This window comes from Cervus elaphus, chromosome 23 (genome assembly GCF_910594005.1).
Source record: "Cervus elaphus chromosome 23, mCerEla1.1, whole genome shotgun sequence".
NCBI lineage: Eukaryota > Metazoa > Chordata > Mammalia > Artiodactyla > Cervidae > Cervus > Cervus elaphus.
Window position 1 is genome coordinate 62,266,212 of NC_057837.1, and position 60,948 is coordinate 62,327,159.

At 44.2% G+C, this 60,948-nt stretch overlaps 2 protein-coding genes across 2 annotated transcripts; one reads left to right on the forward strand and one right to left on the reverse strand.

The window, feature by feature from the left end:
* The first annotated feature begins 46,801 nt into the window (after positions 1-46,801).
* BPIFA3 (BPI fold containing family A member 3) lies at positions 46,802-55,517 on the forward strand. Its single transcript, XM_043884159.1, has 7 exons — positions 46,802-47,032; positions 50,717-50,867; positions 51,880-51,987; positions 52,860-53,009; positions 54,211-54,295; positions 54,714-54,777; positions 55,296-55,517. The coding sequence occupies exons 1-7, from the start codon at positions 46,909-46,911 to the stop codon at positions 55,328-55,330; spliced, it is 717 nt and encodes a 238-aa protein (XP_043740094.1). The 5' UTR covers positions 46,802-46,908; the 3' UTR covers positions 55,331-55,517.
* A 4,138-nt stretch (positions 55,518-59,655) lies between these two features.
* On the reverse strand, positions 59,656-60,708 carry LOC122682079 (small nuclear ribonucleoprotein-associated protein B'-like). Its single transcript, XM_043884817.1, has 2 exons — positions 59,953-60,708; positions 59,656-59,808 (listed from the first exon to the last, which is right to left on the reverse strand). Exons 1-2 carry the CDS (start codon positions 60,635-60,637, stop codon positions 59,771-59,773), a joined length of 723 nt encoding a protein of 240 aa, XP_043740752.1. The 5' UTR covers positions 60,638-60,708; the 3' UTR covers positions 59,656-59,770.
* Positions 60,709-60,948: the final 240 nt, after the last annotated feature.

Genomic DNA, 60,948 nt, shown 5'->3' on the forward strand with positions numbered 1-60,948 from the left:
TTTCTTCCTTATGGTTAAATCTACTTTTGAAACTTTTCATTGACTTTTTTCAATTTAATTATTGTATTTTCAACTCTGAGATTTCTGTTTGTTTTTTTTTTTATGGTTGCAATTTCCTTATTGAACTTCTCATTTTATTCAGGCATTGGTTTCCTAATTTCATTTAGTTGTCTGTGTTTTCTTACAGTTTGCTAAACTTCCTTAGACTCATTAAAAAAAGGCCCTGATGCTGGAAAAGATTGAAGGCAGGAGGGGAAAGGGATGACCAAGGATGAGATGATTGGATAGCACCACCGACTCAGTGGACATGAGTTTGAGCAAACTCCGGGAGATGGTGAAGGACAAGGAAGCCTGGCATGCAGCAGTCCACAGGGTCGCAAAAAGTCAAACACAACTGAGTGACTGAACAACAAAACATCTTTAAGAAGATTATTCTGAATTCTTTGTCTGACAATTCACAGATCTTCATTTCTTGAGGGTCATTTATAGAACCGTATTAGTTTCCTTTGATGGCATCATAGTTCACTGGTTTTCTGTGTGTGATCCTTGATTCCTGACATTGGAATCTGCACATTTGAGTCCTCTTCCAGACTTTATAGGTTTGCTTTGGCAGAGACAGTTCTTCACCAGTCAGCTCAGTTGTTTGTTTGTTTGTTTGTTTTTGGGGGGTGGTTGTCTGCTGGTGATGTCCTTGGGCATAATAATGGTTGGGGTGAGGCAACTGTTTGAGCTCTGAGAATGGGGATGGGGAGGTGTGCCTCTGCATGAAGACAGCTGGATAGGACTTCTGGCTTATTTCCTACCTTGCTGAGGCTGTAGGATGGGCTCTAAGGTTGCCTGGATTCTCTGGCCAGACTTACTAGATGGTTAAGACTCGATACTATTTGTAGTACGAGATGCAGCAGGACAGGACCCAATATCTATACAGCTTGTTGTTGGTAAGCCTGCATGTGCACTGAATTCCCTGGTCAGGTGAGGCCATCAGGAACTGTGCTCTCTTCCAATGCCTCTGTACTTGGGAGTGTTGAATGGGTGACACAACTTCCTGTGTGCTCTGGGTAGGTTCCCTAGCTAAACTGGCTGAAGGCTGTGTTCAGCAATGAAGTGAGTGAGTGTGTGAGTGAAGTTGCTCAGTTGTGTCCAACTCTTTGCAACCCCATGGACTGTAGCCTGGCAGGCTCCTCCATCCATGGGATTTTCCAGACAAGATTACTGGAGTGGGTTACCATTTCCTTCTGCAGGGGATCTTCCCAACCCAGGGATCGAACCCAGGTCTCCCATACTGCAGGCAGACTCTTTATCGCCTGAGCCACCAGGGAAGCCCCTATCAAAGGGGCTATCAATTAGGTTCCCTGCCCAGGTACAGTAGGAGAAGCAGCTCTAAAGCTGGTAAATCTTTTTGTTTGTTGTCTAAAGTCAAACCAATCCACACCCCCAAGTTTCCTGAGTGAACAGAGTCACTACCTTTCCTTTGCAAACTCTGGGCTCTGCCTGCCCTTCTCTAGGTTCCAGCTGCACAGCACAAGTTCCAGGAGGTGCCATCAGCCCTTCTGGACAGATGGGGCCAGAAGACACTCTCCTCAGCGAGTGGAGCTAGGACTCCCTTCCCTGCCTGTGCATGGACAAACTGAGCTCTGGGGCCAGCAAAACTCCTTGTCTGAGGATTTGAATCAAGCAGAACTGCTCCTGGCCAAGTTCCCTCATCAGAGTGCACCCCCAACTTGGTTCTGCAGATGGACAAAACCACTGGTTATGGTGACTACTTGGATGCTGCAAGTATGAACTTGGTCTGCCAGGATCCATGTGCTGTTTTTGCCAGCCCCTTCCCCTTTTCCCAGGTGACTCGGTGGTAAAGAAACTGCCTGCCAATGAAGGAGACACAGGAGATGTGGGTTCAGTCTCTGGGTTGGGAAGATCCCCTGGAGAAAGAAATGACAACCCACTCCAGTATTCTTGCCTAGAGAATCCCATGGATGGAGGAGCCTGGCAGGCTGCAGTCAATGGGGTTGCAAAGAGTCAGACACGACTGAGCGACTTCACTCACTCATTCACTCACTTCATTGCTGAACAGAGGAATCTGGTGGGCTACAGTCCACAGGGTGACAAAGATTCGGTCACGATTGAGCATGCAATACTTCCTCCCCCTTCTCCAGCAGTCAATTTCTCAGTGATTGAGCCTTCATAGATTCCCTGGCAGTCCCCGTGCTATGAAATAAGAATGAAGGCATCCCCCAAATCGACCCCAAGGCTGAGAAGGCTCTGGTTGTCCCCGCAGGGTTCTCTTTTCCCTTTGGAGGCTCAGAGGAGACCTCTCCACGTGGTGCTGTGCTGGCCTATAGGAGGGCAATGTGGAGCTCCTTCTTACCCTTCTAAGACAGTCTGTCCTGATTCTCCATGTTGTGGAGGGTGTTTCGGCCTCACTAGGATCCTCTCAGTGGTGTCTTGTTCTTGAATCGTTGTTAGTTGTTCTTGTGACAGAAGCAAAGTCAGAAGTGAACTATGTCTCCATTTGGTGACATCACTCTCTCACTGTCCTTATTCATCTCTGCCCCACAAGCCTGTGAGCTCCTTGAGGGCCAGTACCTCTGTCTTCTCAGCAATCCCAGTGTCCAGTAAAGAACCAGATGTAATACAGGCACTAACCAGTGTTCAATGAATCCATGAGTGAATGAACCTCTTTTTGACCGTACACAATCAGACATCATCTCCAAGACAGCTAAGTGGGTGGTGAACAGGAAAATTTTAGCAACTCAGGATTTGGGGGATGTGGGAGACTTGTCATTATTTTCCAGTAGCCAGGGCCAGATACCAGGCACTCAAGGACATGAGTGATGGGTTATGGCCAATTGTGTTGGCCCTAGTTGAGTGATGGAGAAGACTGTGGCGTTGGAGAAGACTCTTGAGGGTCCCTTGGACTGCAAGGAGACCAAACCAGTCAATCCTAAAGGAAATCAGTCCTGAATATTCATTGGAAGGACTGATGCTGAAGCTGAAGCTCCAAAACTTTGGCCCTGTGATATGAAGAACCAACTCGTTGGAAAAGACCCTGATGCTGGGAAAGATTGAAGGTGGGAGGAGAAGGGGACAACAGAGGATGAGATGGTTGATGGCATCACCAACTCGATGGACATGAGTTTGAGCAAGCTTAGGGAGTTGGTGATGGACAAGGGAGCCTGGTGTGCTGCAGTCCATGGGGTTGCAAAGAGTTGGACACAACTGAGCAACTGAACGAAACTGACTAGGTGAGTAAAGCCAGGACATGGAGTGGTGGGGCCAAGGCCACTGGGCCCCAGAGATAACAGATGTGGCCAATGCAGGGGAAAGGGGATGGGTGGAGAAGTGAGAGAATGTTCTACTACTGTGACTCTGGCACCCCCAGGACCAGCTCTGGCTCCCTGCCCAGACCTCAAAGAGGAGTGAAGTTTTCCTAGAGGCAGTGATACCCCATGAGGGAGGATTCAGGGGAGAGGAGGATACTTTGAGAGGGTGAGAGGCTGTCTGCCATAGGGGAATATACAGGAAGAAAGACAGCAAAACCTGAGTAGCCTCTGAGTCATCCACAAACTCAAGTGCCAAACTCCAGTGCAGGCTGTTTTGGAGACTTAATTCAGTTAAGTAAATGCTGGATCTTTCCAATGTTTGTCCAATTCCCTCAGGAGAATATCTGAGGATCAGAATTATTAGCTCTATGCCTTGGAACATTTTATGGCTCCAAGAACACGTCACAAATTTATTTGCCAAACCGGATCTTTCTATTTACACTAAGATGGGAGAGTATATACTTTTCCCCATATATTTGACAGCAGATGGACACTTTTATTTTAGATATTTGCTCTTAAGACGTGGGTAGAATAAACCTCATCACAGTAGAAAAGTCAAGGTACCAAATTAGGAGACTTCATTGTTACTACAATTCAATACTATTTTTTGAATGTTGAAAAAAGACAAAAACGTTGAGGAATATTTGTGCTTTACAGCTGGGTGAAAATACAGATCTTAGAATTGTGCTTAGCCAGAATCATAATGATGCCAAAAACTGAATGTAGGTGGTAAAAACTGAAAAGGATGCTGAAATGTTCATGCAAGAAATAAAATGGATTTTCAGAAGAAAGATGATTGACTACCTAACTAAGCCATGCTCTCTGCTGGGCATTTCAGGGTGACTTAAGCTGTTCCTCTCAAAGCCAGCATGGTCTGTGGTAAGAGTCTTCTGGACTTCAGAAGACTTCAGTCTGTTTCAAAATCACATGTCATGAAGTGTCTAGAAAATTCTGCTCCCCACTTGTGAGAGAATGAGAATGAAGAGACAAATAAAGTATTTAAATTAATTTTTGCAAATTCCCTGGAAAGGGACTTGGGAGCCCCCAGACCACTTTGAGAACCACCAAGTTAGGCACTCGGTGGCGATAGTGGTAAAGACCCCTCCAGTGAATGGAGGAGACATAAGAGATGCGGGTTCAATCCCTGGGTCCGGAAGATCCCTGGAGAAGGAAATGGCAACCCACTCCAGTATTCCTGCTTGGAGAAACCCATGGACACGGTATCCTGGAGGGCTAGAGTCCATAGAGTAGCAAAGAGTTGGACACTACTGAAGCAACTTAGCAGCCAGGTTAGACACTAGGGAGCCATGGAAGGTTTCTGAGCAGAGGAGAGACCATCTCAGCTCTTAGTTTGAGGAAGTTTCCTCTGCTAGGTGGATTAAAAGGTGACAAAGGCTGTGGCTGGTCCAGGTCCAACCCAGGGCAGGAGCCGTTGGGGTAAACGGCAGGGCTGCAGACAGACTTCCCTCTCAGGGAAGGGGTGCTTATGACAGAGGGACAGCCAGAGAAGGCCTTCCTGTGACTCATTCATGCTGAGCCTTTGCCATCCTGGGGCCCCAGACTAGGCTCCAGGGCCAGGGCTTATGGCTCAGGGGCCTACATTGTGATCTCCCCCACTTAGGAGGGAGCCAGTGTTGCAGGAAGGAGCAAGACCACACCTTTGGTTCCAGAAGAGGGAGCAAAGCCATTCCCTTTGGCTCTTATCCAAGGCTGCAGGCAAAGTCAACACTTGTCCTCATTGTCCTACAAACACTATCCATCCATCTGAGCCTCTGCAGACGTGGCCACCAATGGGAGCAAACTAGGCTGACAATGGTACCCATGGATTAAATGTCATACCTTCATCAAAACTTCCAGAATGTCCTACCACATGATCCAGCAGTCACACTCTATGGTGCCCAATAAAAGGCCCATACTAAACCTACATGTGGATGTTTATAGCAGTTTTATTTGCAATCATCAAAATTTGGAAGCAACCAAGATGTCTTTCAGTGTGTGTGAAAGTCACTCAGTCATGTCTGACTCTTTGCAAACCCATGGAATTCTCATGGGTTATACTATACCCATGTATAGTCCATGGAATTCTCCAGGCCAGAATACTGGAGATGGTAGCCGTTCCCTTCTCCATGGGATCTTCCAAACCCAGGGATCAAATCCAGGTATCCTGCATTGCAGGTGGATTCTTTATCATCAGAACCACCAGGGAAGCCCCTGTTTTCAGTAGGTGAATAAATAAATAAACTATGGTACATCCAGACAATGAAATATTATTCAGCCCTGAGAAGAAATGAACTATGGAATCGTGAAAAGACACAGAGGAATCTTCAATGCATATGATGACATGAAAGAAGCCTACAAAAAGGTTACATATTATATGATTCCAACTATGTGATATGCTGGAAGAGGAAAACTAAGGAGATAGTAAAAGGATCAGTGGTTACTAGAGGTTAGGAGGGAGAGAGAGATGAATTAGCAGAGCATAGACGGGTTTGGGCACTTCCCTAGTACCTCAGCTGGTTAAAAATCCACCTGCAATGTAAGAGACACTGGTTCAATTCCTGGGTCAGGAAGATCCCCTGAAGAAGGGGTAGGCTACCCACTCCAGTATTCTTGGGCTTCCCTGGTAGCTCAGATGGTAAAGAATCCACTTGCAATGCAGCAGACCTGGGTTCATTCCCTGGGTCAGGAATATCCCTTGGAGGAAGGCGTGGCAACCCACTCCAGTATTCTGGCCTGGAGAATCCCCATGGACAGAGAAGCCTGGCGGGCTACAGTCTATGGGGTCACAAAGAGCTGGACATGACTGAATGACTAAGCACAGCACAGCGCAGAGGGTTTTTAGCACAGCGAAATTGTCTGTATATTATAGTGGCAGAGAAGCATTCTTACCCATTTGTCAAAACCTACAGAGGGTGTAAGACCAAGACGGAACCCTCATGTAAATTTTGAGTGATGATGATGTAGGTTCATCATTATGACAAATGTCCCACTCTGGTAGAGGATATCAATTACAGGTGAGGCTGTGGGGGTGGAGGGGAAGGAAGTATATAAGAGCTCTCTGCCCTTTCTGTTCAGTATTGCTGAGAACATAAAATTGCTCTAAAAATAAAGTCTATTAAAAATTAAAACTTCCAGGGTAGAGGATCCAAGTCTGGCATTGTGCTTCCCCTAGAACCTGACCACTGCCTCCCCTTTCAGCCTCCTCACCTGGGCTTCCTGATTCACGTTCTGTAACAAAGAATTGTGCAGTGATGTTCTGGTGGGTGGCCGTGCTGAAACATCTACTGGGAGCTCTGCTTTCCAAAGACCCAAGTCAGAATGGCATTCCGGCTCTAACATGTATCAGTAGGTAGAAAATGTACTAGATGAAACTGAATCATGCTTAAGTGCTCTGGGGTCTGCCTCCTGGCTGTGAATCTTGACTCTTCCAGAGGCTAGAGGCACATTGCTCAGCTTCTCAGATCACAATCTCTTTGCCTATAATGTGAGTAATAGAGCATCAACACCTCACAGGGTTTGGAGAGGATGAAATAAGGTGTGGTGTACACAGTACAAAGCACAGGTCTGGGAAGAGAGCAAAATTAGATACAACCTCTAAGACCTGACAATAAGTGGAAGAAGTTCATGTACTCAGACCTAGGGTTGAACAGAGGGACAAATGTCTAGCCTTGGAATAAGAGAGAAACTAATTTCTAGCAAGGAAATCTAAAACAGTTTCTTACTTATGGTGAAATTAAGCAAGATTTTAGTTAGGAGGTTGGGATTAACATATACACTCTACTATATATAAAATAGATAATCAACAAAGATCTACTGTATAGCACAGGGAAGTATACACACAAAAAAATACATTGTAGAATAAGGGGGAAGAATCTGAAAAAGAATTTACAGGACTTCCCTGGTGGTTCAGTGGTTAAGAATCTGCCTGCCAGTGCAGGGGACACAGGTTCAATCCCTGGTCTGGGAAGATTCCACATGACACGGGGCAACAAAGTCCACATGCCACAACTAATGAGCCTGCAATCTAGAGCCCGCATGCCACGACTACTGAGGTTATGCTCTGCAATGAGAGAAAGCTTACACACAGAAATGAAGACCCAAGGTAGCCAAAAATAAATAAATAAATACATAATTTTAAAAAGAATATATATGTGTATGTATATATGTATGTGAGGCTTCCCTGTTGGCTCAGACAGTAAAGAAACTGCCTACAACATGAGAAACCCAGGTTCAATCCCTAGGTCGGGAAGATCCCCTGGAGGAGGGCATGGCTACTCATTCCAGTATTCTTTCTTAGAGAAGTTCATGGACAGAGGACCCTGGCAGGCTACAGTCCATGGAGTCACAAAGAGTCTGACACGTCTGAGCAACTAACACTTTCACTTTCATGTACGTACGTATGTATAACTAAATCACTTTGCTGGACACCTGAAACCTAAACAACATTGTTAAACAACTACAGAATACTTCAATAAATAAATAAAGCAAGATTGCAAGGATTGAATCATTCATTCTTTATGGATCATTTGTTATCTTCCAGGCAGGCCACAGGAACAGCTTGAATAAAGGCCCTGAGGCAGGAGGGACATGCCAGGGAAACAACAGGTAAGCAGCAGAGAACTTCAGGTGCATTTGGGGATGGTTGGTGGAGATCAGCGTGACAAGGGCCCCTTGGCTGAGATTCCGTGAGACTGTCTGATCTTTGCCCAGAATGGTTACATGACTTAATGTGGGAGATGAGGAAGCAGATCCCTAAGTTCTCCCTTCCAGAGGACCTGCCACAAAGAGGATAGTTGGCTGATCGTGTCTCTCCATCTCTGTCTACATCTATCTCACAGGACAAAGACTAGCGGGAAATGAATCAAAGTATTAGCAGGGCTTAACTCTAAATAGAGACACTGTCTTCCATATTTCTATATTTTAAATATTTCTTTAAAAACATGGATTCTCTAAACAACCTGAAATACACATTTTAACACAAGTTCAAAACCAAGGCTTGAAGGAGGTGGTGCCAGCATTTGGAACAAATGATGGAGCGCGTTTGTCCTCGGGGCCTTAAGGAGTAAGCCTTCCTTCTCTGTGCAACAGAGAGCTGTTACCCCTACCCAAAAAGGAGGCTTCAGCTCTGCTCTAAGAAGAGGAATTTGTGATGTGATGTCAAGGTGATAAGCTTTTGCATAAGGAAGAACTGGATTTAAGTCTTGACTCCGCAGTAGACTAGCTCTGTGATCTTGAGCAAAATTTTTCCTCTCTTGAGTCTTAGTTTCCTCATCTGTAAAATGGGACTAATGAAAGTTTTTATATTATAAGGATTCAAGGAGGATTCCACAAACATTTGTGAAAATTGTCAGTGTCAGCTACTGTTATTACAGATGGGGAGACTGAAGCCCAGGAAAGGCACGGGAGCTGCCCACTGTCAAACAGCAAGGAATGGGCAGAGCCAGTCTAGAGCACAAGATTCCTTGGATGCATTAAGGAGTACAAGCTCGCTCCGTTCACTGAATAACAGGCCAACGAATCTGAGAGACAAAGTGCTAAAACAAGGAAAATAACTCTATTCAGAAAGCAGCTGACCAAGAAGATAGCAAGCTAGTGCCTCAAAATAACCATCTTGTAAGGGTCTGGACGCCAGCTGCTTTTGTATAGTCAGAGGAAAAGCTATGAGCAACTAGAGTCAACAGATAGACTAGAGAGGGAGTGGCAGTGGGGAAGTGAAGTGGAATAGTCTTCAACCTTGAAAAACATCTCCAAAGGAATGGCCAGCCTTTGGAAAAGGTGTGTTAATCTCTTCAGTTCACAGGTGGGTAGGGACAAATTCTCTCTCTATGAGCTGAACAAAGGCACTTTAGTTATCAGAAGGATAGGGTCCTCTGAGGCAAGCTATTACGTATGATTATAATAATTTTTATATAACAATTTTATGATAACAATGATTTTAATTTTGTAATAACAATGATTATAATAACAAATAACAATTTGGCCACCTGATTCAAAGAACTGACTCATTGGAAAAGCCCCTGATGCTGGGAAAGATTGAAGGTGGGAGGAGAAGGGGACGACAGAGGATGAGATGCTTGGATAGCATCACCGACTCAATAGACATGAGTGTGAGTAAGCTCCAGGAATTGGTGATGGACAAGGAAACCTGAGGTGCTGCAGTCCATGGGGTTGCAAAGAGTTGGACAAGACTGAGCAACTGAACTGAACTGATAATAACAAGAGCAATGAAAAGCAAGTCAAAGAAATAGTTTCCAACATGGAGTCAGAATTGTCTTCCTCCCTGCAGCAGATGGAAGCAAGAGTACCCTCTCCCTTGCCTCCACTCAGAGACTTCCTCCCTCACAGTCCCTGGGTCCACCTCACTCATGATACAGATGAGGAAAATGGCTCAAAGCAGGACAGGAATGTGAATGAATCATGAACAGTCTCCCAGCCCTCTTGGTTGCTCTCCATGTTCCCCACACCTCTGCATATGGTGACATTCATGATGTACAGTTCCAAATATATTATTGACACATCCATTAAATTGCTTAAGTGACTCACTAATCCCCTTAATCCCCTGGGGCCTTCCATGCAGGAAAGTTTACTTTGGAGGTATTGGATGGACATGGTGAGGTCAAGGGCTTCTCATCAGTTTTCCAGAAGTCCATCACTCAGTGCCACGTCTTCCCCAGCAATAGGGTCACTCACCATCTATAAAGTCTGCCCCACTGCAGAATCCACTGGGAACCAACTGACGGAGACCCAGGGCAGCTCTGCAGCACACCAGAGGCATCCAGGTGAGCCCAACGCAATGACACTCCCCAGCCTGCCTTTTCATCAGATGTCAAACCAGACTAAAGCCTCTGATAAATGCTACCAGTTACTGTTGTGATTGGTTGTAGCACAGATCACACAAAAAAATAGTCGCTTAAACAATGAAAAGTGCAGAGGTAGATCGTTACACTGACTTGGGGGATCCTTCCAGCTCTTCCTTCTGCTACCCCATAGGCCGGGGCTTTCATCTTTATGATAATGAAACAGCTGTTGAGCTCCAGCCATCATGTTTGATATTCAATCAGGAAAAAATGGGACAGGAAAACAAAAGCTGGATCAACCACCTTGAAAGAATTTTTTCGAAGCCCTCTAACATGGAAGAGCAAAACCTGACTCCATGCTGGATCTGTTTCTTTTACTTTAACCTTTGCTTTTCATTGCTTTTGCTAGTATAATCACTGAAAGGATGCTAGCTGTAAGCATACATAATGACTTGCCTCAGGGAACCTGCCACTCTGACTTAAGTGCCTCTATTCAGCTCACAGGGAGACTTTCTGACCCTGCCTGCCTGTGAATGGCTACAGAAAAGAAGAAATTAATACATCCTCTCCCGATGCTGGCCAAGCCAAGAGATATTTTTGCAAGACTAATGGCCTTTTTGTTTTATTTCCTCATCTCCTCCCCTTCTCTGTTCTATAAAAGAAACTGGCATCCAGACCCTGATAAGATGGTTTTGGGGGACACTAGTCAGTCATCTTCTCGGTCTGCTGGCTTTCGAAATAAAGTCACTATTCCTTGTCTCAGTATCTTGTCTCCCAATTTATTGGCCTGTCCTGCAGCTAACAAAGCAAGCTTGTATTCAGTAACAAATAGACAAAACTATAGATCTCATAGCTTCACTTTAAAAACTTACAAATCAGGCATCATAAGGAAAACTTACAAGTTTACAAGTAACAGTTGGAATAAATTAAATGTGCTTGCTTAGATAACTAACGCTTTACTACTTGTGGGAAAGACTTTCAAGATTTGTGTTTGTCCTCGATAAAATCTTAAGGAGGCTATGAATTAGATTTTGTCTGAGGGGGACTTTTCTGTAACTTGAGTTTAAAAAGGCCACTTTTCCTCTTTTTTGTCCCTTTGGTTTTAGGTTCTATTTGATTGGGCTAATTAGGCTCAGTCTAAGGTCCTTGTGGACTGTATTTACATTTCTGATTTATAGAGATTAGAAAAATAAAGACAATTGCTTTTAATTCCCCAAAGAATTGGTTTGTCACCTAAATAATATTAAAAATTGATTTGCTCAACTATATTTTCTTTAATTCACTTTTCAATGAGAAGATTACCAACTAAACTGAAATTTGAGAGTTTTATGTTCTTCAAATTTAGGTTTTAATTTATCATGCCTTCAAAATCTTGCATAAGGTAATTCAACAAGGCTCTCTTTCTGAGTGCACAAGTTAAACCCAGAGCAAAATCACTAATATTGTTTTATTAGCTCCTGAGTATTAGTTGCCAGTTTTTACTTTATATTGTATGCCTCAGGTAATGCTATTGGTTTCCTTTAGTATGTTTAATTAATATTTCCTGTGTGCCCTGTCTTATGCAGGTGAAATATTTCCCAGTGAAACATGTCTAGCCCACAAAATAATTAAGCAAGAGAGATGTAACCATTTTATATAAAGTTCAGTTAAATACACCACTTTTTACAACATTTATCTCAATTCTATCAACCTTTATACCTTCAACTTTAGTTTTCATTAGGATCCAATCAACAAGTCTTGGGTTTACAAGTTCTAGGAGCTGTCCTTTCTTTTATTTCTTAACTGTTTTATCTATTTTGTATAAAAGGGTCTGGTGTCCTCTGAGAGGGGTTGAGCCAAGGGACTCAGGTACTTTTGTCAATCTTTTAATTTGATTAATTGGCCTAATCATTGCCCCAAGTAATCATTGGTCAGATATCTCAGTGTAAATTTTTCTAGCCCTTTAAATATGTATGTATATATATGCGTGTGTGCATATGTATATACGTATATGTGCTATGCTTAGTCACTCAGTGGTGTCCAACTCTTTGCGACACCATAGACTATAGCCCTCGAAGTTCCTCTGTCCATAGGTATTGGAGTAGGTTGCTGTGCCCTCCTCCATGGGATCTTCCCAACCCGGGGATCAAACCCAGGTCTCCTGCATTGCAGGTGTATTCCTTTCCATCTGAGCCATCAGGGAAGCCCATAGGGGCTCTTTAATGTTGGGGGACAGTAGGGGATCCCTTTGGCCCATTCAACCTTAGGTAGTATAGTATCAAATAAATTTTTTTAAAAACCTTCTGTTTTAATCTCATAAATGTCCTTTAAATTTAACCCATTTAAAAATAACCATCCAAAGATTTCTTTATCCATTTAGGTAAGTCCCCTTAAAATTCCTACCTTGTTGGGAAAAACTCTCTAGACTTTTCCTTCTTTTTTTTTCTTATTTTCCTATTAATCAACCAATTAATATTATTATTCTAATATTTTTATTAGCATCTGTAAGACCACCAAGGGGAAGAGGAAACACAAGTCTTCCTAAACTGATTTTTGTTGTTTGTTTTAAACTGAGGAAGTTCTTCAGTTAACAATTAGGTATATATTTTTTTCTGCCTCTTAATCTAATAATTTCCTCATAGGTACCAATAAAAGAGTTGCTTATAATGACAGCTGTCTAGAAATTTATCAATTTAGAGTTTTTCTAGTTTAAAGGATCCATCGTCTGGCCATTAGTGAGATATATTTTAATAGTGTAGAGATGGAATAGCTTTCCCCACAAGAAAGTGTGAATGAGGCTGCCTATACAAGATCTAGAAAGTTTACTCCCCAAAATAGTCTAAGGAAGTAAAGACCAACATTGTACAGGCTGATGCAATGAAATTTAAGATGTCCAAAAGCCCCTGAGAGTTGGTACTGTCAGAAAAATCACTGTTCATAATCCCAGTGTATATGATTGACTGCCAAATGCACACTGTAAGTGTATCTTTTGGATGGGAAAGACCACGTTTTCAACTCATACACTTTAGCTGAAGAAAATCAGAACATTTACATTTCAAAGGCACAGGAAGAGAAATGCAGGTTCCCGCAGAGGGCTTTTGTTTGTGGCTTTTTGGTTTTTTTTTTGAGATCAGATATTTGAAAAGGGGTTTATATCAAGATAGCTTTTCTAACCACTGCTTATGCAACAAGAGCCCCCTTATTCATGTTCAGGGCAAGATTTACTTTAATTTTCAATTAAGTGGGTACTTGTAAGTATGAAATTGATACATATGGTACCTGAATCTGGCTAGTATGTTAGTTATAGGCTGGCTTTCTGATGCCACTCATTTTTCTCTTTGAAAGAATCTGTCTCCCATTTTAAACTTGGATTGGTCAGGGATAAAATTTTCTAGTGAAATTGTGTGGTGGGCCAGTATGCTGCTTGTGAGCTTAACTCCTCTAGGTTTTTACCCTGGAGTCATTTTAGCTCCTTCTATGTGCCTCAGGGTAGTATTTATGTCTCCCTTTGGTAGTATTAAATATAAGACCATGGTGGCTGCTTGGATCACAAAGAGGTCAGTTCTTATTTGTGTCTCCAGCAGAAGTGAAAGTGAAAGTAGCTCAGTAGTGTCCAACTCTTTGCGACCCCATGGACTGTATAGTCCAAGGAATTCTCCAGGTCAGAATAATGGAGTGGGTAGACATTCCCTTCTCCAAGGGATCTTTCCAACCCAGGGATCAAACCCAGGTCTCCTGCACGGCAGGCAGATTCTTTAACAGCTGAGCCACTAGGGAAGCCCAAATCTCCTGCAGAGCAAGTTGTTAATTAAAATGAGTGGGTTTCCCTATAGGGACAGCTGCACTTGCCTCTAGCACTCTTGCAAGTTTCTCAGTCACCTAAGAAAGCCCTTGCTGGCCAGGAGGAGAGTCCCTTTCTTTGGAGCTGACAGCTCTTGTGTAATATCTTCACTTCTAGCTCTACAAATTCTTGTTAAGGTAGCCAATCTGAAGAAAGACAGCAGGTCAGTCTCCTCCCTAAACTCTCAGCTCTGACAGCTCAGTATCTTTGTAACTGAGCAAATCCCAGTATTTTCAACCAGACTTGACTAATACCTTTCAACTGTGGGAGTTTACCCTTTCCATAGTGTCTTTTGACTGGGTACCCCCAGCATCTTTTAACTAGGGGTGGTCCCTCCCAATATCTTTCCACTAGGGAACCAGGTACTTGTCAGATATCACCAATTAAAAATCAGGATCATCAACCAACAAATGGGAGATCCAAGAACCAGGAGAAAGTTTCACTCAAATTCATCCGGACTCTTCAAGGAAGGCAAATAAGAGCAAGAAGGCTCTGCTGGTACCAAGCTCCAGTTCCTCATAGAGTTCAGGTGAAGGAGAGAAGTCTGGTCTTAGTCCATTCATAATTGGTCACCAAAACTTTCAACTGAAAAGAATGCACAACCTAAAAGTTAAGAATTATGTTTTATTTGGCTGACTTCCTGAGGACTTCAAGCACAGGGGGCAGTCTCTCAGATAGGTATGAGGGACTACTCTGAAGATGTAAGGGAAGAGCCAGAATCTACAAGAGCTTTGCAACAAAAGTCAGGTAGTTGAAACATCAACCTGAAATCATTGAAAGATTTAAAAAAAAAAAAAAAGATTACTGCCAAGTAAAAAGAACCAGATATCTCAAGCTAAAGAAGTTAGTGCTTTTCTATATATAGGGGAAGATGCGAGGGTCTGGGCTCGTTGATTTGCTTCCTTTGGTACGCACCTCAGGTACCCATGGCCAGTATCCTGTTCTTTCCTATGCTGAGTCCTCTCAGGGACAAGGGGCACCACTTGGGATGCTGTGGGCTTGGCTGTGGGGCAGCCTGCTTGTCTCCATCCTGAGTTCCCTCGAGGCTCACCTTTGGTGGTGGCTGTAGTGGCTTGATTGCTGCAACATCCTGTTTACTGATAAGGCAGGCAACATTTTTCATTCACAGTATTAAACTTTCTCATTAGCCCTCCCTGGTCCTGACTGTGCCTTTGAAAGATTCACAGACTGACAAAGTGTGAAGGGGGCGGGGGGGGCCTGAATGCTGGAGGTCTGCACTAATTCCTTATAACAGCTCAGTCCTAAGAGAAGACATTGACATTAATGAGCAAGAAATGGGAACTTGGAGAGCAGAGAGCACTTGACTGTTTTTCTCTCTTTCTTTACAGAATATTTTTCAAAAAATTGAAGTATAGTTTATTTGTAATGTTTCAAGTGTACAGCAAAGTGATTGAGTTTTACACACACACACACACACATAGTTGTTGCTGTTGTTGTTTCATTGCTAAGTTGTTTCCAACTCTTTGTGACCCCATGGACTGTAGCCCACCAGGCTCCTCTGTCCATGGAACTTCCAAGCAAGAATACTGGAGTGGGTAGCCATTCCCTTCTCCAGGGAATCGTCCTGACCCAGGGATTGAACCCAGGTCTCCTGCATTGCAGGCTGATTCTTTACCATCTGAGTCACCAGCGGAGCCCACAAAGGAGTGTAGGGAATGTTAATCCCTGCCAAATGTAATTCACATCAAGTCAGGGAGTATTAGAAGTTAGCTTTTGAAAAGCCCATCTAGTTACAGATACTACAGATTAGTAACAGTTAAAACTCAGATAGATCAACTTTCTCAGGCCTGTTCATGTTATTTCTCCAGACCAGTTCGCTATTTCTCTAGACCATTTTCCTTGTTATCAGGAGAGGAAAAGCCTCATTTCTGATTTTGTTCCTACATTCTCGTAACTACAACTTTATACAGCCTCTCACAGGGGCAGTCAGAGCTCCACTAGGGGAGGCTGTGTCCCTGCAGGAAGAGTTGTATGTCTCGATCTCTTGGGCATAAAATATGGGTTGTGAGGCCTTGGGCTGGACCTTCCATTTCTTGCTCAGTACTATGAGGAAAAACATGTCTCCTCTCCAAGCCTCAGTGGTCCCATTTGTTAAATGGGTCCAGTGAGTTCTGTGACCATCCTGGACCCAAGCTCTGGGGAGATTCTCTCAGAGAACCCTCTCTGCCCTGCTTACCCACAGGTGCCCGTTCCAAGATGCAGAAGGTCTCCAGCCTCTTCATTCTCCTCTGTGGGCTGCTTGCTCTATCCTCTGCTCAAGAAGTCTTGTCTGAAGTTTCTTCCCAGATCAACGATGGTGAGACTGTCCAGCCTTGGGTCATGCCTGGTTGCGTCAGGCCCACAGGCCTCTTCTAGAGATCCAGGTCATTAACTAATGTCAGTTAAGTTCTGATTAGCCTAGTGCCTGGGACATAGTTAACTCCAATAATCATTAACAGCTCTGATCATCACTGCATTACTCTGTTTAACCCTCTTCCCCCAAGGTTTCTCCCTTTCCTATCTCCTTGCTTCATCTATTAAAACCTCTGCCCACCTCTCCTACTACCGCATGCTCACTCCCTCCCTTCTGCCACAGTAGCCTCCTCAGCACATTAAGCACACCGCAGGACCTTTGCACATGCTATTCCTTCTGACTGGAACACTCCTCCCCGTTCAGCACAGTTCCCTCCCTTTCTTCAGGTCTCTGCTAAAATTTTGAATTTGCATTAAGACCTTCCTCCATCTCTCTGCATATATTAGCACCCTCACCCAGGACTCTCAATTCCTCACTCTGCCTTTTATTTTCCCTCATAGACAGAAATAGCATTCAGTGGAATTCAGTATATTGAAAAAACTTTCTATTCTCCCTGGGAAATAATCCCTGTTCAGAGACTCCCAGCATCTCACTCATCACCCAAAACATCCCAGGTTCACCCGCCCAGAACTCCAGGCTCCTCACCAACCAAAAATCTGAAAAGTTAAGCACAGGAGCCCCAGGACCAGGCCTCAGCTACAGCTGATGTTCTTTCTGACCAGCTGGTGCCGTGCCAAACTGGTTGCTAAATATTTTAAAAGCAACCCCCTTACAGCATTTATTTGCCCCCGCCTCCTACATGTCTCTTCATTCATGGCTCTGCCATCTCTCCCTTCACTCTCACTGAAACACCAGCTCCACCAGGGCAGAGAGTTCTGCCTGTTCTCCCTGTGGCAGCCCCATCCCTGACTGCTGTGGCTCCTACAAATGTTTACTGAGTGACGGTGTCTGGAACTTGGTCCAGCACTGAACGGCCAGAAAGACTAGGTGAATGAAGAGGAAGCTCCTCATATGGGACTTACTCAGAGGTCAAGGTTGCATCTGAGACACTTTGACCTCTAAATGTCTAATTGGGTTGGGGGTGGGGTGGGGGGCATGTTTTTCAGTCTTGACTCAAGAACTCCTCAGCATGGGCTTTCTCCCAAGCCTGCAGAAAATCAGCCTTCAAGAGTCATTGCAGAATGTCTTCCACCTACCAGCAGACGTGCTGGGCATCAACAGTGACATCTATGTTGTGTGAGTGTGCCCCAGTTACCACCCCCAGGCCCAGGCTCTCCTGGTTTGTCAGTTTGTTAGAGCTCACCCCACGTTCCCTGACTTCACAGAGGCCTTCCTTCAGTTAGCAGCCCTTCCAGCACCTTCGGCCTTAGATCCACTACGGTAAGTCCCCTAGATAAAAGGAGCTCCTTTCAGAGAGCATGTTCATAAATCCAATGTGTCTGTAAGTCCAACAAATTTAGCCTTGGTAACTAACACCATTGGCTATATAGTACTGTACTAGAATAGGTTTATCATATTTTCACACAAATAATGCATTAAAAATCCAAAAATATAAAGAAAACATTTTAAGTCTTATAGCACAGTACCTTGAAAAGTACAGTCATACAGTACAACAACTGGCACAATGGAGCTGGCACTGAGTGAACAGGGCAAGAAGAGCTGCTGGCTGGACGAGGTGGGAGATGGCAGAGCTGAAGAATGGTCAGCAATGGGAGACAGAGGGCAAGCAGCAGTTTCACTCACACCTTCTGTGAGTGGACACGCAAACGCATGTTGCATCTTTGAAAGTTCACAACTTAAAGATTCGTACTTTGGGGATGTACTATAGTTGGAAGAAATCCCCACAGTGGGGGTTGTCGAGGGGGCAGCAGGAGTTGAGGAGGTGCTGCGGACAGATTTCAATCTCTCCATCTGCTAGGAGGGCAACAGTTCTCTTCCCTTCTCTCTTCCTCTTCCCGTCCCTTCTCAACTCTTGTTCCCTGTTAAATAGGGAATGATAGCATTTATCCCAAGAGAACTGCTGTGAATATTACATGAAATAATACATGTAAAATGCTTGCACAGTTCCCCATCCTTAGTAAGACCCCAATTGGCAGTAACAATAACAACCTCTACAATAATGGATTTCCCTTGTTGCTCAGATAGTAAAGAATCTGCCTGCAATGCAGGAGACCTCCGTTCAATCCCTGGGTCAGGAAGATACCCTGGAGAAAAGGAATGGCAACCCACTCCAGTATTCCTGCCTGGAAAATCCCATAGACAAAGGAAACTGGCAGGCTACAGCGCATGGGGTCTCAAAGAGTCGGACACAACTGAGCAACTAACACCTTCTCTTTCACTTTTTCTACAATAATAATGTGGTAGCATGATAATCAACATTATCTGACCACCAGAATGAAAAAGACCCAGCTCCTGTTCCCAATACATCCAACATAACTGCTAATTCCCACCCACCCTCATCCCACCCGACCTGGTCCTTCCCCGACCTAGCTCATCTTAGTTAATGAAAACTCTACTCATGAAGTTTGCTCTGGCCAAAGCTCCTAATGTGGTCCTAGCCTCCTCTCTTTCCCTCAGAGCCGCATCCTGTCAGAAAATCTGGGCCGCCCTACCTTCAAAACACATCCAGGCATCTGCCCATTTTGCCCACCTCCTCTGATCTGAGAGACCCTCTTCTTCCACTTTAAGCCCCTCCCTTCCATTCTGTTCCACCAGTATCCAGAAAAATCTAAGGAGTAAGACAGACTCTGTAACTCCCTTACTGAGACCCTCCAACGTCTTCTCTTTGTTCTCAAAACCAAACCCAAAGTCCTTATCACTGGCCCACAAGCCTCTATGATGCCTGGCCCTGACTCTCTCACTTCTCCTATAATTCTCCCCTCACCCACTGCCCACCAACCACACTGAGTCTGTTGCTGTTCCTCAAACATGCCAGCCAAGTTTCAGCCTCAGGACCTTTGCATTTACTCTGTCTTCAGCCTAGCTATTTCTTCCCCTGGTTATCCTTGTGACTTGTTTATTTCCAGGCAAGAATACTGGAGTGGGTAGCCATTTCCTTCTCCAGAGGATCTTTCAGGCCCAGGGATCAAACCCAAGACTCCTACATTGGCAGGCGAATTTTTTATTGCTGAGCCACCAGGGAAGCGCCCCTCCTTATGACCTGTACCCTACTTTATTCGTGATTCTGGCCATATGTCACCGCCAATGAAATGGTTTCCCTGACTACCCTATCTAAAACTCCATTCTTCCCAATGGCATCCCTTTTTGCCTGATCCTATAGGGCCTTTTCACAGTACCTATCACCTGGGTTTATTTACTGGGTTTATTGCTTTACACATACACACCCTCTCTAGGCATGTGCTACATATGGCTTTCAGTCTTTTCCTTACTATTTATCCACTCTTTTATTCCAGCCTGCTTGCGTGTGTGTGTGCGCGTACTAAGTCGCTCAGTCATGTCTCACTCTTTGCGACTTAGCACGCACACACGCACACTGTAGCCCACCAGGCTCCTCTGTCCATGGGATTCTCTAGGCAAGAATACTGGAGTGGGTTGCCATTCCCTCCTCCAGGGGATCTTCCCAACCCAGAGATCAAACCCATGTCTCTTTACGTCTCCTGCATTGGCAGGTGGGTTCTTTACCACTAGCGCCATCTGGGAAGCCCTCCAAACTGCTTAGTGCTGACCAAAGGACTGGACCGGATCATCCTGAGATGCATTAGGACAAGAGTTTCTTCCTGCTCAGGGCTGTATTCCCAGTGCTCATACCATGCAGTAGCTATGCAATTCCATGATTAATGAGTGAGCAACCATATTTGCATACCTTCAGCTTCTGCTCTGCAGAGGACCTGCCTTCACACAAAGTGAGGTCCTCCCACAGCTGAAGTCTGCAACCTTCCCCTGTTGTGCTATTTCTTCACCCAGGGTAGAACTAGAAGACCCCCGCCTCCTTCAGGTCTTCCTCCAGGACTCCGTCAACAACAAGGAAGCCGAATTACTGGTAGCGTTGGCATTTTCTGCACATGCAAAGTAAGTAATGGCTGCGTCTCATGTGCAGCTCCGTTTACTTTTGTGCAGTGTGCGGCAGGGGGCGGGGGGAGGGCGTCCAGCACAGTCTCAGAAAGGCTTATTGTGTGGTTGGGATAAAACAGCCCCTCCCCCCCCAGGCCTGGGTCACCCTATGTGTAGAATCAGGAGTCTGCAGAATACTTGAATGCTTCCATCCTGGGGCCCCTCTAAGGAAAGGAGGAAGGTTGAGTGAGTTTCTTTTTCCCTGCTTCATTCAAAGGCCCCCCCACTCATTGATTTGGACTTCATGAGCCAACTCAGTTCTGACTGAATAGGATTTAAGGTGAGAACTCAGGAATCTGCTCTAGACTCCTACACTCCTTGGCACTAACACGTACAGATGCCTAGGGATATGCTTTTTAGTCTGCATGGTATATTTTTAGAGAGGATGGGCGTTCTTCAGCTCATCACAGCCTTCACTCATCTTCCTACAAAGACAAGCCCTGGTCTATTTCATTCATTTCCATTTCAAACCTGACCCCTGACGCAGTAGATTTTGAGACCTCTTAAAGAGTACTTTCCAAGGTCACGGTTCCTTGGTTTGATAGGATGCCAAACTCAGAATCAATTTTTTCATTTCTAACTGTCCTCTGAGCCATAGTAGTATCATAGTAGTATCTGGATGCTGCTGGCTGGATACATGACTTCAAGAAAGCCATTCCTGTTCTCCAGTCGTGAGTCACATCTTTTGAAAAATGAGGAAAGGGTTGTAGTAGGGTGATTTTTAGGATCTTGTGCAAACATGGGGACCCTCATTCTAGAAATAAATGGAAATGTAGAAAGCTCTGAAATTCTCTCCCACCATCCTTAACTCTTCCCTCCCACAGGCTTCCAGGTCTTAATCCCCTCATATTTCAAGTGAGGACAAATATGAAAGTCCAGCTTCGTTTGGAGAAGGATGTAAATGGCATATACCGGCTCACCTTCGGGCACTGCAGGCTCATTCCTGAGAGTGTGCGGATCCAATCTGGAAGTCTGTGAGTTTTTCATCTTTTTCCAGCCAGGTGTAATGAAGCCCACAATGAGGCTTCAACTGAAAGATGTCACCAGCAGCTGTACCCTCCAAAATCAGCCTTTTGTGTAAATCAGTTCAGTTCAGTCACTCAGTCGTGTCCGACTCTTTGTGACCCCATGGACTACATTTTATAAATAGAACTTCACAGTAATTTAGAATTGTGTAGTTTGTAAAACTAGTAATTTCATTTACATGAAAATGGTTCCATGAATAGTACTGAGGACAAAGAAAACAGAATCACTTGATCATTGGTTGACATTTAGGTTATTTCTGAATTTTTTACTGTCATAAATAATCCTGAGACTTTGGGGAAATTTTTTCCAAAAATAGAATTTCAAGTGGGATCATTTCCTTATTGTAGATAGCTAAAAATATTGAAAAAGTATAAACATTTTTATGGCTTTAAAATCTGAAGGCATATAATAGTTTAAAGACATTCCAAATAACTTACCAAATACTTCACCATCAGAACTAAATTAAGTGATTTGTTTCTAGCCAGTGTTGGTCAGTTTCACTTCATATTCAAACAGCACCAATTATGCTATTTTCAGAACTTTTCTCTTTAGAAGCTAGAAAATATCATGGATGCAATTCTCTTCTTTTCTTTATTTTTTTTTTCCTTTTCTTTCTTTCTTTTTTTTTTTTTTTGGAGGCGGAAGGGGGCAGGCTACCAGTAGAGCCAGGATTTCATCAGTCTTTTATTAGTCTGTGCTGTGACATTTCTTCTTCTGAGTAACTATCTTCAGAGGTTTGCTCTTTTATTAACTAGAGTTTTAGTGTTTTCCTATACATTTATAATCTCTTTTTTACAATCTTCTTTAGTAAGATTTTTTTAAAACTTAGGCTGACATCCACAATTAACTGAATCCAATGATCATCCCCAATCTGTTTTATACCCTGTCTTTTTTCACTCCTGCGTTCTTTATTTTGATTCATCTCCCAGTTTTCTCACTGTTTCCAGAGAGAACTGAGTGTGGAATCCTTTCTGAGCCCATACAGATCTGGCAATGTTCCCCGGTCATGTTCAAACATAAGTGAGACCCAAGCTAAACACAGCCTCCCTGGCTCTCAGTCACCTCCTCTTCACTTCAGTTCAGTTCAGTTCAGTCGCTCAGTTGTGTCCAGCTCTTTGCAATCTCATGGACTGTAGCACGCCAGGCCTCCCTGTCCATCACCAACTCCCAGAGCTTACTCAAACTCATGTCCATTGAGTTGGTGATGCCATCCAGCCATCTCATATTCTGTCATCCCCTTTTCCTCCCACCTTCAATCTTTCCCAGCATCAGGATCTTTTCAAATGAGTCAGTTCTTCGCATCAGGTGGCCAAAGTATTGGAGTTTCAGCTTCAAAATGAGTCCTTCTAATGAATATTCAGGACTGATTTCCTTTAGAATGGACTGGTTGGATCTCCTTACACTCCAAGGGACTCTCAAGAATCTTCTCCAACACCACAGTTCCAAAGCATCAATTCTTCGGTGCTCAGCTTTCTTTATAGTCCAACTCTCACATGCATACATGACTATTGGAAAAACCATAGCTTTGACTAGACAGACCTTTGTTGGCAAAGTAATGTCTCTGCTTTTCTCTGAAGATGACTCCCATGTCTTTTGATGTGTTGAAGAAAACAAGTCCCTTCTCTGTGGGAAATCTAAGATGTCAGGCTGGCAGGGGTAGATCAATTGATTTATATGCAAGATTTTTATAGAATAAAGACACATGGAATTTATATTTACATGTAATTATATATGGGCTTCCCAGGTGGTTCAGTGGTAAAGAATCTGCCTGACAATGCAGGAGACACAGGAGACTTGGGTTCAATCCCTGGATCGGGAAGTTCCCCTGGAAAAGGAAATGGCAACCCACTCCAGTATACTTGCCGAGAAAAATCCCATGGACAGAGCAGCCTGGTGGGTTGCAGTCCATGGGGTTGAAAAGAGTCAGACTCGATTGAGCACGCAGGCATGCCATCTCCCCATGATTATATATATTTACATATATAAAAATTTATATATAATTTATAGAATACAGGCACAAACCTGTTGCCTGAGAATTAGACAGATTTTCCCTCACCTGTAAGGATTAAAGACTGAGTCAGAAACACGAAGATACCCTGTCACTGTTATTTCCTGTTTCTTTCTCATCTCTCCCAACTGAAGACTATTAAAATATTCCTTTGGTGAATGCACAACTTTCTGGCCAAGGGGACATGTTCTACTGGGGTGTTAGATAATCAGAGAAACAGGAGTTTGCCAGAGCAAACTCAGAGTTGGCTGGAAAACTTCGGAAGGGCTTTCTGGAGGAAATGGCTGGACCTAAAAGGGTGACAGGATTTGAAGAAGGCATCTCGGGAGAAAAAAATAAAATAGTCACAGATAGGGGGATGAAGGGCAGCAATGATGAGGTCAGGGTGATTTAAATGGGAAGATTCATTTTGAGGATCCCTAAGAAGTAGGTCAAGGCAGAAGGACAAGGCTGAGTCATGAAATGCTCTGTGTGTGTGTGTTAGCCATTCAGTCATGTCCAACTCTTTGGTGACTCCATGGACTATAGCCCACCAGGCTCCTCTGTCCATGGAATTTTCCAGGCAAGGATACTGAAGTGGGTTGCCATTTTCTTCTCCAGGGGATCTTCCTGACCCAGGGATCAAACCGGGGTCTTCTGTCTTGCAGGCAGATGCTTTACCGTCTGAGCTACTAGGGAAGCCCCATAAAGTGCTCTGGAAACAAGCAATAGACTTGAAGCAATTTGGGGTCCATTGAGCAAAGAAGTGTAGTGAAAAAGGGAGAGTTTGGGAGAAATTAATCCATTCTACCCACTTTTTTCATTCTTCATTTAGAACCAGTCGGATACCAAATTTTGTTTGGGAATATGTGGAGATAACTATAAAAAACCTGATCATCAATAATTTGGGAGCAAAAGTAAGTCTACAAAATCCAATTGCTTCAGTACAGCATGTAGGATCTTAGTTCTCCGACCAGAAATTAAACTTTGCCTGTACTGGAAGTGCTTTCCAGGTGACGACAGTGATAAAGAACCTGCCTGCCAATGAAGGAGACATAAAAGACATAGGTCAGATTCCTGGGTTGGGAAGATCCCCTGGAGAAGAGCACAGTGACCCACTCCAGTATTCTTGCCTGGAGAATCCCATGGACAGAAGAGACTTGCAGGCTGCAGTCCGTAGGGTCGCAAAGAGTCGGACACGACTGAAGCGACTTGGCATGCACACACATATTGGAAGTGCAGTCTTAACACTAGACCACCAGAGGAGTCCAGGATTAGCTATTCTTAAACTGGAAGGAAATCTCCCAGAAAGGAAAGTTAGAGAAAGAGGAAATGGGAGAAAAAAGCTTCCATTCTGCATCCAGGCATGGAGAAAGTGCTTTACAGATATTTAATTCTTCAGGTCAAAACTAGCATCTGTGTGATGGGAGGTGAATTGATAAGCCTCTCCAAGACTCAATTTCCTTATCAGTAAAATCAGTAGAAGGTAATTATAAAATTGAGAGCTAACGTTCATTAAGCTCACAGAAACTGTGCTAAGGATCTTACGTGAATCCCATCCTTCAAACCATCTCATACTTTAGGTTACAATATTATTTCCATTTTCCAGATTGAAAAAAAAGTCCCAGAGAAGAATGACTTACCCAAGTCATAGAGCTGCCAAATGACTCAGCTGACATATGATGCCAGGGCAGTCTCTCCCCCAAAGCCCTTAATCTGATTTTCCCCTCAGATGGGTTGGCTTAGAAGGACTTGCCTTGATTACTCCCATTCAGGCTCCACTGCGTAGCACCTTCCTCCTGACTCTTGCATATTTCCTTATCTTTCAGGTATGCCCCTTCATCAATTCATGGCTCTATAACCTGAACCCACAGGTGGCTAATGAGCTGATGAGTAAGTGATGGCGATGGGAAGGGACAGGAATACTCCAGGAGAAAGCTCCAACCCTCCTTCACACTTCATCTCTGCCCTTACCTCACCTCACGATTCTCTCAGATTGAAACTCCCTTCATCTTTTGAACCAGAATGGCCCCTAAAAATAACAATTCTAATGACCTCAACTGCCATTAATTGAGGGAGTCCTGTGCACACCAAGCCCAGGGGTAACCACCCTGCGTGCCCTAGCTGTTAAGCCTCCACTACTAGCTAAGACCTGCTGATTTCAATTCTATTCTGGTCCCAAAAGCCTAGAGAAGCTGAAGTATGAATGGAGGTTTCTGTGGGAGACAAAAGCTGTCCAATTCCTCCTAAATTTAGATGTTGCTTTATAAGCAGAAAATAGTTTCAGCTCAGGCAAAACCTGCCTCCTTCCAACAGTCACTATTCTAACCAGCCGAAGTTCCCACATCTGCAAGAACTCAAAGCAACAAATCCAAGATTGAATCTCAGCCGCTGAGGCCCCAGTGGGAATCTGAAAACCAATGGACTTGCTGGGTTGAAAAGACTCTTCCTACCTTCACTGAATATTCACTAGTTCTACCAAGTACTAGATGCTGCAGTTTCTCTCCCAGTAAGCAATTTTCTGGCCTCTGCTCACATCCCTCCATTGACAGGGTACACCCAGATTATGCAATAGGAAGCTTAAGGCAGTTAAATCTGGCTGAGCTTTAAGGCAGAGGTCCCCAACCTCTATCAGTCCATAGCCTGTTAGGAATTGGCCCACAAAGCAGCTTCATCTGCCACTCCCCATAGCTCCCCATCACTCCCATTACTGCCCGAACCATCTTCTCCCAATCCCCATCTATGGAAAAATTGTCTTCCACGAAACCAGTCCCTAGTGCCAAGAAAGTTGGGGACCACTGCTTTAAAGTTCCCAAAGCTTAGTCCCCAGCTTCCCAAAGTAAATGTGAGTGGAGGAGTTCAATCTCACCCTGATGATTCTGGGCCACCACAATAGGGAGATGGCAGGGCAAATGGAGACTCTGACTGCTATAATGCTAGCTTCCTCTACTGTCTCACTCTTCAGTGATTTGCTTGGGAAGGATAGTTGTTCCCAATATATAGATGAGGAAAAGAAGGCCCAGAACTGTCAGTGAAGTGGTCAGAGACAGCTAGTGACCTCTAGTGACAGCCTCCTGTCTTCAAGCCTTTGGCTCACTCCCCCACCCTGCCCACCCCCCCGTTAAAGCAGAGGGAATTCCCTGATCTGCCTTCACTCCCACTGTTCTGAGCTATCTGTTTTGCATTCTAGATTGGCTGCTGCAGCAGAATGGGTACCAAGCCACCATTGAAATAGCTTCAAAGTGAAGAAGCCATGTTTGTACCAGTCTGGTAAGACATCAGAGCATAATCCACTCCTTAGTGATGATGCTTGGCCTCTAGAGCCGTTATGTCATTCATTCATAAAATTTCAATTGAAGGATCTACTATGTGCTAGATGGGGCTTCCCTGGTAGCTCACATGGTAAGGCGTCTGCCTGCAGTGCAGGAGACCCGGGTTCGATCCCTGGGTCCGGAAGATCCCCTGGAGAAGGAAATGGCAACCCACTCCAGTATTCTTGCCTGGAGAATTTCATAGACAGAGGATCCTGGTGGGCTGCAGTTCATGGGGCTGCAGAGTTGGACACGACTGAGTGACTAACACACACACACATGTGCTGGATATGAGGGATACAGCCATGAACAACACAAGACTCTTCTCTCCTGACCTTGTATCCTAGTTGAGTGCACTAACAATGAACTAGGAAATAAATACACAGTCAACTAAATTCCAGAGAATGGTGAGTATGGTGAAGAAAACCAAACAGGAGGAAAGTGACTGGGGTGGATGCAGGGAAGAGCACATCAAATTAAGAGAACATAAGCAGGCAGAAGTCCCTTTGAGGAGATCTTTCAGCTGAGCCCTGAATTATAAAGCAGGAGCTGTGCCAAACCCTGGGAAAGAACATCACTGGCAGGAGGATGAACATGTGCAAAACTCCTGAGGCAGGAAGATTTCCTTTTTGAAGCAAAGAAAGAAGAGCAATGTGACTGCAGTCACATTGGCTTTCCAATAGGCTCAGCTATTGGAAGCATCTTTACAAGGGTGATGTTTGATGGAGAAAAGAAGGAGGTTCCTGTAAAAGGAGATGCCATTATTCATGTGTCATGTACTTTTTGCAGTTATTCTGTGCTGATACACTCTGCTCAGTGTCACAATCTCAGGTCTCTCAAAAAGAGACATACTTCCCACTCTCTTCCTTACTTTACTTTCCATCATAACATTCTTTACTATCTGATTTCCTACTATACTACCTGTTTACTTTCTGTCTTCTCCACTAGAATGTAGACTTCATGAAGACAAGGCTTTATTTTTTTCCCTGTTTTATCCCAGGTGCCAGATTACAAAGACTCACACATGGCTTATAACCTCAAGAGCCCCCAGCCTACTGAAGGATAAGACAAATAAACAGAAAATTTTGTGTGCAGTAAAGTGTTCTGTGGAAGTAGAGAAGCAAGATCAAGGGGGGCTTCACAGAGGAGGCAGGATTTAAACTGGGTGATGAGGGATGATTAAGAGTTTTCTTATGGGAAAAGATATTAAAAGCAAAGGATAGGGACTTTCTTAGTAGTCCAGTGGTTAAGAATCCACCTGTCAATGCAGGCGACACAGATTCAATCCCCGGTTCAGGAAGATCCCACATGCCATGGGGCAACTAAACCTGTGTGCCCCAACTACTAAAGCCTGAGCACTCTACAGCCCATGCTTTGCAACAAGAGAAGCCTGTGCTTCTCATTGCCACCCCAATGAGAAGCCTGTGCACCACATCTAGACAGCAGCCCCCACTTGCTGCAACTAGAGAAAGCCCTTGCACAGCAATGAAGAGCCTGTGTGCTGCAATGAAGACCCAGCACAGCCAAAAATAAATAAATAAACAAATTAATAATAATAAAGCAAAAGATACACAGCATATGCAAACACACAGGGGTAAGAAAGCATCTGATGCTCTCTCCAATAGGGAGAACTTTAGGGTGCCTGGACATAGGACTCATGGGGGATGGAGACATCCTCCTCCAAGGGGTAATGATGTTTGTAATGAACTATACACATGCTTTCTGGAGACAAGGTGTATGTGATGAATTGAGCCACCAAGTAGTAGATGTCATCCATGACAGAAGACTTAAGAAACTGAATAGTCAACATCACAATTGGATCTATGTCCCTGGGTTGATTAGCTTAGTTACAGAATAGTCTATTAATAAGCCAGTGTGGTTCAACAGAAATGTAACACACAAAACACATGCATAATTTTAAGTGCCCTAGTAATGCCATTTTCTAAGGAAAAAGAAATAGATTATATTAATTTTAGTAATAAATTTTATTTAGCCAATATATCTAAAATATTACCATGTCAACATATAATCAATATAAAATATTAATGAAATGTTTTACATTCTATATTTTGTACCAAATCTTTGATAACTATTGTGTATTTTATACTTACAGCACATTTCAATATTAAGTGCTTAATATGCACATGTGGCTAGTGGCTGCCATATTAGACATGCAGCTCTAACTAAGCTAGTTTGCTGCCAGTTGCAAACTTTTGAAAGGCTTATAGCATCTCATTTTATCCCCATCAATATATCTAGGCATCCCATTCTGTTTGGGACAGAAGTCCCAAACTTTGTCCCCTATATTTTATTTAGCCCACTGACATAGAAAACATTGAGTTAGCCAAAAAGTTCATTCAGGCTTCTCTATAACAGTTGCAGAAAAACCCAAACCAACTTTTTAGCCAACCCAGTGTTTTATAAATGTGAATGAGTTTCCAATATTAAACGTAAGAAATATGTCTTTTGATCAACCAAAGCATCTGGCAATACTTTACATCTTTCTGTCATGAAGTAGGCCAAAGTGAGGAGCAAGATTCACCTTAGTTGAAGAGAGTCCAGAAAACAGCAAGAATTTGTTATTCAGTGATAGGCAGAGCATGCGCGTCAGGATAGGAATATAGTTCAGCACCATGGATAGCGGACAGTTGTACCAATGTGAAGGAAGGTGGGGGAAGGGGAAAGACTCAGCACTGGCTTACAACCTCCTTAGAAAGGGTATGAAGTTAACTAATATCTTGGTTATTTCATACAGAGTCAGGTTCTGGCTGGTCTCCCTGGAATGTCCTCCAAGCTCCAGGCCATCACCTATGTAGATGTTCATGTTGATTATTCAGCTGCTGCCTGGAATTTCATTACCTGCCCTGGACCCAAAGACTCACTACTACTCTTGGTATAGAGACTATTTCCCTATAAATCTCACCAGAATCCATATATTGATTCACTATAATTTTCCCACAATAAATTTTTTGCAGCTCTGACCTGTGGACTGTCCAGCTTCCATAGCACCGTGTGAGCAGGGACAACAATAACCAGAGATGGCAGTGGGTCTGGTTATGTCAACAAAAGTTCACAAGATGGAAGAAGATGCCTGGGTTGATTTAGCCTTTATCTCAGAAATGCCAGAACACATCAATACAGAGTTTCCCAAAAGCTAAGAACCAAGTCCTCCTGTCTGATCTGAAGTGTTTTCTAAACTGATTCTGTGACCTTGGGTAGCTCGCTGCTCTGGGCCACAGTCTCCTCCCAGAGACCTCCCAGAGGATGAGAGTGTCGATCTCATCCTCTAAGTGCTCTCAAACTAGAACAGTCTACAAGTTTTGTGCTTTATGAAAGAAAAATTGTCTGTTCTAGTATCCCCATTTTTATTTCACCCATCACCAGACTCAAAAGACATACAGCTATTCACTACCTCTACTTCTTCACCTTCTTCCACTGTTCAGCTTTGGATAATCTGGTTTCTTCCCCTAACTCCTCAAAATAACTTGCCCTAGGCCGTCTATGAACTTCTTTGTGTCCAGCGCCAAAGAACCCTTATCCAGTGTTCATGTTTCTCAATTCATTAGCAGTTAGCACTTTGGATGACAACCTAACCTACCCCCTTCCTGCTCTGCCCCCTTTTTTTCTTCCTCATCACTACCTTGATTCATACCTGGCACTCTTCTGTGCATTTTAAAATATTACATCACTTACTCTTCTAAATAAACCATGTCGGTTATTAAGATTTTGCCTCTTGCTTCCAAATCTATCATTCTGTACTCTGCTTTACCATGCTGGTCTGGGACCCTGCAAGCTGCGTGTCTTCTTTGCTGGTTTGACCTTGTTAGGGTCTGCCAACAGAGGCTACTAGAGGGAGATTACAAAGCTGGAGGAAGAGAAAAGAAAATTCCTATCTCTTGTTTATTCCTTTTCCTCTGAGCATCACCTGGCAATGGTTCTTCACTCAGCTAGGGGAAGTCAGATTGAGTTTACAGGTTTTTATTTAATGTTCCTAAAACCAGCCTTATCAAAACCCTTTTCTGAATACTGCACCAGCCAATAGGAGTCCCTTCCTCAGAGCTTTACTTCCAAGTTCCACAGGGTTACTCCTCAATTCATCCTACCACTTCTACTGCCACTAGACCCACTACTAGGTTCAGATCTCAGCATGCTCTAGGGGGACAAAAATAAAAGATAAAACAACTTTTACACTTAATTGCAATTTTTGACAATTTATTTAAGCAGATATGGAGAATGTTGTAGCAAGTGACTCTAAATACATTAGACCAAGGAAGATAGAATATAGCAATGGGTAGTACTTAATTAATTGATGGGTACATTTATGAAAAGTTCTGAATTTAGTGCTAGTACCAGACAATTGAAAATGACTTTAATAGTTTATTATGTTGGTTACTGGAAATTGAACTCAACAATGGCTGTCATCCAATGTGGTTGAGATGCTAGAACTTCCCAGGCTTTAAAGTTTTACTTAATGAAGGCTTTACTTAAAAAGTCTCCCAAAGGTTTGGGAGATAGGACTGTTGGAGTGGATTTATCTTTTGCAAATACATGCACCTCCCCCAACACCATTATCTCCTGAGGGGGCCCAAAGAACATCTCTTCACTAGAAAACTGAAAAATAGTTTACATTAGGAGAAGAGCATCAGTATCCTTGAAGAGCTCTATGATGGCTTTCTGTTTCTTGGGAAATGTGACCGTTGAGAAGGCCTCCCTAAAAAAATGGTTAATGGGACTTCCCTGGTGGTCCAGTGGTTAAGACTCCATGCTTCCACTGCAGGGGGCACAGATTTGATCCCTGGTTGGAGAATTAAAATCCCATATGCCATGTGGTGCTGCCAAAAGAGAGAGAGAGAAGGATTCCTTTATTTCAATTGGGATGATGAGATATAAAAAAAACAGAGCAAGAGCAGAGTTTAATTGGCAGAAACAAGATGGCAAGCTCATTTTAATGAATAGCAAGGATAAATTGGTCATTGGACTACTTGGCAGTTGCTAATTGATCAGTCTCCCTAAAAAGGAACTAGTCCATCTACTAAATGTTAATTGATCAGGGGACTCTGCAAGTTTGGTATGCAGAAACCTGACTCGGGTTGCCAAAAGGGAGAATCAGAGCCTCTCATCCAGTTTCCAATTATAAGTTAGTTCAGAATCAGGAAGATGCTGATGGAAAGGAAGGCAAAGGATCCTGCAATATGGCCACAGTGTATACCATAAATCTTCCTTCAAGTCTCTCCCAGATTGGCCCATGGACATTTATCACAATCATGGTGTGCTATGGAAAAAATACCCCAAACTTTTGGGAATGTGAGATACTGGCTGCGAATTTATGTAATTTTCTGGGAACCCAACTTTCCAGGTCCACTAGTTAAAATGGGCTTCTGCTTTTCAAGTGATAAATGGGATTTTGGTACAAGTTTGATTCAGAGTGGACCCAATAATTATGGGGACCAATTCTGTGATTATTTCCCCAGTTCATTCATGTATAATTGGAAGAGATATAATTAGCAACTGACAGAATCCCCAGATGGCTCTCTGATCTATAGAGTGAGAATTGTTTTAGGAGACAATGGCAAGCAGAAACTCCTGGAGTTTTCTCTTGTCACAGGATAATAAACCAAAAGCAGTTGGAGGGGTTGAAGAGACAAAGGTTATAATTTAGATTTGAGAGACAAAAGGATGCTGATACTTGTAACATGCAGGATCAATTTACAGAAGAGGGAGGCGAGAGAGAGTGCAAGCTCAAGCTCTTGAGAAATTGGCTTATGTAATTATGGAGGTTGGTTAAGCAAGACCAAAACCAGTAGGTAAAGCTACCAGGAAGGGAAAAGCCAGAACTGAAGCTGCATCCCACAAGAAATCTTCCTTCTCTTTTTCCTTCTGTTCCTCCTCCTTGTTCCTCTTATTCTCTGTCTCCTTCTATCTCTCTCCCTCCCCCTCAGCATTGCTTTAAAGGTCTTCCAACTGATTGAATTTGTCTTACCTAAATCATCCAAGATAACCTCATTTACGTAACATCATCTCATTATGGACTTTAATTACATCTGGAAACTCCCTTCAAAGAAACACTTAGATTTGTACCTGATTAAATAACTGGGGACTGTAGCCTAGCCAAACTGACACATTGAAAAAGAAAATCATATTATTATCCCATCCCCACCTAACAGACTGCTCACTGTCCACAGCCCCTGGCACCTGGGATCCACTATTGCCCTGGGAAACATTTTTTGACCCTATACCAAGCTGTAGGAACCATCAGAATCAGCTTGCTTTTACTTGTCAATGCTATCAACACACCTTCACAGTTTTGCTTTGGGTCAGTGAGCATCTTGCTCTCTACCATAATTTAGTTTGCAGGACTTCCCTGGTGGTCCAGTGGTTAAGAATCTGCCTGTCAATGGAGGGGACATGGGTTCAATCCCTGGTCCAAGAAGATTTCAAATCCTGCAGGGCAACTAATCCCATGCACCACAACTACTGAAGGCCACTTGCCCTAGAGCGTTTGCTTTGCAACAAGAGAAGCCAACACAATAAGAAGGCCATGCACCACAACTAAAGAGCAGCCCCCGATCAATGCAATTAGAGAAAGGCCACACACAGCAACAAAGACCCAGCACAGCCAAAAATAAGTAAATAATAAAAGTGCACAATTTTAAAATAATAATAATATGGCTTGCAAAAATATTGATTATCTTGACATCAAAGAACTTTACATACATCCAATACACTGTTAACATTATGCTTGTTAGATGTGGTGAGCAGAAATTAGCAAGAAATTTAAATGCATTATCAAAATACTCAAGAGCAAAAAGAAGAGACAAAATTTCATGAAAACCCAAGACCCCACCACTGTGATGAAACTTGAAAGGACAATGGTTTGGAGCATGTCAGGGTGTCCCTCCAAGATAAATAAAAAATTGTTGTGCCCTTGCAATGCCTATTCTTACAAAAAGACACAAAGCTTCATGAGCCATTTTGATTTTTAAGACAATATATAGTACAACTAAGGCTTCGCAAGTGGTGCCAGAGGTCAAGAACCTGCCAATGCAGGGGACACAAGAGACTCAGGTTCAATCCCCAGGTTGGGACGAGCCTCTGGAGAATGAAATGGCAACCCACTTCAGTATTCCTGCCTGGAAAATCCTATTGACAGGGATGGGGAATACATGTAACTCCACGGCTGATTCATGTCAATGTATGACAAAACCCACTGCAATGCTGTGAAGTAATTAGCCTCCAACTAATAAAAATAAATGAAAAAAAAATTTTTTTTAATAAAATTAAAAAAATTAAAAAAAAGAAAATCCTATTGACAGAGGAGCCTCGTGGACTACTATCCACGGGGTCACAAAGAATTGGACATGACTGAGCACCCACACACACGCATACATACCACAGTTAAAAGTGCTTTTCTGATTGCATGTACTAACTCGTAAGGTACCAGATTTGAGTAGGAATCAGAGCAAGAAAAGTCTCTCCACCAAGCAGTTCAAGCTTGTCTACCACTTTGCCCTTATGACCAAGACAGAGCCAATTATCCTTTTAAAGTATCTTTAGCAAACAAGGGTGTTGTATTGATGTTCTGGCAAACTTTAATAAGAGAAACACAGCACAGAATTTTGAAGAAAACTCCAGCGTTTTGGAGAAAAGTACTATCCTATTGTGCAGATAACTGTTTTGATTTTGAAAAACAGCTCCTGTCTTGAAACTGAGTCCTGGTAGAGATGACCATCTAACTATGAGATATCAAATGACTGTGTAACCTGAGATGCCCTTTCTAGAGTACGTGTAGTCTGATCTATCAGGTTTTGATATTGGTCATGTACAGCAATAATCCTTGTCCAGTTGGAAACAGTGTATAAGAGACTGAGCCTGAGCAGGTCCTAAAGTCACAAGTAATTTATACATTTGACTGCTTGCAAAGAAAAAAACATGCTATTATTTTCATTTACATGATGCCCAATACTCTCTGAATATTAAACACTAATTCTGATAAACCCTTAATGTACCTCCATTCCAGGGGGAAGGAAGAACACCATCCAGCCAGGTTATGGCAGGTTGAGAAGAATCAGTCATTTCTACTCACTGTAATAAGCACATCTTCTTGATATGGGTTTGCCTTTCTGTCCCTAGTGATTCAGCCATCATCACTATCTGTGGTCTGACAGAATGCCTATTTACCCTTATGGTATCCCAAACAACGTTGGTTCTTTTTTTTTTTTTTAATGTTACAGAAAAAGCTTTCCACATTGGTTAGGACTGAGAAGGGAAAGACCATTGTTTCAACAATAAAACAACAGTTACGTGAAATCCACACTTTTTCTTAAAGTCATTGAAATGAACTAAATTCAAAATGAACAAACCCTGCATAGATGATCAAAGAATAGTGGCCTCTATAATATCTGGGGTCAATTGTCTAGCTTAGATAAATAGTCGAGTGGAGTGAAACCCAAGTGTGCCCTAGGTGGAGATACTTTGCTAAGAAGAGAGACCAGCACTCGGTGGCTGAGGACAGAGGCTGGTTGGCATCTACTCTCTGAGTCATCTCAACCAGTTGGTTGGTTGTGACTCTTCTGCAATGAATGCTGTCTGGTGGGCACTGGTGCAACACAAAGATTCACACCTGTTAGTAACCCTCCTACGTTGTTGGTGGGACTGTAAATTAGTGCAGCCACTATAGAAAATAGCATGGAGCTTCCTTTAAAAAAGAATTGCCATATGATCCAGCAATCCCACTCTTGGGCGTATATCCAGAGAAAACTCTAAATCAGAAAGATACAAGCACAGAAATGTTCATAGCAGCCCTATAAACAATAGCCAAAACATGGAAGTAATCTGTGTCCATCAACAAATGAACATCTAAAGAAGATGTGATATATATATATATATATATATATACACAATGGAATAGCAATCAGCCGTATAAAGAAAAATGAAGTAATGCCATTTGCAGTAACACAGGCAGAAGTGGAGATTATTATACTAAGTGAAATAAGTCAAAGACAAATATCATATGACATATTATATTATATTATTAATATTATACGTGGAATCTAAAATATCATACAAATGAATTTGTTTACAAAACAGAAACAGACTCACAACACAGAAAACAAATTTTTGTTTACCAAAGGGGAAAGTTGGTGGGGAGAAATAAATTAGGAGTTTGGGATTAGCATATACAAACTACTATATATAAAATAGACAAACAACACAGTCCTGCTATAGGGCACAGGGAACTATATTCAACATCCTGTAATAAACAATAATGGGAAAAATATGAAGAGGAATATAAGACTTCCTCAGCAGTCAAGTGGTTAAGAGTCAGCCTGCAAATGCAGGGGACACAGGTTATATCTCTGGTCCTGGAAGGTTATGCATGCCACGGAGCAGCCAAGCCCATGCTCCACAACAAGAGAAGCCACCGTCTGAGAAGCCCACGCACCACAACTGGAGAAAGCCCATGCTCAGCAACAAAGATCCAGCACAGCCAAAAATCATAAACAAATGTTTATTAAAAAGAAAAGATACGTGTGTAATGATCTATATATATATATATATATATATATATATATATAACTGAATCATTTTGCTACATACCAGAAACTAACACAACATTGTAAATCAACTCTACTTCAATTTTTAAAAATAATAAATAAAATAATAATAATAAAAAATAAAAGGGGAACTGATTGCGTGCGCGCACGCACACACACACACACACACATATTCGCATTCTTTGTATTGTCTCAGTCCATTCAGGCTACCATAAGACACCTTAGCCTGAATGGCTTATAAATAACAGAAATTTATTTCTTTACTTCTGCAGGCTGGAAAGCCGAAGATTAAAGAAATGACAGATTCTGTGTCTGGTGAGCCTTCACTTGCTGGTTCATAGATGGCCATTTTTTTGCTGTGCCTTTACATGTCAGAAGGGGCAAAGGAGCTCTTTGGGGCCTCTTTACAAGGACACTAATCCTGAAAACTTCATGATCTAATCATCTGCCAAAGGCCCCACCTCCAAATACCATCACATTGGGTGTTAGGTTTCAACATATGAATTTCAGGGGGACAAAAACTTCCATTTATAGTGATATTCACTCCCATTGTCCATTCATGCACCTCTTCCCCAGACCCATCCAATATCCTCGATCATCCAATATTGTTCCTTCCAGTCTTTTGACCAGTGAGCTCTTCATCACAGCCCACAAGTCCATGTCTAGCCTTAGCTCAGGCCACTCTCTCTGCACAGAGCAGGTGACAGGTACACGGCCTAAAGCTCTGTCCAGAGAGATGGTCTGGGCTCCTTGTGAGAGGAGCTGTAGTGCTGAACAGATCTTTTTCATGTCATATCAGCGTACCAAGCTGATCCACTCATGAATAAAATTTCAAAAATGTTTCTCCTCTGTCAGTTGGTTGTAGAAAACTTCTATAAGGCCATAGATGTCGAGGAGAAGAGGCCAATGCAACAGTGAGAGGTGACATTGGATCTGGGTCACCTGCTTATGTACCGCATTTGTACCCTCTGAACTGCTCAGGACTAATCCTGGATAGGACACTTCCAGTGTATGATGTATGACGTATGACCCTGGGCCAACCTGACTTTTTGGCTTATTTGCTGGTTCGGGCTGTACCAAGCTCATGAGGAGTAGTTCTGGCCACACGGTTATTTGAGAGCCCACAGTCAGACACAGTTGTCTACCAGGGGCTGGTATCAAGCTAGGTGCTATTTTCCAAATAATACATAGTTCTCTGCAGCAGATGGTGTGGCTTTGTTCTAGAACTCCAAGGGGTATGCATTATGATTTTCTGTTGGCACTTAACAAAGTCTCCACCTGGTATTATATCCTATCACAAAAGCTTCTTATACCTAACTTGCTCTTGCTTTGTTTCACATTTATTTTAGCTAGTCTAACTCCTTAACATCTCCATGTGAATTTTAAGAATAAATTTATCAATTTTGCAGGGATTTTTAATGGAACTTCATTGAGTCTGAAATCAAACTGGAGGAGAAAACTTATTAACAATATTGAGTCTTCCAACAGAACATATCTCTCCATTTATGTAGATCTTTTAAAATGTCTCTCAGCAATATTTTGCAGTTTTCAGTGTATAGATCTTACATACCTTTTGCCATATTATTCCAAAGTATTTAATATTCTTAATGTTATCAGAATAATACTGTTTTAATGTCAGTTTCCAATCATTCATGCTAGTATGTAGACATATAATTGATTCTGTTTCTTGATCTTGTATTCTGTAACTCTGCTAAGCTCACGCATTAATTCTAGTGACTTTTCTGTAGAGTCCATCAAACTTTGTGTTGATGATTATATCATCTGTGAATAAAGCTAGTTGATGTCTCTCTTTCTGATCCAGATGTTTAATTTCCTTTCCTGTCTAGGTAGAACATCCTGAACAACATTGAACAGAAGTGGTGTGAGCAGACATCCTTGTCTGGTTCCTGAAATTAGTGGGGAAGCATTTAGTCTTTCACCATTAACTATAATGTTAGTTATAGGTTTTGTGTACAATATTAGTTGTAGGTTTGTGTAGATGCCCTTTATCAGACTGAGGAAGTTCCCTTCAATTCTTAGCAAGATGAAAGTTTTTATCAAATCTAGATGTTGGAGATCTATGAAATGCTTTTTCAGTATCTACTGAGTTGTGTAATTTTTCTTTAGTTTGTTAATGTGGTGATTTTCAAATGCCAAACCAATATTTCATTCTTGAGATAAGCCCCTACATAGTCAAGATATGTTACCCTTTTTTTACACTGCCACATTTAAATCACTAAAATTTGGGGGGGTTGTCTCTGTGTTCACAATGGACATTGGTCTGTATTAGTCTGGTTTTGGTATTAGGGTAAGGCTGGCCTCATAGAAGAACTTGATAAGTCTTCCTCTTCAGTTTTCTGGAGTAGCTTGGATATAATGTCGTGTTTGGTGATGACATGATCTTAGCCTAGTGTTTCTGTGTGCTAAGGCTTTTTCTACAAATTCAATGTCTGTAATAGATATAGAGATTTTCAGGTCATCTATTTCTTCTAGAGAAGCTCTGGTAATTTGTGTCTTTCAAGGACTTTATTTTTGTCTAAGTTGTAGATTTTATTGTCACAGAATTCTTCATAATATTTCTTTATTAACCTTTTATATCTGTGAAGTCTGTAATACTGCCACCCCTTTCATTCCCAATATTGGTCACTTGTGTCCTCTCTCTTTCCTAATCTCTCTGCCAAGATTTTTTCAATTTTATTAATCTTCTAAGAGAAACAGCTTTTGATTTTATTGATTTTCTCTATTATTTTTCTGCATTTATTTCATTTCTACTTTGATTTTTATTACTTCCTTGCTTCTGCTCCCTTTGGGTTTAGCTGACTCTTTTTCTAACTTCTTACAATGGATGCTGAGGTCTGATGTGTGTAGTAAGGGCTCAGGCACATTCCCTCCTTCCCACTGGCTGACATTTAAGGCCAACATTGTGGCCCTGAATGGCTGGTGCTCCTGGATGACCCGCCTTCCCCCGACCTCCTGAGAACACCTCCGCTGTGCAGGCCCCTGGGCTGGATGAAGTCAGCTTCTGCCCCCTTGTGGTCCAGAGCGTGCACGGTTGTGGGAAGACCTGCAGTCTTCACTCCCCTCGTGCACCAGCAACTCCGGCTCATTAAAAATCTTTGATATTCACCATGCGGGTCCCACGGACTCTTTAGCAGTCTCTGTAGAAGACAAGAGGAAATGCCACTGGACAAGGCAGGCTCACAGAGCCCAGAATGAAGGGTGAGGACTGTGAGTCAATTTATCCAGAGACAAACTAGCACCTACCATAATCAGACAGCTTCACACTTATGGATGCGTGTCTGTGGGCAAGTGCCCCCATCTCTCTGTGTCTCAGGCTTTGCATCTGTGAAATGGGGCAACAATAAAGCAGGCCTCAAGGGTTGTTGGGAGGAGTCATCAAATTAATCTACAAAGAATGCTTAGAACAGAGCCTGGCACTGATTCGGAGTTCAATGAGTCTGCTCTTGTTACTCTTCCTGCCTCTCCTTGTGCTGCCTGTGGGGGCTATGGATGGTGTTGGGGAGCATAGAGGAGTGTAGGGTGGGGAGCTTGGTGGGAAATGAGTGACAGCTCCTCTGATCTCCCTCCTGCGGGTCTGGCTGCCTGGTTCCTGCCCCAGCCCCACCTCCCACAGCTGGGTGACTTTGGGAATCTTACTTAACCTCTCTGTGCCTCTGCAAAGGGAGGCCAATAACAACAGTACCTACCTCAGAAGGTGGTGTGGGGGACTAACTAAGCAATTACAAGTAAAGCACTTAGATGGCCCCTCAGGCACAGTCAGCACTCAACAAATGTTGATTAGTATCCTCACTCTTATTTCAGCTAAACGGACCTCCTGCACCCTATAGAGCAGGATGGCCCAGAAGCTCATTCCCAGGTCCCACATGCAGGGAGACTCTGACTCCATTGCTCAGGGGTGGCCTAGAAATCTGCATTTTCACAAGGACCACCCATCCCCCCAAAAGTACTGCAATGCCCCGGAAACCCCAGCTCTTCTATCTTCTCTTCCCCTTCTCCAGGCCATGGTAGAACCCACTGTCATCACTTTTTGTTAAATTCCAATATTCCATTCAGAAAGGCCCCCACCTCCATTTTTAGGGAAATTTGTATGTGGGTTAAAGTTCTAATCTTGTGTGATAAATAACATATCAACGAATAAGGATCCCATTCCTTAGACGAGTGATTCTCAATGAGTGGACCAAGCAGGCCTGTCCCAAACCCTGCTGATTGATGTGCAGGAGGCTGCCTGTACCCACTTGCTCTGCTGCTCCCTGAAGTTTGAAGACCTCTGCCCTGGGGGACCTTAAGCTGTCTTAGAGCGCAAGGAGATGGGGGAAGCCACTCCCAGTGGCCACAGGAGGGCACTCGTACACAGCACTTGCACAGCCATCCTTCTGCCAGGGGCGCCTGTCCCCTTTCTCGGCTGGATGCCCCTCCCTGGAGCCATGGATGTGAGCCGGGGCCTCTTCTGGGCACATGGCCACTAACTGCTTATCTGATGGTCCCAGCCACACCCAGTTCTTTTGTTCCTCTGACCTATGAGCCTCTTCCCACTGCAGGGCCTTTAGCCTCAGTTCCACCTGCTGGCACCTCTTACATAAGTACCCAAGGCCAGCTCCATCTCCTTCTCCTGGATCCAGTTCAGAGGCTACTTTCTCCAGAGAACATCCCTAACCCTTGTCTAAAGTGACCTCCCTGCAATTCCCAGTCTCACTTCACTTTACCCCTCCAATACAATTTATAATTATTTCATGTATTATTCATCTTTTGTCCTGATTCTCTCACAAGACTATAAGCTGCAAGAGAAGCAGAGATCCTGTTATTGCCCAAGCCAAGTACAGTACCTGGCACACAGTGGGCCCACAGGAAATAGTGGTTGAGTGGACAAATCAATGTTCCTCCAAGTCAAACTCTTGGAAAGCCAACTGTTGTTGTTCAGTTGCTCAGTTGTGTCTGACTCTTTGCGACCCCATGGGCTGCTGCATGACAGTCTTCCCTGTCCATCACCATCTCCCCGAATTTGCTCAAACTCATGTCCAGTGATGCCATCCAACCATCTCATTCTCTGTCGCCCCTTCTCCTCCTGCCCTCAATCTTTCCCAGCAACAGGGTCTTTTCCAATGAGTCGGCTTTTCACCTCAGGTGGCCAAAGGATTGGAGTTTCAGCTTCAGCATCAGTCCTTCCAATAAATATTCAGGATTGATTTCCTTTAGGATTGACTGGTTTGAGCTCCTAAAATCAAAAGTCCACCATCTGACTGGCCATCTGCAATCCAAGGGACTCTCAAGAGTCTTCTCCAACACCACAATTTGAAAGCCAATTACCTACATGCCTTAGGGGGACCACAGAAATTCTGCTACTGTGAGCAACATTTTTAAACCAAGTACATATATATTTATCATCACAAACCCAAGATTTCATCACATTTCCAAATGTCTCCCCAAAACGTAAAGAAGCCTGTTCTAAGGAAAGTTATTTGAAATAGTATTGGCATTGCTAATGGGTGAAGTCTGGGGTGTCCAGCAGCTCCATCTTCCAAAGGGAAACAGCGTCTCACTGCTCTGGGAAGGCAGGCTGCTGGGTTTCTCTGGGTCCCCGTCCCCTCATATATGGCAGGAGGGTAGAATGAGATCTAGCATGGAGCAGGCTTAGCACGGTGAATGAGGCCATCAGATAAAGATCACCATCCGGTTGGGAAGATCCCCTGGAGAAGGAAATGGCAACCCACTCCAGTACTCTTGCCTGGAAAATTCCATGGACTGAGGAGCCTGGTAGGCTATAATCCCATGGGGTCGCAAAGAGTCGGACACGACTGAGCACCTTCACTTTCACTTTCACTTTTCATCCTCGTAGGTAGCTGCTTACAGAGGAGCTGAGCATTCCTCCAGCACCTCCTTCTCTGGGGGCACCAGCAGGGACAGAGGTGGGACAACACTCAGCTAGCTGTAGTCTTTCCCTTAAATGTCAACTCTACCTTCTTGGGCAGGTCTTTTCTCTGAGTACCCCCCCCCCCCACCAGCCAGGTCTCCTCTCACTGTGCCCTGGCTTAGCTCCTCCCACCTCCACTCCACAGCAGAGCCAAGCTTCATAAGCACATGCTCACTGAAGACTGTCTGTTCCCCGTGGGTATGTGAGCACCATGAGGATGAGGAACCTGCCTGGACGCTCAGAGCCATGGTGCCTGACACATAGCATTCAACACTTCAGTGCTTTGCTTGTTGAATGAATGAGCACGAAGCCCACCATCTGATTGGACATCTGCAAACTCCCTCCAGGCACTGGAGGCACATAGCCCTGCCTTCTAATTCCTGGTAGAATTGCCCAAACAGCCACGCGCTCATTTGCAGATGCCCTCAGGAGAGGTGGCTCCCTAACATGCTGTGCATTTTCAGTGTCCTGGGCACCATCTCCAGGCTAATCGTATGTGGTGTCATTCACTCCGCCAGCTTCTCCAGTTTACAGGTGAGGAAACTGAGACTCAGAGAGGCGAGGGTGAGCGTAACCGCAATCATAGCTACAAGGATTTTGAGCATCGCTCTGAGCACGATTCCCCTTAATCCTCACTATAGCCCTGAGCGATGCTCCTCCTCCTTTTACAGATCTGGAAACCAAGTCTGCCAGGAGGGAAAGCCAGGATTTGCATCCTGGTTCATGTGACTGAGAAGCCCATGCTCTTAACCACGTGTGATTATGCATTAAGCTGACTCCAAATCCAGGGCTCACCCCTGAGTAGTGCTTCCTGTTCCCAAAGCATGCCCCAGACCTGGAAAGTCTACACCTTCCGTGTCATCATTTCTTTACACTCAGTGGCCGTGAGAACCACAGCCCGTGATGAGGTGGGACTGACAGCCCCTACCCTCACCCCCGGTTCACACCTCCAAAGAGCCAAAGACAACAGTGCCTTCTCTTCTCCAATTTTCTTAACAAAATAATAACAAAATCCCAGCTGGTTACACAAGACCAGGAAGACTAGAAAAGTACATTTCAAAGTAATTGATATTCCACAAACATCCTCAAGGGGATCATGAACCCTGAGAGAGAACCTCAAATCAGGAAAGCTATCACCCTGAACTGATGCTTTTGATTTACGAAACCAGAAATGAAGTGTCCAAGAATGGCCCAGGGCTTCAGAGAAATTCACATAGGACCTGCACTTCCTCCCCCCGCCCCCGTGGGGGGAGCATGGGAAGGGGAAAGTGCCTTTATCTCAGAGCTCATGGCAGCTGACTTGTGGGGCCCAGACCCTCAAGCTCTTTGCAGCCGCAGGGGAGTAGAGGAGAGACAGAGTGGTAGGGGTTGCAGTCAGAGAGGCCACAGGGACCCTGCAGGCTCTGGGAGGCTTTGCATAGAGTTTGGCTTTTTCTTTGGGAAACTTTGGAGGGTTTTAAGCAGAGGAGTGCATGGTCTAATTTAGGTCTCAAAAAGATTACTCGGGCAGCTGTATGCAAAAGAGATTGTAAATGGGCCATGAAGGAAGCTGAGACACCAGCTAGGACACACCTGCAATAACTCAGGCCAAGATGATGGTGACTGAGGAAGAGCTGTTAAATGTGGTCAGATTTTGGGAGTGTTGACAGGACTTCTGGACAGATGGGTTATGAGAGATGAGGAGAGAGAAGTCAAGGGGGACCCCAAGGGCTGCAGCTGGAGCCACTGGATGGATTGGGATACCATTTCTCAAGAAGGTGAGGACAGGGGATTTGAGCTGAATTCTCTATGACCCTCAACCCAGAGCAACAAGGTAAACTTATACTTTGCAGTGCTTTGATTTCAAGGCTCTCTCTCCCCTCCCTGTAAATCTTAACCACAAACCGCCCATCCAATGATTCAGTCATTCATTTGTGCCAACTAACAAACATTGCTAGTAACTGCCACATGGTAAACATGGGAAGCACTAGACACATGAGGATGGATTAAACTCACACCCTGTCCTCAGAAACATTTACTTTAGTGCGGGATTTAGAGACCAACCAAAAATGCAGCCAAAGATGGAGAAGCTCTATACAGTCAGCGAAAACAAGACTGGGAGCTGACTGTGGCTCAGATCATAAACTCCTTATTGCCAAATTCAGACTTAAATTGAAGAAAGTAGGGAAAACTGCTAGACCATTCAGATATGACCTAAATCAAATCCCTTATGATTATACAATGGAAGTGACAAATAGATTCACAGGATTAGATCTGATAGACAGATTGCCTGAAGAACTATGGATGGAGGTTCGTGGCTTTGTACAGGAGGCAGTGATAAAGACCATCCCCAAGAAAAAGAAATGTAAAAAGGCAAAATGGTTGTCTTACAAATAACTGAGAAAAGAAGAGAAGCTAAAGGCAAAGGAGAAAAGGAAAGATACACCCATATGAAAGCAGAGTTCCAAACACTAGCAAAGAGAAATAAGAAAGCCTTCCTCAGTGATCAATGCAAAGAAATAGAGGAAAACAACAGAATGGGAAAGACTATTAGAGATCTCTTCAAGAAAGTTAGAGATACCAAGGGAACATTTCATGCAAAGATGGACTCAATAAAGGACAGAAATGGTATGGGCCGTACAGCAGCAGAAGGTATTAAGATGAGGTAGCAAGAATACACAGAAGAACTACACAAAAAAGATTGTCATGACCCAGATAATCACGATGGTGTGATCACTCACATAGAGCCAGACATCCTGGAGTGTGAAGTCAAGTGGGCCTTAGGAAGCATCACTACAAACAAAGCTAGTGGAGGTGATGGAATTCCAGTTGAGCTATTTCAAATCCTAAAAGACGATGCTGTGAAAGTGCTGCACTCAATATGCCAGCAAATTTGGAAAACTCAGCAGTGGTCACAGGACTGGAAAAAGCCAGTTTTCATTCCAATCCCAAAGAAAGGCAATGCCAAAGAATGTTCAAACTACCACAAAATTGCATTCATCTCACATGCTAGCAAAGTAATGCTCAAAGTTCTTCAAGCCAGGTTTAACAGTACATGAACCGTGAACTTCCAGATGTTCAAGCTGGATTTAGAAAAGGCAAAAGGACCAGAGATCAAATTGACAACATCTGCTGGATCATTGAAAAAGCAAGAGAGTTCCAGAAAAACATCTACTTCTTTATTGATCATGTCAAAGCCTTTGGCTGCCTGGATCACAACAAACTCTGGAAAATTCTTCAAGAAGGGAATACCAGACCATCTCACCTGCCTCCTGAGAAATCTGTATGCAGGTCAAGAAGCAACAGTTAGAACCAGACATGGAACAACAGACTGGTTCTAAATTGGGAAAGGAGTACATCAAGGCTACATATTGTCACCCTTCTTATTTAACTTATATGCAGAGTACATTATGCAAAATGCTGGACTGGATGAAGCACAAGCTGGAATCAAGATTGCTGGGAGAATTATCAATAACCTCAGATATGCAGATGACACCACCCTTATGGCAGAAAGCAAAGAAGAGCTAAAGAGCCTCTTGATGAAAGTTAAAGAGGAGAGTGAAAAAGTTGGCTTAAAACTCAACATTCAGAAAACTTAGATCATGGCATCTGGTCCCATCACTTCATGGCAAATAAATGGGGAAACAATGGAAACAGTGAGAGACTTTATTTTGGGGGGCTCCAAAATCACTGCAGATGATGACTACAGCCATGAAGTTAAAAGATGCTTACTCCTTGGAAGAAAAGCTATGACCAACCTAGACAGCATATTAAAAAACAGAGACATTACTTTACCAACAAAGGTCCATCTAGTCAAAGCTGTGGTCTTTAGAGTAGTCATGTATGGATGTGAGAGTTGGACTATAAAGAAAGCTGAGCACTGAAGAACTGATGCTTTTGAACTGTGGTGTTGGAAAAGACTTTTGAGAATCCCTTGGACTGCAAGGAGATCCAACCAGTCCATCCTAAAGGAAACCAGTCCTGAATACTCATTGGGAGGATTGATGCTGAAGCTGAACTTCCAATACTTTGGCCACCTGATGCGAAGAACTGACTCATTGAAAAAGGCCCTGATGCTGGAAAAGATTGAAGGCAGAAGGAGAAGGGGATGACAGAGGATGAGATGGTTGGATAGCATCACCAACTCAATGGACATGAGTTTGAGTAAGCTCCGGGAGTTGGTGATGAACAGGGAAACTTGGGGTGCTACAGTCCCTGGAGTCGCAAAGAGTTGTACACGACTGAGTGACTGGACTAAGTTGAACTGAACAGAGACCACCATTCTCACTATTTCATGTATTCAGTCATTCAGTCATCAATAAACAATCACCAGCACTTAATTTCTAGCAAGCAAGCATGGTGGTAGACATTACAGACGATCCTGCCCTTAGGAAAAATCCTAGTCCAATTGGGAAGCCTGAGATTAACCATCCTCACCCATTCATTCATTCATTTATTCACTGAAGAGTCACCAACACCCAGCCTGTGCAGAGTCTGGGAGAGGACTCCTGCTGGATGACCCAACAGTGGGCTCTACTGGGTGTCTCCAAGCAACCAGGCTTCCCTCTGGATCCCTGGCCTCACCCCAGTGTTCCACCTGCTGCCCTCACCATGTGAGCAAGCCCCGGCGGCAGCTGCCAGAGCCCATCATAACACCTCCCCACAGCATGCTGGAGGCTAACTCTGGTGTCATCTTCCTACCAAAAACCATGAGTCCATTCATCCCGGTGGCCACCCTTGCAGCCATCCACCTGTGTATCAACTGATCTTTCTTGATACCCACAGGTCCCAGAACCCAGGATGCATTCTGTCTGGAGGCTCCTGGTCCTCCTCGGCTTGCTGGCCTTGCCCTCAGCCCTACACAAGCCACAGCAGCCTGGCCTGGCCAAGACCCACACAGACAGCAAGTCGGCTCTGGCAAGAAGTAAGCTAACCTCGTGCTCTGCCCGCCATCACAGGGAGGGTGGGAAGGCATTACCCAGCTAGATGAGCTGGGATCAGTCACTTACCCACTTTTCTTCTTTTTCATAGACCCGAAGTACAAAAAAAATTGAGGTTGAGTTGATCATATGCCTATTCATAACACATCGTCATTATCAGGCACCATGGCAAGGCCCCTCTTGTGTTTTTTGTTATTTTCCCCTCAATCTCTTATTATTCCCCTCTTCCTTGGCAGGCAATGCAGCATGTTTAATATATGTGTTTTTAAATGCTCATATCCTTGTAAAACATAGGTTGGCCATAATGGTTGTTCTGGTTCTTCCATGACATCTTAATGATGTCAATAAATAAGTTGGTGCCAACCCAATAAATAAGATTTCATAAACAAGACTTCATTTTTTTTTTTTTTTACTGCTTTTTCTGGACATTGTGCTGTTGACATCTGTTGCTTCATATTAGTGCAGAAAAGTCCATGAAATTTGTCCACTTCACCACCACTTGTCCATTTCCCTAGGGATGATCACTTGAGTTGTCTCTAACTCCCCGCTATTATAAACTGCACAGTGATGAACATTCTCACATGTATTCCTTTTAGAAGCTGTAGGAGAATTTCTCTGGGGTATGTCCTAAAGGGAGATGTCTGGGCTCTAAGGAAGATGCAAACTGAATTTAACTAAAGACTGCTAGGTTGCTCTCTAGAATGATTACACCCATTCCAGTAACAAACAAGGATACCTCTGTCCTCATGTTTCCCAACACTGGAGAGAACCCACCTGTATCAGTCTCCTTGGGCTGCCATAGCAACATACTACAGACCGGGGTGCTTGAACCACAGACATTTATTGTCTCACATCTCTGGAGGCTGGAAGTTCAAGTTGCCAGGGTTGGTTTCTGGTGAAACCTCTCTTCCTGGCTTGCAGAGAGCCACCTTCTCACTGTGTCCTCACCAAGCCTTTCCTCTGAGTGCACACAGAGAGTGAGTGAGTGAGTGTACTTTGGTGTCTCTTCTTCTTAAAAGGACACCAATCCCAGTGGATTAAGGCCCCACCCTTATGACCTGGTTTAAGCTTAACTCCTCCCTCAAGGCTTCATCTCCAAATACAGTCAAATTGGAGTCTGAGGCTTCAATATGTTCATTTGGGGAGGGGTAACGCAATTCAGTACATAATGTCATCTTTCTAAATGTCTGCTAGCCTGTTTTGTTTTGTTGTGTTGTGAGCAATATCTAATTGTTTTAGCTTGACTATCTGATTAGTAGGAACTTTGAGCACCATATCTTTTCTTTTTTAATTTTATTTATTTATTTATGACTGCACTGGGTCTTCATTGCTGTGTGTGGGCTTTCTCTAGTTTCCACAAGTAGGGGCTACTCTTCACTGCAGTGCATGGGCGTCTCATTGCCTTGGCTTCTCTTGTTGCGGAGCACAGGCTCTAGGCATGCAGGCTTCAGTAGTTGCAGCACGTCAGCTCAATAGTTGCAGCTTATGGGCTCTAGAGCGTGGACTCGGTAGTCGTGGTGCATGGGCTTAGTTGCCCTGCAGTATATGGGTCCTTAGCCAGTGAATTCTTAACCACTGGACCACCAGGGAGGTCCTGAGCATCACCTCTTAATTTTTTTAGCCATTTTGACTTCTTTGAATTCCCTGTTCTTACCCTTTGCCCATTTTTCTATTTGCTTTGCATTCTTTAAATTCTCTTTGATTTGAGGAGACGTTAATTTATTTGACGTTAGTCCCTTGTCAGTCTAAGCACTGTTAACATTTCTCCCGAACTGTCATCTGTTAACTTTGTTGGTAGATGCTTCATTGAACAGGAATATTTTCAAACTTACATGTAAGATTTTAATCCATTTGGAGGTAATCTTTATGTATATTTATATACATAAGTTAGAGATTCAACTTCACTTCTCTCCATATGAGTCCATTTTCTCAACTCATCTACTAAATGATTAAGTTTCCAAACACGTGGATTCCCTTTTAAGTTCTGTGTTCTGTTTCCATACCAAGAACATAGTATTTTAAATACTATGCCATTTCATCTGATAGAACTTTCTTCTTCCAAATGAATTTTAGACTGGGTTTAGTTCATTGAAAAAGAAAAAGTAATCTTCTGGAAATTTGATTAGGATTTCATTGAATTTGTTAATGAATTTAATGATATTTTTGCAGTATTACATTATCCAATTATAAATTTAGTATACCTTTTCATTTATTCAGATTTTATTTTATAACCCTTAATAGAATTTTAAATTTCAGTAAATGTCTTGAGCATGCTTTGTAAAATTGATTCCTAGAGATTTTGTGAGTTTTGTTGCCTCAGTAAATATTGCCTGATTTTCTTTTATATTTTCTAGTTGGTATTGCTGGTACACATGAGAGGAAAGTTGTTGATTTTTGAAAATTAATCTGCTACCCCAAAGTCTTATGGTTTATTAGTTCTAGTAATTTTTCTTATTTATTTTGTTCAATTTTCTGTCTAGAGTATTACATCATCTGTAAATAGTGGCAGTCTTTTCTATTTTCTTCTAAACCTTATAGTTCCTGTGCCTTTTTCTTATTTTGCAGTATAGCCAAGGTCTCCTATAGGGATGGGAATATATCTAGAGTTCTTCACTAAGTATATTTTCTATAGGTTTTTGGAACATAGTTTTTATTTTGTTAAAGAAGTCCCCTTATATTCCTAGTTTCCTAAATGTTTCTTAATCATAAATCCATATTAGCCTTTAACAAGTGCTTTTCTGCATCTAAAAATTATCATTTTTACATCTATTATGTTAATATGATAAATTATATTAACAGATTTTCTTATGTTAAACCCATCTTAGCATTTCTGAAATAAATATTATATTTTATAATGTATGATAATTATATCTTTACAAGCTACTATTTTATAATGTATTTTTGTAATATACTATAATGTATCTATAATGTATCAAACTAAAATTTATATTTTGTAATGTCATGTGATATTTTTATAATGTACTATTAGATTTGTTAGCTAGTCATTTATTTAGGATCTCAGCAAATTTTTCATATATAAAATTGATACATAACTTCCCTTATACTGTTCTTTTTTTTCTAATTTTTTATTTTTAATTGGAGGATAATTGCTTTGCAGTGTTGTGTTGGTTTCTTCTGTACGACAACCTGAATCAGCTCTAAGTATACCTGTGTTCCTTCCCTCTTGAGCCGCCCTCACACCACTCCATCCCACCACTCTAGGTCATCAGTCCTGTACTGTTCTTGAAGCAAGTTGTACTAGCCTCATAAAATGAATTTTGCATCTTCTTCTTTTTCCATTTACTTTCATAATTACCTTTTTATAAAGTTGGGTAAGAGTCTTCCATGAAACCAGGGACTCTTTGCGACCCATGGACGGTAGCCCACCAGGCTCCTCTGTCCATGGAATTCTCCGGGCACAAGTACTGGATACTGGAATGGGTTGCATTTCCTACTCCAGGGGATCTTCCTCCAGGGATCAAACCTGGGTCTCCTGCATTGCAGGCAGATTTCTTTACCATCTGAGCCACCAGGGAAGCCCCCCAGTAGATCACTCGGCAAGAAGTGGGTGCTGCAGCCTGCAACCTGGGCCTCCTGGCTCCAACACCTGCCCCCCCCACCTTTACCAGGACATCATGCAATGTCACTGGTGCCATGTCCATTTCCAGTTATTGCCCAGGGCCTCATGAAGCACGATACAGAGGGCCGAATCCAGAACATTCACCTCCTGGACAGTCTGAATGCCTCTGGGCAGATGGCCCCGGGGATGGTGGGCTGGCTAATCGGCAGCATGAGCCTTCATCGCGATCAAGAAAGCAGGTGAGATCCTGAACACCATCCCTGGCCCTGGGAATCCTTAAAAGGCTCTGGGTCAGAGGGCAGAGTTGAGGGCATGGAGGTACAAGCCCTGTGAAGAAGGAAGGAGGGAAGATGAGTTGGGGGTGGTCACTGGGGAAGGCAGCACAGCATAGTCATTAAAGGCAGAGGTTTCGGGAGCAAAAGTGTCCTCATTTACATCCTGGCACTCCCACCAACTTTGGGGAAATTGCTGGACCACTCTGATCTCATCTATGACATAGGTACCCAGAGCACAGTCCAGATAACATCTGGGGTGCCATAGGAACCAAGGGTTAGAGTCAGACATTTGAACCCCACTTTATTGCTTAAAAGCTGTGTGACCCTGGGCAAGGCATTTGAGCTCCCCAAGCTTCAGCCTTGAGTCCCATCAGTGAAATGGGCATAATGACCCCTGCCTCCTGGGGTTGTTAGGGGCTTTCCCCACAGCACTCATAGCCACTGCATAGCCACTAATTAAACAACTGCATAGCCATTGGTATAATTAGTCTCACAGAACTGGGCCTGTCCTTCACTTCCACTTGCCCTGCTTCCTCTCAATGGATGCAGGTCTCAAAGCTACTCAACTGTAACACCTGCTGTGCCCTTGACCTGCCTTGTCTGTGATCTGAATCCCTCATTCCCTCCACTTTAATGAGCGCCAGTGCTCATCACCTTGATGTATGAGGCCACAATCACTTCCCTTCATTCATTCCTTTAAGAGTCATCCTCTGAGAGTATTAGGCTGGCTCTGAGAACAAGCCCAGTGGCTGGGTCTCCAGTTGGCTGTGGATTTCACGAGACAACTGTATGGAGCTATTAGGGGCGCTTGGGGTCAGCTTGCAGCCCAGGACTCCTACTGGGAGCTCTTGCCTGCAGAACATCTGTAAAAGGATCTGACTCCAAACCCAACTGCCAGCCTTGTCTGTCAACCCAAAGTCTTGAGATTTGAGGTCCTTCAGCATTGGTGGGGGCCTTTTTCTCCTTCCTTGTGTAGTGCCAACATTACCAACGCTCAGCTGGACTATGGTGGGATCCGGATGTCTTTCCATAAGGAGTGGTTCACAGCAAACATCTCACTTGGATTTGACATTGACTTGAGACTGTGAGTCATATAGAAGCAGGGTCTAAACGGCACTGCTCCTCTTCATTGGGAACCCGGGAGTGGAGGCAGGCAGATTTTGGCCATTTGGGGAACCCAGGTCTTTCTGCCCCAACCTGGTTTCAAATCCTGGTTTCCAAACTCACTTGCTGTGTAACCTCAGGCAAGTCACTTCACCTCTCTGAGCCTTGGTTTCTTCAGCTGAAATGTAGATGGTGATCACTGATAAGTGGAGACAGGTCCTTTGCTCATTTAAACTTACATGAGTTCCCTACAATGCCCTTTAAAAAGAGAAACACTTTAATGATCTCAACACCCTTCCCTCTGCCTGTTTATCCTTTAACATTTGCTGCTCCCAAGGAAATGGAGGGCTCCACTAAATGGTAAAGATTTTTAGAATAAAATTAAATCTCTATTTTTTAATTTCCAGAGGCCCCCTCCCAGAAAGTGTTAGTCACTCAGTCGTGTCTGACTCTTTGCCATGTCACAGACTGTAGCCTGTCAGGCTCCTCTGTCGATGGGATTTCCCAGGCAAGAATACTGGAGTGGGTTGCCATTCCTTTCTCCAGGGGATCCTCCCAACGCAGGAATTGAACCCGGGGCTCTTGGCTTGCGGGCAGACTATTTTACCATCTGAGCAACCAGGGAAGCCCAAAGGCCCCCGAATCTCGTCTATTTAAAGGATTTTTGGAAGCCAATACTCAGGCTAGTAACATTTTTCTCCTTAATCACTGACAACAAAATTTAACATCCAGGCACCATGGAGCCCCACTGGGCTGGTTTGGCCAAAAAGCCACTCTCCATGTTGGCTGCTTTCTCCTCCTACTCTTTCTCTGTCTCCTGCCCTTCCCCCTCCTCCTCTCTCTCATCCCCAGGCCCTTCAATAACCACATCGTAAAGACACACGAACGCATGAACCTCTCTGTGGAGTTCTGGCTGGAGAAAGATGAGTTTGGCCGGAGGGATCTGGTGATAGGCAAATGCCACGTGGAGCCCAGGAGTGTCCACACGACCTTCCTCACTGAGTAAGATCCCAGCCACCCCCTCCCAGGGCTGGGCGCCTTCCCAACTGGCACTGGCTTTGGTCTGATGTCTCCACCACCTCCTGGAAAACCCCTAGACTGATCTCACCCTTTCCCCCAGATCTCTTCCTCCTCTTGCATTCCCATCCCGGGGATGGCCCTGCCACCTGCCCAGAAGCCAGCCTCTTCCTCCCCCTCCCCACAGGCCGTCTTCACCAGGTCCCATCAGTGACCACCTGGCAACCCTCACCCGCCCCCTGTCTCTCCATCCCCACACCCACTGGCCAGGCTCATAGTCCACTTTCTGAACCTCCTCCGGCTTTCCCTGACTCAGACCTCACTGCCTTCACTCCGTTCTCCCCCTGCAGCAGGGGGATTTTCTGGTCTTCATTCTCCGCCTGCCCAGAAATACGGTCTTGTTCTTCACCCCCACCTCTGCTTCAAACCCTCCAGTGGTTCTCCAACACCCTCTGGATAGAGAGCAAACTCCTGGATGTCCCTCAAGGCCCTACTTGTCCTTTCCCACGCCGCACTCTGCAGCCCTTTGCCCTCGAGCCTCTCTGAGGACTCCCTCCATCAGTATGACATATTTTCATGCCACTGTGCCTTCGTACATGCTGGTCCTTAGGCCTACATACCCCTCCCTTCTCCTTTAAAGCTCCTCCTCATCACTCAGCCAGTCGACAGATACTTGATGAGAACCTACTATGTGATAGACATGGTGCGCTTAATGCTAGGGATACAGTAGTGAACACGATAGGAAAAAACAGATCTAAATGAAGATCTGCAGGCTGGCTGACCAAGTGAGTGAATCCCAACAGACTATGAGTCCCTCAAGGGGCAAGATCTGTGTCTGATTTCTCTCCATAATTCCAGATGGCTGAAAGCAACTAGGTCCTCAGAGTATGTCTGTTCATTTATTCATCAGATATTCACTGAATGCCCAGATCGTGCCAGACATCCATGAAGAGGACTGTGGGGTGTGGCTACTGACCTGGTTCTAATCTAATCAGTGCTGAACTAGCTGTGTGGCCTTGGGCAAGGCACATCACTTCGCCCTTTGATCATTGCTTACAGTGACACCTCTCATGTAGAGCTGGTTGAGGAGTCAATGGTTGTGTGAGATGTTCTCCACACACAGCCCCTGACATTAGCGTTTCCTGTATTTATCTGTTCTGTGGGACACACCCACCTCTCTTTCTAGAGCTATCCCACCAAAGGTGAATCCTTTTCTCCGCAACTTCAGAGACAACCTGGAAAAAGTTATCCCACATCTCATAGAAAGTCAGGTAAGTTTGAGAAAAAGGGTTTTCACCTTGGGCATCCTTGAGTCTGTGGGTCAGGGCATATATATTGGCATTTCATTGAAGAAATGGGTCTTTAGAACCTGGGAAATCTCCATTAAAATGTTGTTTTGCATCTACTGGCTGTGTCCTTAGGCAAGTGACTTAGCCTCCCTGAACCTCAGTTTCCCCATCTGTAACATGGGAACCATCACACTCTCTATTTCACGGAAAGTCACAGAGATTCAGGGGGACAAAGCAGAGTAATGTGGTGCATGGCTCCTGGCAAATAGTTGGCACTCAATACAGGGGAGCCACTCTTGCCATGATTCCTTGTTGAAATCCCATGGCTCCCAGCCACAGGCCCTCCAGCTTTCTTCTTCCAGTCCCTGGTCTGACCCTCCTTTCTGTCCTGGTGGCCCAGGTGTGTCCTCTGATTGACGAGATACTCAGGCAGCTGGATGTGAAACTGTTGAAAAGCCTCATGGGTAAGTGAGCACCTGTGTCCGTTTGGCAGGGAGGACTGAAGATGGGCAAATGGACAAGAGAGCTGCCCCTGCTTCAGCTCCCATGGAGGCCTTCTGATGGGTGTCTGAATGTGCTCTGAGGACACTCGGAGGTGAATGTGTGACCATGACCATCACTGTCCCAAGTGAGGTGGGACAGTAGAGGGCACCCTTACCTATCAGGCTGTACCCCATCAAACCTCCAGGTCACCAGAGCTGGCCCAAGATCTCCACTCAATCTTTAGGGAGCACTGACCCCCCTACCTGAGCCCACCTGAGCCCCAGTTGCAGATAAACAGATAAAGTCCCTGCCTTCAGGGAACTCACTGTGAATGGAAGACACAAGAAGTGAATATTTAGATATCGTTTGAAGAGCTTCAATGCAAATGTTCCCAGCACTGGGCCTTGGTCAGCATGGAAGGATGAGAGACCCCTTCAGTGTGGACCTGGAGAGTGGGGGGCAGACACTTGGTGACTGATTCTGCCTCTTCTCCTTACAGAACAGGATATTGCTTATGAACTCAACCAACTTTGAGTCCAGCCAACCTTCCATGAACTAGACTTGAGTGCCCTCCAGCAGCCACTGATGATTAGAGGGAAATAACACACTTGGAGACCTTAAGTCTCCCTTACAGTGGGGCTTCTGATGCCCCAAAAACTTGTACCACAGGTTCTATGGACATCCTGTCCTCTTCCATAATAAATTCTAACTCTGAAGAGTGCAAAGGGCCTCCTGAGTAGGTCCTAAGGTTTGGGTTCCAGAAGTCAGACCTGATGAAGATCCGTCCCGAGACTGGATATACCTGGGTTTGCTCATCAACCCAGAAATGACACAGAAAACATCATTTCTTATCCTGTAATTGGCAGCCAGTAGCCCCCATCCATGAATCTGCTCATCAGTGCAGGGAGGGTCCTGTTGAGATTTCCCATCCTCTCATCCATTCAACCCATGTTTATTGAGCACCTGGCTTCCCTTGTGGTTCAGATGGTAAAGATTCTGCCTGCAATGCAGGAGACCTGGATTTGATCCCTGGGTTGGGAAGATCCCCTGGAGAAGGAAACATCAACCCACTCCAGTATTCTTGCCAGGAGAATTCCACTGACAGAGGAGCCTGGAGGGCTACAGTCCAGGGGGTTGCAGAGAGTTGGACATGACACTTTCACTTTATTGAGCATCTAATATGGATTCCAAGGGAGTGAAGAATGGTGACAGAGTGGTAAAGTAGAAACACTTGCACCAAACAGATCTGAGTTCAAGTTCTATTCCACCCAATAAGAAGTTCCATGATGAGCATATGGACATGTGCATCAGGGTAGCCAGTGACCACACACACCCTCCACCCGCCCCCAGCATAGACCTGGCACATTTACTCATGATTAGATGATGGGTGAGTCCTGGTCTTAGGACTCCCTGGCTGTGTCAGGGACAAGGCACTTCACCTTTTGGTCTTCCTCCCCTGCAGAAAGGGGATAGAGATCTTGCAGGACATGAAGCAACAGGAGCCAGCACACTGCTGGAGGGAGGTGAGTCATAACTCCACTTTATAAAACTAGGTGGCAGCATCTCCAGAAGGGCAACATATTCCTCCCTCTGACCCAAAATCCCTCCCCTAAGTACAGAAATATGTGTCTGTGGACACCACAAGACCTGTCCAAGATTGCTCGTGGCAGCCATAGTCCTAAGAGCCCCAAAGCGAAAACTCCCTAAGTGCACATCAAAAAAAATGGATAAATACAGTGGATAGATAAATAGCTTGTGGGACGGTCACCTGCAGAATGCTCTACAGTAAAGATCATGACCTGCACTCACTCTACTGCATGGATGAATCTCACACACCTAATAAAGCCAGGCTCCAAAACACAGATCTCCCATCTATGTGAAGCTCAAATACAGCAGACCTAATCCATGCAGTCAGCAGTCAAGAAGGTGTTATGCTCGGGGAGATGCTTAGTGACTGGAACTAGAGGGAGGGGCTCTGCAGGGCTGACGCCATTCTGTTTCTTGATCTGGGTGCTGATTACAGGGAAGGTGTTCAGTTTGTGAAAGTTCATTGAGCTCTTCGCTTATGTGCGTTTTTCCCACTGGTGTTATACTTTAACCAAAAATTTTTATTTTGAAAATAAAAACTATTTACCCTGCAGGATATTTGCAGGAATGCACAAAAGCAGTTGCAGTATGATTAGCATGTGCTAGGTCCATGGGAAGTGCTTATTAAAAATCCTTTAATTTGTTGTTAATAAGTTGATTAATGACTATTCAATTCTTTTTTTTTTTTTTAAGTTGCAGCGTGAGAACTCTTAGTTGCAGCATGTGGGACCTAGTTCCTTAATCAGGTATCGAACATGGGTCCCGCATTGGGAGCTCAGAGTCTTAGCCACTGGGACCACCAGAGAAGTCCCTCAGTTCTTAAATATAGATTCCTGTCCTCCTCCACCCAAGCCAAGGAAGAGCATACTGAGAAATAAAGAGGAAATAACACACACACACAATTAATAGCAGTAACACACACATTTAAAGACTCAGCATATGCCAAGCTTGGTGCTCAGAGCTTGCATCCAGCATCTCATTAAATCCTCACAGAAACCGCATGAAGTTCAAAACTGTTGTCCTATTCAAAACTGCTATCCTCACACAGCCAGGAAATGACCAAGCCAACTGCTCTCAAGCAGCCAGACTTCAGAGCCCACAACTTTGACCACTATGAACCCCCCACTTCAGTCTTCCCTCCCAACATCCCTGCACCCATCTACACACCCCCTGCACTTAGGGGAAAATGATGAAATATTCATTCAGCTTGACTGACAAGCTCAAACAAGGAGGTGTCAACAGCTCAGAGATGAGAGTGGGGCAAGCGATACTCATGTCTCCATCTTTCAACTCAGACTCCCTAATCCAAAATGCCTCACCACGGATTTGCAACCCTAAACGCCCACGTTCACACAAAAGATTCCCCTTGACAGCCTTGAGTTTACGGGATTTTCCTGCTCATGATCTAAAGAGCAAACACGGGAGGGCTGGACCTCAACCTCCGGCAAGGTTGCCTGGTCCCTCGGTGAAAGCAGCTTTTGTCCGCCTTTCTTCTGACCCCTGCCAGGAGTGCCTTTCTCAAGAGCCCTCCTCGGGTTTCTTGAATTCTGGTGGTATTTGTTTTGTTTTGTTTTGTTTTGTTTCATTTTAAGGTTCACAGAGCTGTGGACTCATCATGTTTTCTCCTGGAGAAGCTTGGTGCACAATGGATCTCTAATATGATACTGGGGCCTGGGGTAGTGGGTAATTGAAGCAGAAATTCAGCCCCAAATACTCGGATGCTTGCTCCAGACCCTGCCCCCTATACTTGTAACAACTTCCTCTCCCTTCCATACAGAGTTCTGGCTCCCAGGGGACAAAGCTAGCATCCCACACCCAAGTTCTGGAGAGCAGACCTTGCACAATTGAAAAATAAAATGAACTCTGCCCTTTAAAAAGGGATCTCTTGATTCACAAAACAATGCCAGGAAAGACTCCCCAACACAATCACAATCTGATATGTAGGATGAAAAGGGCACAACCTCCAGTTTGTGAGAAACACAATGAGAAGGCAGTGGCATCACCAACGTGGAAAACACTGTCTTGAAATGTTAACTGGGTGTCCGTCTACACTTCTTGATGCCTCATGACCCTTGTCCTGCTCGGGGCAGGGAAACCAGCCACACCGGTGCGGCCGGGAAGGGCAACTTGAGCAGAAGCTAAGAGAAGGCTCTTGAGTCTCGGAAGCCTGGGTCTCTGACAAAGCATCAGTGACAAAGAACAGACGAGTGGTTGCCAGTTGCAGGGGCGGGAGGGAGTCGGGAGGAGGGAAGGAGTGACTCTGAAAGGGCGTCATGAGTGTATTTGGGGGGTGATGGAAATGTTCTGTAGTAACCTGATTATTATTGTGGCTACATAAGACTATTCATATGTTAAAACTCATTGAATTATACACCCCCCCCAAAGTCAATTTTACTGTAGGTTGATTCTTTTTTAAGCCTGAGTTTTTCAATTTCAAAATGTGGGACATAGGAGAATAGCATGTATATGACTGTATTATAGTATAGTCTAATGCTATACATTAAGAATAGCATGTATATGGCTAATCGAAGGAAGGTTTCCTGCCCCCCAGACTAGAAAATCTCCCCTGTTGGTGGAGTGTGTGAGTCCAAGAGAAACTGAAGAGAACATAGTTGTAGTGGGTTCTGAGAAGTGTCTCCCGCTTCTCCCCAGGCAAACCTTGGCGTGAGAGGAGGGCCAGCAGAAACCCCAGGTCAATGTGGGGGATTCCAGAATGGGTAGGATCTGTGTCCATGTTCCCTTCCAGAGCCAGGAAAGATGGCAGGACCCCAAGGAAAGAAGGTCAACTGGAAGGTCATAGTCCAGACAGACGGGCTAAGGTAGCCCCCCAGGGTCCTGCCTAAGGCCCAAGGAATTGCGACACAGAACACTTTTGGGTGTCCAGGAAGAGAGTAAAAAGTAAAGGTTAAATTTGAAGGGATGGAATTTCCCTGATGTTCCAGTGGTTAAGAACCCACCTGTTAATGCAGGGAATGCAGGTTTAACCCCTAGTCAGGAAACTAAGATCCCACATACCACAGAGCGACTAAGTCTGCCTGCAGCAATGACTGAGCCCATACCTGGCAATGAAAGATCCCACAGGCTTCAGCCAAGACCCAGTGCAGACAAATAAGAGGGAAGGAACAGGGAGGGAGGTTCAAGAGGGAGGGGACGTAAGTTTACCAGTGGTTGATTCATGCTGTTTTATGGCAGAAACCAGCACAACACTGTAAAGCGATTATCCTCTGATTAAAAATAAAAGAGAAAATATAATTTTTTTTTTTTTGCATTTATAATATTCTCTTAAAGAGTTTATTATAAACTAGTGTCACAGGCCACAAGGAAGTAAAAGGACTATGTACAGCCTTACGGGAAACAGGCAGGGAGCTGAGGAGGGCCAAGATGAGCCTAGGGCCTTGGTGGGCGCATTCCCGGGGGAGGGGGCCCTGTAAGGGAAACCAGACAATCCGGTGAGACTCTGCGAACAACGGCTTAACAAACAAACAGGTGTGGTAACGTGGCCCTGGAGAATCGGGCCCAAGCCTCTGTGGAGCTACTTCCATAACTCTGTGGCCAAGGTCAAAGAAGGCCTCGCATCCCTGGGGGAGGAGGCCGCATCCCCGGTGGCGGCATGCCCATAGGAGTTCCTCGTCCAGGTGGGATCCCCATTGGGGGACCCATGGGAGGCCTCATACCAGGAGGTGGGCCCATCATGCCTGGAGGGGGTGCCCCTTGGCCCATAGGTGGTGGAGGACCTGCACGGCCAGGTGGGTACTGGGTTGGGGCCCCTGCAATACTGGTTGTGGCAGCAGCTGCAGCTGCTGCAACAGTACCTCTTCCTTGTGGGGTCATCACCTGTTGGGATGGACCGCCAACCCCACGGACTGGCCCAGCAAGTCCTGCAGAAGCCTGAGGCATAGGAACCCCAGCTGGGATTCCTCTACCAGCAGCTCTGCCAATCCCTGGGCCCCCAGCAGCTCCAGCAAGTGGCACTCGGGCAATGCCAGTATCTTTTGGAGGTGGTCCCTCTACTGTCATTGAGACCAGGTTCTCCCCTCGAAGTAGCACGAGACCAAGGACTCGCTTCTCTTCTCTCTCTGCTTGTTTTGAGTTCTTTGGTTTGATCTTCCTGAACTCATCACAGTCACAGAGGATCAAATTCATATGCTTGTCAAAGGCTTTAAAGGTGCCGATGAAGATACGGCCATCTTGCAGGATACACCTCATCCTGTAGTCAATGTGTTGCAGCATCTTGCTGCTCTTGCCCACGGTCATGGTGGCGGTTCTGATGGCTCGGATTCCCGCCGGATTCGCTTTCACGGAGGCCTAGAAGCCCACTAGTAACTCCGAGAAAATATAATTTAAAAAGTTAATTTGAAGGGGCTTTTAGGGTGGAAGGGAAACGCAGCATCTAAGCATCGAGGAACCAAATGGTATGTGGCTGTCTCTACATTTTCAGTCAAAACAAGGACAGGGCATCCTCCTTCAGATGCTCTGACACAAATAAAGCCCCTGGAACAGAAATAAAATTCCAGGGGGGAGTGGGGACCGTTCTGTTATTCAGCAAAATGATACTTGAAATATTA

Coding starts and splice junctions, on each gene's coding strand:
- LOC122682079 (XM_043884817.1), bottom strand. CDS start 60,637: ATGACCGTGGGCAAGAGCAGCAAGATGCTGCAACACATTGACTACAGG. Junction 59,809..59,952: donor TCCTCCCCCAGGGATGCGAG/GCCTTCTTTGAC, acceptor TTTCCCTTACAG/GGCCCCCTCCCCCGGGAATG.
- BPIFA3 (XM_043884159.1), top strand. CDS start 46,909: ATGCATTCTGTCTGGAGGCTCCTGGTCCTCCTCGGCTTGCTGGCCTTG. Junction 51,988..52,859: donor TTTGACATTGACTTGAGACT/GTGAGTCATATA, acceptor TCTCATCCCCAG/GCCCTTCAATAACCACATCG. Junction 53,010..54,210: donor CACACGACCTTCCTCACTGA/GTAAGATCCCAG, acceptor CTCTCTTTCTAG/AGCTATCCCACCAAAGGTGA.